Source organism: Pelecanus crispus, chromosome 12, assembly GCF_030463565.1.
Source record: "Pelecanus crispus isolate bPelCri1 chromosome 12, bPelCri1.pri, whole genome shotgun sequence".
Classification (NCBI taxonomy): domain Eukaryota; kingdom Metazoa; phylum Chordata; class Aves; order Pelecaniformes; family Pelecanidae; genus Pelecanus; species Pelecanus crispus.
In genome coordinates this window covers 17,137,131-17,206,265 of record NC_134654.1, presented here as the reverse complement: position 1 = coordinate 17,206,265, position 69,135 = coordinate 17,137,131, and the positions used below count along the sequence as shown (strand labels likewise).

General features: G+C 50.5%; 4 protein-coding genes across 4 annotated transcripts; 3 read left to right on the top strand and 1 right to left on the bottom strand.

Annotated features, from left to right (window-relative positions):
- The first annotated feature begins 4,584 nt into the window (after positions 1–4,584).
- PIK3R6 (phosphoinositide-3-kinase regulatory subunit 6) lies at positions 4,585–18,673 on the top strand. The gene is made up of 16 exons (XM_075719904.1): positions 4,585–4,669; positions 5,995–6,064; positions 6,604–6,787; positions 7,555–7,731; position 8,021; positions 8,915–9,001; positions 9,454–9,910; positions 10,578–10,677; positions 11,470–11,592; positions 12,096–12,206; positions 13,799–13,889; positions 14,600–14,670; positions 14,904–14,994; positions 15,478–15,548; positions 16,654–16,766; positions 18,401–18,673. The coding sequence occupies exons 1-16, from the start codon at positions 4,651–4,653 to the stop codon at positions 18,555–18,557; spliced, it is 1,923 nt and encodes a 640-aa protein (XP_075576019.1). The 5' UTR covers positions 4,585–4,650; the 3' UTR covers positions 18,558–18,673.
- Positions 18,674–25,332: 6,659 nt separating this feature from the next.
- MFSD6L (major facilitator superfamily domain containing 6 like) lies at positions 25,333–27,297 on the top strand. Its single transcript, XM_009492426.2, has one exon. The coding sequence runs from the start codon at positions 25,333–25,335 to the stop codon at positions 27,295–27,297; it is 1,965 nt and encodes a 654-aa protein (XP_009490701.2).
- Positions 27,298–35,233: 7,936 nt separating this feature from the next.
- LOC104034602 (bMERB domain-containing protein 1-like) lies at positions 35,234–52,271 on the top strand. Its single transcript, XM_075720139.1, has 6 exons — positions 35,234–35,328; positions 42,104–42,224; positions 47,563–47,636; positions 51,177–51,291; positions 51,424–51,497; positions 52,153–52,271. Exons 1-6 carry the CDS (start codon positions 35,253–35,255, stop codon positions 52,269–52,271), a joined length of 579 nt encoding a protein of 192 aa, XP_075576254.1. The 5' UTR covers positions 35,234–35,252.
- A 10,737-nt stretch (positions 52,272–63,008) lies between these two features.
- CCDC42 (coiled-coil domain containing 42) lies at positions 63,009–67,294 on the bottom strand. The gene is made up of 7 exons (XM_009487641.1): positions 67,218–67,294; positions 66,754–66,859; positions 66,524–66,628; positions 65,783–65,980; positions 64,856–65,077; positions 63,599–63,757; positions 63,009–63,107 (listed from the first exon to the last, which is right to left on the bottom strand). The coding sequence occupies exons 1-7, from the start codon at positions 67,292–67,294 to the stop codon at positions 63,009–63,011; spliced, it is 966 nt and encodes a 321-aa protein (XP_009485916.1).
- Positions 67,295–69,135: the final 1,841 nt, after the last annotated feature.

The window sequence follows — 69,135 nt, the reverse complement described above, 5'->3', positions numbered from 1 at the left end:
ACCTCAGCAGCTTTCATCCCTCTTCTACATGGCTGTTAAATCTTCTGCACCCTTCACTCACTCAGGGGGTCCGGTGTGGAGGTGGGACATCAAATGCCAAAGTTTGTGATGCTGTTCCCAGCTCTGACACTGACTCACCACACAGCCCCAGCCAACTCACTTAACACCTCTGAGCTGGCATCTCCATGTCTCTCCCTGTGGGGGTATCGCTTTGCCATGCACTGCTCAGCTCCTCTCTAAAAAGTCAGTTGAAATCCCCGTGTTATGGTTTTGGAGACCGTAACCGAAAACTCTAGTCAACCCAGCAACTGGACTGCTACAGCCTTAGAAAACTTAATTGATTTTGAAAAATTGATTTTACTTCAAGTACATGGAATATTTAATTAAATAGCTAATTAAATTTGATTTTGTCTGGCATGAGCCTTGACATCTGCAGGACTGAACTGCTTTGTGGTCCTTGCTCTGAGTGTGAGCTATTGACAGTCAGTGTATGGGTGCTGTGTGCTGGGACTAGCAGGAACCCAAATTCCTGGGGACAGGCAGTCATAAACAGAGCAACAGAGGGAACAGGAAACAAACTGCACGTCCATTGCCCCACCTTGCTTTTTTCCAGCCCCCCAAGTCCTAGGATGTCTGGGACCTTTTTCTAAAGTTTTCCCAGTGTTAAAGGTAGGATACATCAATGCTGCATCCAGAATCAGGGCAGCAGCATACTTGCCCCTTGCAGAGGGTCACTGGTTGAAGCAGAGGGCAGAGAAGCCTGGTTTAGCTCTGATAGTGATGTCAATGTAGCATCCCGGTGGGTGATTGTTGCAGCAACAGTGCCCAGGTCTGCTGATTCCTCTGTCAAACACTGTTCCTGACCCATTGCTGCTCTGCTTTGCAACCTGCTCTGCTTTCACTTCTCAGGGATGCTGCGATGGACCCTGCACAAAAAAATTGACCAGAATCCCAGTAACAGCTCTGTCCTGGTCAGGATCCTGGTAAAGGAGCTGGAAAGGGTGAGTACTGACTCAGAGACATCCCCTGAGCACCAGGCTCGGCCCCTCTGTGGCGTGTGCCCTGCTGCAGAGCCTGGGGAGCAGAGGCATGGGGACTCAATTCCACCCGCAGGGCTCTGCCTCCCTTCTGGGGCATCCGGGGCTTGAGATGGCTAAGGTCTTTTTAGGGGCCTTGAGCGTAGCTAGGGACTGTGGCAAAGAGTGGAAAACTCTGTGGGACACCAGGGCAGAGCTGTGGCTTGTCCCAAGCTGACAGCTGCAGGGACCAGGGTTTGCCCCAAAAGTGACAGCGAGCCATGGGCAGACCAGGGAACCCCCGCAGGCTCCTCAATGCCACAGCAGCCAAAGGCACCCGGCCTTTGCAGCTTGCAACTAACACAGTGCAAAACACTTCCGACCACCCCCAAATCTCCCTCATCCCACCCCAGACAGCTGTAGTCACAGGTGGAGTGGAAATTTCTCCTCCATGTCACTCATTTCCTCCCCAGAGGGTGTCAGGGCAGAAACATCTAACCCAGTATCCTGTCCTGAGAGCATCTGATGGAAACCTTGTGGTGGATTTTTTGTTTCATTGATTTATCTTGTCCTTTTTTGGCCTCGTGTAAATATTTAGCACCCTCAGCATCCTGATGCAACCTGGTTTGTGGTTTGATGAGATGTCATGTGTAGAAATAGCACCTTTTCTTTCTTATGAGCCTGCCTCATTTTACCCAGCGCCCTCTCATTCCAGTGCAGGGAGGAAGAGCCCATGTGCCCCTCCCACCTCCACCTCCCCACCCTGGTGATGAGCCCCTGCTAGTCATCCTTTGTGCAGAAACCTCCCCAGACCATTTTCTCTGCATCTTTGCTATTTCTCCTTTCGAGCTGGAAGGATGGAGCTGCCTTGCTCAGCATTGCTCAGCTCTGATGTCTCCAGCCAGCCGCTGCTCAGCCCCGGGAGGGGCCAAGCACCCTCTACAGAATCTGTCACCTCCCTCCGTCAACCACTCTGGTATCATACACTTGAGCTGCGTCAGCCCAGAATGGACCCTGCGCGCACATTGCAGCACTGTGAACATCGAGCGGTGATTCCTAATCATTGTTTCCTGCCTTTTAAGCAGCTCTGAGGCTATTTGCAGGATGTTTTTCTCATGCTATGGCAGTTTAGCTTCCATCAGTGCCTTGGGGAGAGGGATCTTACCAAGCAGTTTTTGCAAATACAGATAGACAGGAACACCCACAACAGCCTTGGCTATGGATGCAGGGATTCCTCCAGAGGGCTTGAGGTCTGCTTTCCTCTGAAAAAGCCATGTCAGTTCCTCCCCTTTATACCTATTATCACTCTGTTACTCTTATCTTTCTTTGCCCAGGAGGGATGCCAGGCCTCCTGGTCTGTAATTCCCTTCAACTCCCTGAAGCTCTTGGAAATCAGTGTAACTTCCCCCCCCCCCCCCCCCCCCCCCCAAATTTTATTCATTCCTCTGGTAGTGCAGCAGCTCTGAGCAGTCAGTACCAAACACAGATAATAATTTAACAATTTCACACTTGAGTTCCTCCAGGGCTCTGGGCAAATATCAGCTGGTCTCAGCAATTCAGTATTATTCATTTTATTGATAATTTCTAAAGCTTTGCTGCCATCAGTTCCATTTAACTCAGATCCATCAGCACAGCAGCCCTGAAGAAATGTGCTGGAAATATCTTTGGGATGGAAGTATCTTTCCCAGGTTTACCCAGGGGCATTCCTGTTGCTGGAGCTGTCAGTTAGAGCCAGGCTGCAGGGAGGAGCCACGGCTGCGTCAGCTTAAGTATACATCCGGCTTCCCACGGGCCAGGATGGGGATGCAAGAGCATCGCTCCTCCCTGTCCACTCTGGTCCCACACTCACCAAGTGTAAAACAGGCTTTTCCCAGAGGGTTCCCAGTGGTTTTATATTTTCACATGAATTTTTGCAACAGAAAGGAGCTCCTTAATGAGCTCAGTTAGAAACTTTTGCTCGCTCTCTCCTACTGTGACTGCTGCATATGTGCTCGTGGTTTAACCCCAGCCAGCAACTAAGCACCACGCAGCCGCTCGCTCACTCCCCCTGCCCCAGGGGATGGGGGAGAGAACTCGAGGAGTAAGAGTGAGAAAACTCCCGGGCTGAGATAAGAACAGTTTAACAATTGAAATAAAATAAAATAGTAACGATAATAATAACAATATAATAACAGTAATAATAATATACAAAGCAAGTGATGCACAGTGCAATTGCTCACCACCTGCTGACCGACACCCAGACAGCTCCTGAGCAGCGATCGCTGCTCCCCAGCCAACTCCCCACAGTTTATATACTGAGCATGACGTCATATGGTATGGAATAGCCCTTTGGTCAGTTTGGATCAACTATTCTGGCTGTGCCCCCTCCCAGTTTCTTGTGTACCTGGTAGAGCATGGGAAGCTGAAAAGTCCTTGACTAGCATAAGCAGTACTTAGCAACAACTAAGCCATCCGTGTGTTATCAACACTGTTCTCCTACTAAATCCAAAACGCAGCACTATGCCAGCTACTAGGAAGAAAATTAACTCTATCCCAGCTGAAACCAGGACAGGTGTACAAACCACACTCCTGCAGCAGCTCCCAGAGCCTTCACATCTCTACAACAATCTTCAGCCCTGTGATGCAGTGGTGGCCACTGCAGCGTGATCCACACCCCCACACCCTTCCCCAATGCTTGGCTTGCTTGGGATGCCCATTGGGCAGGACCTGTCTGCCCCAGGGACATCCTGCCCACCCTGATGACCTGTGGAGGGACCCCAAACCCCACCTTGACCTGGGGAGCATCTCCCCTGAGCCAGGGCGAATTCCCATGCCCTCCCTGTGTGCCTGAGCTGCTGAGCAGGTGGGCACAGCACATCCCAGGGGCTGTGGTGGGTCCCCTGGCTCTGGTCTCCACTGCTGCCCCTCCCAGCACCCTGCCAGGTGCTGCTTGTGTTGACTGTGCCTTTTGGTCCTACAGGCAGAGCGAGGTGACTTCAGACATTACATCATCCCCTTGCTGCACACGCTGATGTACACCTTGATAAAGGTAACCTACTGCGGGCTTTGCTGGGGCAAGACCCAGGGAAATCAGAAGCCACAGGAGGGGCCACCTGAAGTCACTCAGCACCTATTCCTGTACTGAAATATCCCAGTACCTGCCCAGCAAAGCCCTGGGACTACCACAGGTGGACTGAACTGTGCATCTCCCTGTGTGCTGTTTGATGGCTGAGACATTGGCACCTGTGACATGTATGGGAGTGACAGGTCCTTCCAGCTGACCCCCTTTTCCGGAGGTGTTTAGGTGTCTGATGGTGCAGGAAGCCACAACCTGGCAAAAACATGTGCCCACAGCCCTTCAGCAGGTATTGCTGGAGGTTTCCAAACCATTGTAGGGCGTGGTTCTGCTTCATATATTGCATTTAAATCCAGATTGGATGGTGTAGCTCTGTGCCCTCCCACCTTGGGGTCTGTTGTGGGGAGAGCACCGTTAGAGATCACTGCCTGTGGCACCTCCTTATCTGCCCCTTTCTTGCTTCAGGCTCCTTGCATCTCTGACGAACTCTGTGGCAGAGTGTATGATTTCTGTAAGAAGCTGCTCACCCTGCCCAAGCCTTTCTGCACCATCGGTTTGGATTATGCCATCAGGCTGAAGATGGAAAGGACAGCACCAGGTATGAGGGCTTCTCCGCTCTGCCCATGCACGTCACTGTGAATGGCTTGGGTCCTTGAGGCAACAGTAGTGAGGGTTTTGGGGGGTTTCCATACCTGAGCTGGCCTTTGCCTAATGCAGTGAGGCATGGCAGAGATTTCTGCAGGCCAAACGCTTGGGAGTCTTAGGGATGCTTAGGTTCCCCTCTCCTGATTTCAGGCTGCTGAGCCTTAGTTGCTAGCAGAAAACCTTGGGGTCCTCCTGCTGTCAGTGTAGGCACCACCAGAGTCAAGTTCAGCCCATCTAAGGCAGGTGTATATACATCCTCTGTCTATATGGGAAACAGAGTGGTTATGCTCCCAGCCTGGGCATCTCAATATATTTTGTGGAGGTCTCCTTTTTGCAAAGTGAAGTCTCCATTGGGGATTGAATTGCAGGCTGTCCAGCATGGGCTCACCTTTTGCTACCTGCGCATCAAGTTTTAGACACTAAAACATCATTAGTTTCTGCAGAGAACAGTCCCTTTTAGAAAGCAAGCTAGAGTACAACTCTATTTTCCTTTTTCTCTACATTGCTCATTAAAGTTCTTGGTAAAGTTTTCTTTAATAAGAGTCTTTAAAAGCAATCCTTTAAAACAGTGCAAGGTGCAGACACCTGGTGAGGTGGAGGTAAAATATGAGAAACCTGGTGGGAAATTAGAGAGAAAGTGTCATTACTGGTAGTCTCAACCCATCACCATCACCCCGATGCTCTTCCCCAGTACCACTTTGTCTGAAGCTCCAAGGTTCACCTTTATTTCACCTGACTTCTGGTAAAACAATGATTCAGTGTGGAGAGATGGGGATCTCCAGTGGGGCTTCTCTTGGAGCACCATAAGGTTCACAAGATGATTGCACTTGAGCAATGTGGGGTGGATGTATCTTCCCCAGAGCTGGGTGAGGGTAAAGTACATCTCTCGTGATTCAGAAACACGTTGTGCTCTTTATATCCACCCAAATGCTGTCCCCCGATGTGGCCCCAGGGATGGAGGCTGGGAGTCGGGCTCTTCCTCCTGCTTCCTACTCCGCTCCTGAGCTCATAACCCACTAAGCAAAGGAAGGGAAATACAGGAAATTGTCCCTGAATAGAAGGGGGTTTCTTTTTATGTACCATGGCCTATCTTTGTCCTTGACTATTTGTAACTCTGGGCCCAATTCTTGGCTCATCTCTCTAGCAACGGGTGTTCGCTGACTTGGCAGACACACTGTCAGCCTCCACAACTGGGAGCAGCACTGAGCTGCTCTGGTGAGTTGTGTTGTTATTTCTCATGCTCTGACTTCTACATGTTTATCTTCTTGCATTTGCTAGGTATGTTGTATCAAAGAATGGTCATTTCCGAACAAAGTCTTAAAAGCGACCCGTACCCTTATCAGGAAAAGTGAGTAGCACCTCTTCTAATGGGTTGTAACTTCTATTTCTTTTATAGTCTCATAGCAAAATCTGTCCTTTTCCTGTGCTCTGAATTAATGTCAGATGGAATGGGCAATTTGGACATAAATGACATGGCAGCACGTGGTCTTGGGGGACACAATTTGGTGGCATTCAGTGTCTTGCTAAAATGAGCTTTGTGCTGGGAGGAGCACGCTCCTCCTATGTGTCCCAATTTATTCCTGTGGACCTGGGAGGCAGGAAGCCTCCCTTGGCAGGGAGACAGGGCAGAGAAGGGGAATATCAGCAGCAAACCTTTTTCTCTGCATGGGATAATGGAAACGTGAGCTGCTTGTGCCAGCCCTGATGTCAGTAACAGGGAGTCCTCATCTCATCTCATCTCATCTCATCTCATCTCATCTCATCTCATCTCATCTCATCTCATCTCATCTCATCTCATCTCATCTCATCCCATCCCATCCCATCCCATCCCATCCCATCCCATCCCATCCCATCCCATCCCCCTCTTTTTCCTCCCGCCCCATGCAGGATTTTCATCTTTGCTGATCCGGAGCTGCTCTCTGAAGCCATCTGCAATGCGCTGGTCACTGACACAGAGGCAGCTCAGGTCTCCCAGAGCCCCCGGGCATGTATGTGTTATGTGATCATCCACGCCATGCAGGCAGCCCTGGGTGAGGGCTGCAACATCAGTGGCTTGAAGAGGAGCCTCCAGGTAACTAGCACCATGTATGGTTTTCCAATGGTCCTGCTCTTGCTGGGCACCTCGGAGCAGAGAAAGGTTTTCTGGCAAGTGGAGATACGCCCCCAGCTCCTCACTGCTGGTTTCCACCCCCAGTAGCCCCAGCGTTACTTGCAAGGCTGGGCTATGAGCAGAGCTGGTGTTAAACTAAGAAATTCTTCCGATATAAAATATTTGAATATAGCAGGACCTAGAGGTTTTGAATCTTAAGTTTGAGTCTTCAGTTTTGCACAACAAAGCTGGGCTCTGCAGCTGAAATACAGGCTCCTCTGTGAACCACTGGTCATTGTAAAAAGAAATGGTCATCTCACTGGTCATCTCAGCAGAAATATTTCAACCAGTTTTCTCCAAAACCTCCCTCAAGGATCTGTAAGACCAATGTCTGGTTCAGAAAGGCATCTTCACAGGGGTTCTCAGTGATTTGCAATCCAAGGACACCGTTGTGTGTCTGCTGTCCCCATCTCCCAAGGATCACTTGAGCTGCCAGCTCTGCTGCTGACTCCCCGAGCTCATGGCAGCTGGGAGCACAGTGCCCATCAGCTGCAAACCAGCCAGAAAAAAAAGCTTTAAGCATACAGTACAGCCAGCATCTCTCCTCCTCCAGCCTTCCCTGGGGACAGGAGGACATTTGTGCCCTCTGCTGCGAAACAATTTTTGCAGGACTCATTTGCCCTCTTTCTGCCCGTGGAGCATCTCCTTTTTTCACACGTCCAGATGTTAATAGCTGTTCCTCGCAACAGGATATGCCCATGAGGGATGTCGAGCACTGGTTCCAGCAAGTGGTGGCTGCAGTTGAGTGTGCAGGAAACGAGGCAAGCGCAGACCGCAGCCAGCATGCAGCAAGGCTGGAAAAGATTTACCACGCCGTCCTCAGCTCCTTGCAAGCAGGTGAGCTCCCAGCCGGCCATGCACAGTGGGTTAAGGGAGCCATGCAAGCTGGCAGGCCCCTGCCTCGCTGCCATGCCCTCACCATTGCCCTCCTACATCTGTCCATCCCCACCTCCCATCTGCCTCCACTTTAGCAGCATCCATCACCGGGATCAGGTCGTTGCAGGCTGGCTCCTTGCAGTGGCCTGATGTCCAGGATGGCAAACTGCACATGGCAGTAGAAGGTAGATTTGTCACCTGAGGATGGGGGCTGTATTGATCTCTGCTGCTAGTTCAGCTGCCCTGAGTCTCAGAGACATGTCTCTGTCATTTGCAAAGGGTGCCATACGTGTCAACCAGGGGAGGTTGGATGGACTCTCTAGTGCTCTGCTGGTGTAAGATACATCCTGCCATGGCCTAGATAGAGGAGACACTGTGCACCACTCCCTGAAACCTCCTTGCACTGATGTGGTGGACAGTGGTACTACCACCTCCTTCCATGCCTGGCAGTGCTCTGTTCCTGCCTGGTGCCATCAGGGCTACATGGACTATAATGAATGTCCCCATCCATCACAGCTCCTCACACAAATGTGGGTAGACCAGAGGGAAATGGGGGTCATGCTTCCCTCTTCCTGGCTACTCCTGGTGGAATGTCCCTGCATCCCAACCCCTTCCTCCAAAAGAGCTGGAGACTATCCCACTGCAAGATATGGGGAGGAGCAGTCAGTGGTGCAGGGAGAGGAGTCGGTCCATCTCCTTTTGGTGGCAGCCAGCTATTGAATTGTCCCACTGCTTCTCACAGAGCCATGATGGGTTAAAAATAGCCAGCAATGATGGGGTCAGAGAGCTCCCTTGCATCTCAGCTGAGATTGCCAAGGAAGGTCCTGCCATGTGTGTTGGAGGCCCAGTGCTTGAAGAATGTTTTATTTATTCTGCAATCTCTCTGCTGGCTGCAGCAAAGCAAGGTCCTTCACTTGCCTGTGCCCGTTTCCCCATCTTCATTTCTCCCTTTCACTGATGGTGTGGGTACCTTCTTATGGCTCGATTTCTGAGAGCAGACATCTGTGATTACAGCCTCAGGTCTGGCCAGAAGGCGACCAGGGTGGGAGAGCCCTTGGGATCAGCACAGGCTATCTCAGTCAGTGTCTAAAGCACAGCACTGGTCAGGGTTTGTGCACCTGTGTGGGAAAACTGTCTGCTCCTGTGTGTTACAAGCATCCTTGTTTCCCCCAGGTGATGCTCCCTTGGCAGGGCTGCAGAGTACCCCTCTGCCCAACCCTAACATCAGCTTTCACCTCTGGACAGAAGATGACCAGCTATGTGAGTACCCCAGGGGGCTGTGGCAAGTTTGGATGGTGCCTGAGGCTGGGAAGCCTATGCAAAACATGTCATTTGCCATGTCATTTGGGCCATGAGTTTCATAACCCTTACCCAAGTGCCAAACTTGTGGAGTCTCATGCTGACTGCACCAGCCTTCCTTCTTGTGGGGTGTCAGGGTCAGATCAGGGGATTAGTGGGGGAGAGGGGTGAAGGAGATGAGGGGGGACCCCTGTGGGACAGGCTGCAGCAGGCTGTGCCCAAAGTACCTGATTTGAGTGATACTGAGCTCTCGTGGTGCAGTGTGAAATGGGACTGAAATGCTGATTCCTCTTGGACCTGCTGGTGGAGATCTTGGCCCTCTGGTTTGCATGAGAAGAGGGGAGCCAGGGCAGGATGAGGGCTTAGCCTGGGTTTGGTTGCATGTCCCTCCTTGAGCTCCATTCTGCCAGCAGGGAAGGAATTGGTGCTGTTCATCCGCCCGCTGTCGCAGAGCTGTGAGCCCGACTGCCTAAGCCAGGACCTGGACAACTTCGAGATCCAGGACATCATTTCAGACTGCGAGTGCTGCGAGCAGACCCGCTTCTCTGTGCTCTCCACTGACAGTGGCATTGAGCGAGATCTGCCAGTGGCAGCCGAGGAACCCTTTGCCCCTTGCAATGCCGAGACAGAGCAATCCCGGCTCCAGAGGAAGGGTGGCATTAAAAAAAAAACATCACCACTGGAGAGCATGGCCTTCCTGCAGGCTGGCTGCAATGGTCCCGGGGTGAAGCCCCCAGTGAAGCTGCAGAGGAGACCGGGCATCCCTCTGGAGCCCGTGGCCCTGCTCCAGAGGCTGCACACTGCCCGCATTGTGCTGCTGGGGGACGACCGGATCCTGGGGCGCCTGGCCCAAGCCTACCACTCTTTGAGGTAAACGGCAGCGAGAGCCTCTGGCTCTGGGGGCTTGGGGAAAGGGAGGACATAGTGGGGACTTTGCTCTTCAGCCTGGTGAAGCAGCCAGGATGGCTGGGGTTGGGTTTGGGCTCCAGTGAAACCTGGCACAGGTGTTTCGCACCCAAATGCATCTGACTTCACTGGTTGTGGTGCATCATTTGGCTCTGTTGGCCCAAATGATGCACACAAGGAGTTTTTCCCTTCTGTCCATGAAATGGGTTAAATGAACAATAAACGAGGTAAGACATTTTCCTATGCAAAAGGGAAAAACACTAAAGAAAATCTGTTTTCCAGTTGGCTCTTCCCAGCTGGTTCACCTGGGCCAGGAGAGCAGTGTGGGGTGGGTCTGGGTTACGGTGCAGGCAGCAGCCTGGGGAGCAGAGCTGGCTGCAGAGGGGACCACCGGTCCCAGCCAAGAGCCTGTCTGCAGGATGCCCCTTACTCCCATCAGTTCCCCTTGCTCGGTTTGGGAACCCAGGGACATTACTACCATCCTGTCACACTGGGCAAAGGAGGCGTGCAAGGAGGGCATGTGCTCCTGTTGCAGAGCAGCTGTGGTCTCCTGGCACTGCCCAGCCTTGGCCAAGAGCTGTTTTCCTCCACCTTCCCCTTGTGACACAGCTATTTATTTTTCTCTTTCAAGGAAGCGAGAAACACGGCGAGTTTTCCTGACTCCCAGGCTGAACCTGCAGTTCTACTACATCCCGGTTGTGATGGGGCAGCCAAATACCTTGGCTGTTGTGGTGAGTCTGGGCTCGGCAGCTTTGGGTGCTGCCAATGGCTGCCAGCAGCTGACTGTTTTTGGAGGAAGAGCAGGGGGGTTTACAGGAATTAGCACCAACCAACCGAATTCACATCTGTTAATGTCCAGTTCCTAGAACAAGGAGGATAGGAGCCAAGAGAGGGTGGCTGGGCTCAGTTTGCAGACTGACTTTGGGAATCCATCAGCTCCAGAGACATTCAGGTTGCTCCAACCACCCTGATGGGTGATAACTCACAGCCTAGAAATGGTATTCAGTTTTGCTGCTGTGCCCCAGCTATAGGAGGATCGAGGGAGCTTTAGCAAAGTGCTGATGCTTTTCTCACCTCCCAAACACTTAGGGGAAGTGGTCGCCCCTTACTGAGGGCTTTGCCTGGTTCGTCGTGGCCCCAGTTTTAATTCTGCAAGTCACTACCTTGAAGTTTATCTTGGGCAAATCTCTTCCCCTCTGACAGCATCTAGACAGCAATAAATAAACAGTTGCACTTCTCACAATATTTTAAGCTGGCCCAGAGCTGGCTGTGAGTCCTGACAAACATGCCATTATAAAAATGAGTATTTCTTCTTTTCATTCTTCACTTAATTTTTGTTCTTGAGCACCTGCTAAATGAGTGCTGCAAGAAATGTTTTGCCATATTCTCTGGACCAAGTGGGGAAGGCGGAGGTATGGAGGAGCTGCTCACGGGGCATTCATGCCTCAGCTCCCTCTGCCTCCTTTATGGCTCCCGGTATTTTGAGCCACGATCATACTCTGAGCTGTGTGTTTCTCCTGCAGGACCATGCTGCCACTGGCCAAGAGGAGCTCTGCGAGGTGGCTGGGTACCTGGGCAGAGCTGACCCATGGTACGAGAGCAACATCAACACGCTGTGCCACATGATTCCCAAGTTGGCCACCATGGTATGAGGGGAACCTTCCCACCTCCCCAGCCTGGCCCGTTTCCCAAACACCTCTGTGGTACCTGAGGATGAGCTTGTGCCCTGCAGGGCTCCTCTGTGACCCAGATAGAGGCTTTCTCCCTGCAAACCCCTGGCAGTTGGGAAGTTGCATGTGGCTAACACTGCCCCAGCCACAAGACCCATTTGGTGTCATGGGTTTTTTTGGCCAAGGGACAGGAAATGGCAGATTTCAAGACAGAAAATGTAAATGAGGCTTTTGCTGAAATACCCCCAGCTCTCATTTCCTGGCAGTTTGAGCCACCATTGATAGCCTACAACAAAGGCTGGTAGGTGGGTACAAGCCTTCGCTTCTCCCATTTGCTTTGACTAGTTATGGCAGAGCAGTTCAGCGCTGCCCTGGGTGACAGCTCATTGCTCATTATTTATCTAGAAAGGCGTGAGGGTTTGTGGCAGTGTTTTTGAGAAATGACTGTGGCTGATCCATAATGTGGTTTGTCCCCCCAGCCTTCCTCTCCTAGCAAACATCTTGTGACTGATCTGTTCATCACTGATGTGATTGCTTACTACGTTCGCATGGGCATCCAGCCTGTCTGCTTCCAGGTCTATGCCGTGAAGGTGGGTGCCACATGTCTTGTGCCTTCACGTGGCCCTGCAAGGGCTTGCAGAGCCCAACTGCTGGCAGAGCTGTGCAAAGTCAATGGGGTCTGGGGGCTTTTGGCAGATCTGAGCCTGGATCTCCATGCTCCCCAGCCCACCCCCTCCTTGTCAGGCTCCCAGATCTAGTGACTCCTCCCGGTAGTGCAACTCAGCCAGAGTCAATGATCCCGGGAAGGTTATTTCAGGATCACACAGTTCAACAAAGTGAACCTTGGAATTACCCCGTAAGAACACAGATTTCCTGCTCTGCTGGACTCGGGTTTGCGCAGGAGCTCTGGCACCTCCTGCTGCTTTAGATGCTGTAAGCAACCAGGAGTTTTCTGAGTGGCTTTGGCAAAACCTTCCTGTACCTTGCAGGCGCTTTGCAGGGCTTCCTGAAACACTGTTTTATTTATTTCCTGCTGGCTTTTCTCTGAAATGGTATCAGAGTGAGACCTGACATTTGATAGGAGAGCAAAGAACTGCTGTATTCAGTCATGTAACATCAACCCCCCCATCTGCTCCTCTGGCAGTTTTCCCCCTTCAAAGCTTAGGGTGGCACTGATGCACATATCTCCTTTTAATCTACGCGTAGCCAATGTGATAACCTGTAGCAGCAAAAGAGCAGCCATTACATGAGCAAACTGGCATGTCTTGCAAAGAGTTTGAAGAGCTTTGGTAATTACTGGAAGAGTATCACCAGGACTTGAACTAGTAACATGTAGCTTGTAAACACTTGGAGCACCTGGTCCTCAGCTTGTGTGGCTGGGGATTTTGGTTTTTTGGTGAATTTTTATTCCACTCATTTGTCATCCAAGACAAAAATCAAAAGCAAGTGAGAGAGTGGGTGACTCAAGCAGGGGAAGAGGAACTGACTCCAGATGTGGTTTTCAGATAGAGGCACCTAACATACCCTGTCGTCATACAGGGTGTGATGCTGCTTCATCTGGAAACACTAAGCCTGTTTTGCCTTTTTGGTTAACACCACCTGTTCCTCTTTGGCTGCAGAGAATCTTCCTGGGAGTGAGGGTCAGCTGCCACACGGGTTGGACATAGGGCTAGGAGTGGCTAGGATCGGTTCTCCAGGACCTTATCTTCAAATTTTGCTCAAAACAAGCCCATGAAAATAAAATAATTAATACGTCTGAAGTGACCAGTTGATTTAGGTGTATCAGATACAAATTACATGCCTTGAAGCTAAGCCAGCATCTGCAGTCAGGCCTGGGAAGCTGCTCCCCTTCACCTGGGTTGTCTCTGGGTGGATGGCTGGGAACAGACCCATCTGTGAGTATGCAGTGACACCCAGTGGCAGGGGACACTGCCCGTGGCTCTGTTGGCCAGGTCCTCCAGCCTCCTGGCAAGGCCTGCCATGCTCCTCGGCTTCAGAAAACAGAGCAAAATCAGTTCTCTCCAGCCCACAGCCCCCCCCGGCTGCCATGATGAGGTCATAGATTCCCTTTGATAATGTCACACCTGGGTGCTCTGGACAACCTTTTGATGTCACAAAGCCCAGTGCAATATCACAGGATGACTGAGGAGGAGCTGTTCTTAGAGATTTTCCTCTCTCTCAGATTTTCTTCAATGACCCAGCGCAGGAGCCAGCTGAGGATGTGTTCCTCGCGGAGCTACGCACCCAGGTGCAGGAGACCATCTCCCACAGAGGTGCGTATGTCCCCCCAAGCTGAGCCCTGAAGCAGGGGCTGCCATCCTGGCTGGGGGTCCTACTGGCCCCAGCTCCCACTTGCCCTATCCCTCAGCCTGCAGCAGTCAAGGCCATGCTGTGGGGCAATATCCCTTGTTCCCTGGTGAGCAGGAGGCCTCCCTAAATATCTCCATCTCCCTCTCAGGCGCATGACACCAGGCTGAATGAGAGACCTTGTGGTCACTGGCTCCTGATCTCAACCATATTTTGTACACTGTGGCTTTGGTTGGCTCCATGACCCTCTGAAGCTGGACCAGCACCATATTTTTGTTGAGGAAACAAGCTGGGCTTTACAGCCATCCCTTTTGCCAGATATTTTCCTTGTTAGAAATTCTGCTTCCCTGAGTTGTCAGGGATGGGACAAGGGTGCTTGAAAGGTGGACCATTACGGAGGTTACATCCATTCCTTCCATCAATGCACCCCAGTGTCCAATCCAATGGATGCTTGCCACTGCTGTTGGGCACAGACCCTCGAGTGAGTCCATCTCACTGGACCCATTAAGTGCACAGAGCCTCAGCTCCCATAGGCAAGGAGAGAGGGGCCAGTGTGCCAGCTCACGACTGCTGCGTGACGGAGGGGGTGGCTCATTCCATGGGAGGACCCCTCTCTGCTGACAACAGACAGGTGGGATGAGTAAAGCCTCAATCCTACCCCGTTTCCTCTCTGCAGATTTAAGCATGACCAAGAAGAAAATGACCCTGGATGGCCCTGGCATAGATCTCTCAGTAACATACAGAAAGGTAAGTGGGTATCTGGGAAGCCCAAAACATCTCTGTCCACAGGGCACAGATCTCCTAAAAGGAGTGCTCTGGCCCTCCTTCTTTCCTCTGGAAATGCACTCCAGGAGAGGACAGAGAGGTTGTGGTGAATTTTAAAAGCCTGTTAGCTAACCCTGCATTTATGAAAACATGCCCCCAAACCTCTCCACGTCTAACCTCTCTGCCAGGGTGAATTAACAGAGCCTTTCCTGCAGGTTGTGGTGAGTGACCGGGTGAAGGAGCTGGCAATGTCCCTGCGCTCCACAGGTCTGGTGATGAAAGCCATCCCAGCTGACGAGGCTGAAGGTGGGTTCCTCCTGCTTGAGGCCTTGCAAAGAGGGTTTGCTGAGTTTTCTGTTGCTCAGTAGAGTAAATCTGACCATAGTACTTAGTGTTATGTGCCTGTGCTGTGGGGGCTGAATCACTGACATGCAGTCATTGGTGTCACCACAGTTTATGGTTGTGCATTTTCTCATGAATGATGTGCCTGGGGCTCCCTCTAATGTGGGGTTCAGAATAACCATAATCTAGGCTTGGAAGCATCTTCCTCTTGCTTCAGCCTTCCTCTTTCACCTTGCCCTTAGCATAGCCTCTGAGGTATCCACCCTGAGCATGATCCCATGCAAACCCTTAGCCCATGGAGCTTGCTACAGTCCTCCTTTTCTGCTGTCCTATGTATCCTGTGGAGCCCTGGCAGTGCACCCGAGTGTGGGATCTGGCACCAGCCCCACTCAAAGCTGAGCTAAGATCATGTCATGGTCCAAGTGTGACATGCTGCTTCTGTTGCAGATCTGGTGTGTTTGAACGTGAACATCACCGAAATCGTTAGGATCAACAACTTGTCAGGACGATCATTCTCAGTAAGTAATATGGATGCTCACGGCCCTGGAGGGGTCAGCCAATGTGTGGGAGTGAGTCCCTTACGACAATGGTGAAAGGGGAAACACTCTGCAGGCAAGGAGAAGGCTTTGGGGCCACCCTGCACAGAGTGATTTGCAATTACTTTCCATGGAAAAGTCTAGTTGAAGCTTTCCATGAGCCAAAGCCTGAAATGCCATCCCTGCTGCTCAGTGCCACATTGAATCCTGTCTTGGGAAACCCTGAAGTACTGAGCTGCTGCCGGGGTGATTCTGTGACCCCAGGGATGAGGTGGAGAAATAAGGCTTAGCCCTAGTCATCGTGGCTCCACTTGGGTACCAGAGACGGTCTGTAGTTTTGTGATCAACTCCGTTAGCTCCACAACCCCAGCTGCAGTGCCCTCCCCAGACCCCATGTGTTAATCCCCACAGGGCTCACAGGAATAGAGGCCATTGGAGAAATATTTTAACAAAGCATAAACAAGAAGCAGGAACTTCAATTAATCTAATTACCAACTCAGAAAGATGGGTATGCAAGAGATGGGACTTAAAACCTGGGTTCCTGTCTTTTTTGTTTTACATGAGAGTTCAAGTAGACCCCAGAGGACATGCTGCCCCATAGGAATGTGTCACTGCAGTTTGGGTGGCATTAAGTATTATTATGCCTCGGTCATTTGGGGTTGCACTGGAGCCTCCAGTCTCTCAGATGGTATTTTTAGCTAGCCAGCACACTTTTGCTTATTTTCACCTGGCTTTTGGAAACATCAAGGTACTGCAGCCCACACTGGTCACCAAGATACACTATGGCCCTGGAGAACAGGCCGTGCCCCACATCAGACATCCCAAACCTTGCAACCTGTGCAAGCATTGCCAGTTTGGAATGTTCGCCTTTGCAAAATTTGACCAGGTTGTGATTACAGAAAAAGGACAAGTGAGACACTCCCCTCCTTAAAGAATTCACCTTGCATCACATCTGAGATTAAAAAAACAAAGAGAAGTGTCATCATTTGTCCTTTTCATACCCAGTATACACACACTACCCATCACTACACAGCCCAGGGAAGGGAAGCGAGATGCTCACTGGGCTCTTCCTCTTCTCTCAATCCAGGCCGTGGCAAACAGGTTGAAAACACGCAATATCAAAATCAGGAGCACAGAGCAGAGGCCCTTCATGGTGTGCCTGGACAAGGACAGCAGAAGAACCTACAGAAATGTGATCAGGTGAGAATGCCCCACACACCAGGCTCTGAGCATCTCACTGGTGACCTTGCATCCCTCCCTGGAAGGGCTCCCAAGGTGGCAGAGCTGTTTCCCAGGGAGTCCTAGTCCTGATCCTCATACATGACAGAAGACCCATGGGCAAATACATTGCTTCTCCAGGGAAAGCGGGGCAGACTGGTGCTCTTCTATCTTTGTGTTTGCCAGTGAGGCTGTGAAAAACAAAATGGTTCTTCCATATTAAGTGAGGTGTTGTCATTATGACAGTAGAAGCACAGGTACCTCCAGGGGCAAACTGAGATCTTAGGCACTGAGATCAACAATACTAAACTAGGAGGAGCTATGGACTCCTTCGAGGGTAGAGAGGCCTTACAGAGAAATCTGGATAGGCTAGAGAGCTGGGCAATCACCAACTGTATGAAAATTAAGAAGAGCAAGTGCTGGATTCTCCACCTGGGACAGGGTAATCCTGGTTATACGTACAAATTGGGGGATGAGAGGCTGGAGAGCAGCTCTGCAGAAAGAGATCTGAAGGTTTGGGTTGATGGTAAGTTGAATATGAGTCAATAGTGTGGCCCAGCAGCAAAAAGGGCCAGCCATGTCCTGGGGTGCATCAAGCATAGCATAGCTAGTCAGTTGAGGGAGGCGATTGTCCCACTCTACGCCGCATTGGTGCGGCCCCACCTCAAGTACTGTGTGCAGTTTTGGGTGCCTCACTATAAGAAGGACATCAAACTAGTAGAGTTTGTCCAGAGGAGGGCGACCAAGACAGTGAAAGTCTCGAGGGCAAGAGTTATGAGGAGCAGCTGAGGTCACTTTGTTCAGCTTGGAGAAGAGAAGGCCAAGGGGTGACCTTATCGCAGACCACAACTTCTTCAAGGGGGGCATTGGAGGGGGAGGTGCTGATCTCCTCTCTCTGGTGACCAGTGATAGGACACGAGGAAATACAATGATGCTGTGTCAGGGGAAGTTCAGATTGGACGTTAGGAAAAGGTTCTTCACTGAGAGGGTGGTCAGTCACTGGAACAGGCTGCCCAGGGAAGTGGTCATGGCACCAAGCCTGTCAGAGTTCAAGGAGTGTCCGGACAACAGTCTTAGTCATATGGTTTAGTTTTAGGTAGTCCTGTGAGGAGCAGGGAGTTGGACTTGATGATCCTTATGGGTCCCTTCCAACTTGAGATATTCTATGATTCTATGATCTCCTTATTTATATCGTGGAGCTGATGCTCTCTGCACTGACTGCATTCCTCACTAGGGTATTCAAACATATGATGGTGTGGGGGAGAGAATACAGTCCTGTGAAAACAGCAGGGATCAATGTGCCTGTAGTAGTTGTAGTGACATATGATGTGTTGGACGTGAACAGACAGGGTCTGTGGTTCATGGTCTATGAACCATGTGGAACATATGTAAAACGTGAATTTCTGATAATCTAACTGAGCCAGGCTAAGGACACTGGTTTTGTGGTCAAACACTAATACACATCAGTTGAAAAAGCATAAAAGCAGCTGCGCATCTCAGTACGACAGCCCTCCCTCAGCAGCCAGTGGAGAGACCTGATGTTTAGTCTGAGACCAGACTCTGGCCCTCAAGGGCATATTTGCACATGCAGTAAATATGTTCTTGTGCTTTTGCAGCGTGGAAGTGTCTCCTTGCCTAGAGCCCAGCTACTGCTTGCAAAAGACAAGGACAATGAAATTCAGCCTGCACGAAACAGAAGATGTGGGTCTTGTGAAATACATGCCCAAGTCTCTGCTGTTGCCCATCAACACATTTGCAGGCATCATCCAATGAAGAAAACAAGAAAAAGCTGGTGTGAGAGATGTGACATTGGGTCGTCACAGAGGAAATGGAAAAAGAAAACACACTAAAAGCCACCAACAGTGATTTTACAATGGTAATGGTATAAAAAGCTGCAACAGCAGAGGTGGATAGGGCTCAGGGAGGACAGCTGTGCCCTGCTGAATGACAGCGATGACCACAGCTAACACGCCCCTGCCAAGGCACACAGCATTGCTGAAGAACTGAGTTTTAACATTTTGCACAAGTCAGGGAATCCCTTTGAGCTTCTTCATTTCAGGAAGACTGGGGAAAATACAGCTGAGGTGATGGTGCTTGCTGTGGTTGTGGATCACAGAGCAGTTCCTATCAGTAATATTTATTATGGTGATGTCTCATAGCCCGACAGGGGATCAGGGCCTGTTGCGCTGGGTTCTGTACAACAAACTCTTCATTCTGGCACACAGTGATGTATTTGGGCAAACCAGCAATTATTTCCCTGACTGATTTAGGAAACCTCATTGTAAGCCTGACCACAACCGGGAGAGCATGTGTGTTTAATGCAGCTTCTATGGAAGTTGGTGGAAAACCTGCTGTTGTTTCAAAGGGGCCACACAAAGTAACAATGAATGGTGTGAAACAAAGACATGGGAAATCCAGTGCAATACTTGGCAGTGGTGAACAGGGCAAGAACAGCTCAGGCTGCCTAGGCAGTGCTGTGGGATAGGCTCAGCTGTGAATGATATAGATCTACTTGAAGAAGAAAACTTCTTTGAGCAGACAACAGCTCTTTGACATCTGAGCTGTACCTTTGAGTTTACCTGGGATTTCACTGTGGCTTTGCTACGCAACCTCTCCATGTAGTGGAGGTAGCTCTGGTCTGGAGCCTCACGAGCACTGGTTGCATTCCTCCTGTTGTACATCCCGGGAACAACCACCGACAGCCCCAGCAGCAGTGGACCTCCTCCATGAGGTTAGCCAGCAATACCTCTGCATCCCAGTCTGCCTTGCAGTCCTGGTTTGGTCTGTGTCTGCTGTGTGGGTAAGAGATGTAGAAGAGCAGAGTAGTGCTCCTGGGAATGATGGATGGGCAGGATCCCTGAAAGACTTCTCCGTTCCTTTCCTCTGCTGCTACCATGGTGTAGAAACCCTCCTCTGGTTTGCAGATGGGCCAGGCTGAGCAGTGACAGCACAGCTCCTGCTTCCACCCAGGCTCAGGCTAACCCGGTGTTAAGGATGATCGTGAAGGAGGACCCTGTCTTCATTCCAGTTTGTGGCTGACCGAAATAATGGAAGAACCATGCTGTGTATTTATTGACTTTCTGAATGTGATCTGTGGTTTCTGGGGTGTCTCTGGGGAGCCTTCCCTAAATTCACATTGAAGGGGATTTGGGGGTATTCCTTCTATGACACTATCACTTTTTTTATTCTCTTGGCTCCCAGATAACTCATTACCTGGGTTGACTGCACTCAGGGTTGCTTGCTTGGATCAGCAGCCCAAAGAAGGTGTTGTTTAGCTTTGTATATGTGCACAGCAGCTATTCCCAGTCATATCTGGCTGTCATGGATGGGGAGTCCCTGGAGCCAGCTCTGTGCTGCAGGGTGATGCTAACCCAGCTCCAGTGGCATTGGCAAACCCCTGCATTAGCCCCAATGGCTGGGGACAAATCCACCCCTCTGTCCTGTCCAGGTCTTCCCGGCCTGGGGAGCTGCACCTCTGGAAAGTCACTTCTGTTTAACCACCCACACCTGGAATGAGGAGCCTCCAGGCTCACCTCCAGGTATCCCAGTCCAGGGTACTGGAGAGGATTTTCCGTTCTGCAGAACTGCTCTGAGCTTGTGGGTTGTCTTGGCTGGTTAGGCTCCATAGAAATCTTCCTTGCATTTCTTGCCACGTGCACAACGCTTTAGGCGTTCAACCCTCAGACTTCCCTGGTCCTTCTCTTTGCCAACAAGCACAGGGCTGCTGTATACCTGCTCCTGTCCAGCACTGTCACCTGGCACAGCAGGCACTTTCACTTCTTACTTTGAATGTACCATGCAGTCTAAAACAATTGCTGAAACACACTACTGGGGGCACAGCAGCTCTAGAGCTGTCAGCAGGTGATGGATTATTTAGCAGTGTAAAAAGCCTCCAGGTCCCAAGAAATATTTAATCCCAAACCAGCACCAACAGTTGAAAGATCATGCTGGGCAACAGCAACATGACCATTTCCTAAGGAAGCTACCCTGAAATGCTGGCAAATGTAGCCCCTCACTCCTGGCTGAGCCAAGCACAGTCCGACCCTTAACATCACCTCGTAGGAGTCACAAAGCTGCAGGATCTCAGCAACAGCGTTCAGTTCTTCAGTACTGTTTTTCACCTCCGTTCGCTCACAAATAAAAAATTGTTGATGCCCACCAATACCAGACTTAGGCAGCAAGCATTTTGGCCCTGAAGGAAGCTGAAGTTAGACAGGAGGCTCAGAAACAAGTCAGGAAACACCCGCTTGCACCAGCTGTTTTCCCCTGTGAGCTGCTGCATAGGGTAACAGGGGGCTTAAGGGGTGACCCATGGCTCTTCACACCTCTGTGTCCTTGGGGCTTCATTGGGGGGTTCATTTACCCTGGCATGCAAGCCAAATGCTTACAAAGCCAAGAGACAGTGCACTGGGTTGGAGCATGGTCTGCAGTGTCTAGAGTTTACTCTGTATGGTTGTAAATGGTGTAGATGTAAGTTATTTGTATAGGTGTCAGAGATGATCTGTATCAGAAGGTGCAATGCTTTTAATGCCAATTAAAAAAGAATAAAAAAAAAACCAGCAGAAACTGTCGGTTTGGTTGGTTTTTTGTGTTTGCATGTGGCTGGGGTTGGTGGGGAATAAGCTGGTAGGAATAGAAAGATATCAGTGTCATTTGGCCCTCTATGGCTGATGTCTTTTCCTCCCCACGTTGGGGCTACATGCTATGTTACGCAGAGAGACACTTCATGGCCAAAGAGCTCTTTTGTGAAGGGATGGGCAGAAATGGCTGAACTGTAGAAATTTGGAAGCAGGAGTCTGTAACACCCATGCCCACTGCTCCTCTATTTCCCTCTGTCCCCACAGCCTGTTCCCTTCAAAGTCTGCCACTTCAAAGCACCCCATTCCCTTAGCGGGGCCAGTGCTTGGCCCAGCACATGTAGGCTTGGGCTGGGAAAGGGATGAAATGCTGGCTTTCTCCAAGCATCCTCTAAAGCCTGCTGATACTACTGACCACAGGAGGTGCTCATTGATAGAGCAGAAACAGTTCATGAACTTGTGTTAATGAATTAGCACAGCTGTGAGAAAGAGAATTTCACAGGTTATTTTATTTACCCCTTGAAATCACGGGCACCTGATGCAGATCACAGAGCATCCATAGTACAGGGACAGTGTTCAGGTATACCCTGTACCCAGGAATTGGGTACAGAGCAGCTCCATCTTCCGCACAGAGTCCAGGTGAAATGCCTGGAGGAACGTGGCAGGTGGACCTCAAGGAGATAAGGGTGGCCGTGATTGCCTGGAGACTGGGAGACCACAGGAAACCTGAGTGCAGTGTGTATTCATAAATAACAGAAACTGGAGGTAGGGTTTGTAGGCACAAACCCTCCTGGCACAGCTGTGTTAGGGGTTTTACCTGGCAGGATTCCGCACCTCCCTCCAGCTCATTGGAGACACTACCAGCCTTTCAAAGTCCCTCCTGAATACATTTATTTAAGCCATTCTATCATGCTTGTCTTTGTTACACCCAAATGCCCCCAGCTCTTTCTGCGTGCCCAGCTTGATGCTAGCAGAAACACAAACAGCTCTCCAGTGGACGATGGCTGATGCCAACCTGGCTTGGCCAGAGTCCACATGTGTCCCTGCGTGGTGCCTTGCTGTGTCGCCCCACGGTCCCAGCTGTGTCATGCCAGGTCCGGCTCCCAGCATGAGTCACTGCCACCTCCTCCTCCTGCACAAACCCTGACCAGCCTAGACAGCAAGCAGTGCTTTGGCACTTGCAGGTACTTAAGGTGATCCCCAGCCAGCTGCCTGTGAGGTCTGCATTCTGAACAACCTCCTCCTTCCATCACTACTCCCAAAATACCAACTAGGACAACCTGAAAACATCCACTGGCTGTAAATTGTTAAACGCTTTGTGAAAAAAGAATAAAAATCACCTCTTTTCAAAGGAGTATTCTGCACCAAAATTAACACCTTCAGAGGCAGAATGATGAGAAATCCTAGTATTATAGATCACATTTACATATGGAAAGAAAATTCATTTTCCACCAGCTCTGTGTGAAAACCCACAGACTGATCGAGGGGGAGGACAATGCTGTGTGGCCACCATTAATGGTGGATCAGTGTGTCTTCTTCATATGACCTCCCCAGCAGCACCGCTGCAAGGTGCTGGGAATAAAGCAGCTCTAGCAGCAGTGTTCACAGCCCATCCATATTTCATATCACACCGGGGTGATTTCAGCAGCTCAGGCAGCTCTTCCCTTTTCTTGGTTGAACTCATTGAGCTCTCCACGGGCACCCAGAGTCCAGGTGGTTCTGCCTGCCTTTGCCCCATGGCACTCAGAGGACAGACTGTAAAGCCAGATGAAAACACTGCTGGGATAAATGCAGAACAGAGGAAAAGCCCCTCTTAAAGGTGCTTCAAAGCACAGGGAATGCGATCTCCCCTTGTCTTGCTTTGGGTTCATTAAAATTGAGGTTCTGCTGGTTTCTGTGCTGTGCTATGCTGTTGGTGTGTGTTTTCTGCGTGACCGCAGGGGCTGGAAACAACTCCATGGGATATCATGTCATGACAGCTCCTGTGAACACCATTTGCATGAACACATGGCATAGCATGCAGAACAGCTGGCTACAGAGCCCTGTAGTAAAGCAGGACTATGAACACATGAACACATCACTCAATGCATGGGAACAAAAACAGAGAGTCTGTGCTGAAAGAAGTGTATTCCCCATCACAAATGACGATTTAGGAGATCTGACTACACTGAACTTCTGAATTCAGTGATGCATGAGCTTATTTTTATGTGTTTCCTTGCATCTTGCCTGCTCTGCCATAGCAGAGGCATTGCCACATCTGCAGGGAGTGCTGGAGACCATCAGCATCTGAATAACTGTTCCCTTATGGAAATGTATGGTGTAAGCGCCTGGCAGCTAGCCCTTCTTGAGCTTCACAGGGCTTGAAAGGAGAGGAGTGGAACGAAAGTGTTAGCACCAAGAGGAGCTGTGAGCAGAGAGCTGTGGGGGCCAGGGGACATAGCTGCAACCCTGGGGCAGCTGCCCTAAAGCAGCTTAAACCATCAGGGTGTGAAATTCACTTGGGAACACTCCAGATAAGCTGAAAGCCAGGAGTGATGCAAAAAAGGGATCAACGCTTGCTTGTGGGATTAGGATGTAAATTTGTTTTCTAACCTCCATAGAAATAAGCCCTAACAGCCCTGGGAGTCAGACTGACTGACTTCCACAAGGGAGTTACGGGGTTAGATTACAGTCACCTGTGATAAGAGGGGAGTGGATATGGCTGCCCAGAAGATGGGCCAGTTATCTGTGAGCGGGCAGGGGATCCAGGCCAGCCCTGGCGGCAATGGGGAAGGATGGAGGGAGCTCCGATGCCTGAGCAAAGCGTCTCGAACAAAACCCAGCGCCGGATCGGTGCCTTATCCCACTGCAGCGACCTGCTCCATGGCCCAGGCCGGGTCAGCGCATCCCTGTGGCATGGGGCTGAAAGCAGGAGGGTTATTCTGCAGGGGGAGTGGGCTGGGGAGTACCCAATGCCAGGTGGTTGCCTTGCTTGGAAACACGTTGTGTGGAGCTGGTGAGATTTTATATGAAAAAGGGAAAGCGTTTCCTCTCTGCTTTGTGACTAGCATGGAAGGTTTTGGTTCTCAAATCCATCCTGACTCTGAATTGAAGAGTTTAGCTTTTTTTTCTCCACATGCGGGGAAACACTGGAGCAAACGTTTCCTTTTGGGACCTAAACCAAGTCGGAACGTTCCTGCCACTTCAGGGAAAAAAATCCCGTGTGTCCCTTATTTTCTGCGTTCAGAGGCAGCAGAGCCGCTCCGCTCCTTCTCGCAGCGGCTGGGATGCCCTGGCACGACGCGCCTGGCACGGGAAGGCGCGGCAGGGAAGGCCTTGGGGCAGGCGAGCACGGAGATCCGCGTCTGCGTCCTACCCCATGGCAGCCTGGGCCTTCATCTTACCCACGGTCCGCGAATCCCATTCCCTCCAGGATAAGGATAAAAATGAGTAACTGTTAGGATCGAAAACAAATGTTAATCTGAACAGGAAGCATGAAGTCCGAGCTCACTGTTCAGGCTGGGGCTCAGTCAGGTGTGCCAGGCTGCTGGCCATGTAGCAAAGCCTGGCTCCCCGCCCGACGCCCCCCTCCAACACCCTCCTGGCGTCGTGCGCCAGCCGGGGCTCCTCGGCCCCGCCACGGCCCGCAGGACGCCCTTCTCCCGCGGGGCGGCCGCGCCGGGAGCCCGGGCCTGAGGCGGCGGCGGCTGAGGCGGCCGCGCCGAGGAGAGCGCGGCGCGGGAACGGGGCGGGCCGCGGCCCTTCTCCTCCCGGCCGGCAGGCGGCGCTGACCTCCCCACCGCCCGCCGTCTCCTGGCAACGGGGCGGGCCGGGGCGCGGCCCCGCGGGCGGCGGCAGGTGCGGGCCGGGCGGGCGGCGGCGGCGGCCCGCGCCGTGCAGGTACGGTGGCCGCGGCCCGGAGGGGTGGGGGGGGCTGCCGGAGGTGCGTGGCCGCCTCGCCGGTGCCCGCGGGAGGAGCATGCGGCGGCGCCATGAACGAGCAGTGGGACGTCGGCCGGGCCCTGGCCCTCTCCGGCTTCTTCCGTCTCCTGCAGGGCGCGGGCAAGGCCTGCGCGGCCCCGTTCCTGACGCTGTACCTCCGGCACCTGGGGCTGCCGGCCCCGCTGGTGGGCGTCGTGGCCGGAGCCAAGCACCTGGCGGCAGCTCTCTGGGCTCCCCTCTGCTCCCGCTGCCCCAAGGGCCGCAGGAAGCGGCGCCTTCTGGTCGCCAGCTCCTTGCTGGGCTCGGCGGGGGCCAGCCTGCTGCTCACCCTCATCCCACCCGCCGGCGGGGACGCGGGGTACAAGTACTGCAATGCCAGCCAGCAGCCGGGTGACCAAGGGGCCGCCACCGCGGTGCCCGGTCCGGGCACGAGCAGCTACAGCGTTTTAAGCACGAGCGCTATTACGAACGCGAAAGCGGTGTCAAAAGAAACGATGGAAACAACTGCTGACATTTTGATAGCGAGCAGAAAGCCAACGCTAACCGGTTCAGCCTTCCAGGGATTACTTGGCCTGACAGATACACTTGAGAAAAAAGGCAGAGGGGTTGGCAAAGGTGATACAAATGGCTACTTGGATGGTCCCTCTGGGTGGACAAGTTCTGTGAAAGCAGTTAAGCGGGAGACACGAGAACCAGAAATGCCGGCTTCCTACAGACCTCCCTTACGTGGACTCAAGAAGCAAATGAGCAGCCTGGGTTCTGCTGCAATAGATCTTGCTGATAATGCTGAAGAAACCCGTTATGCTACTGAAAGTAGTGAGCTCTCTTTGTTTAAAACAACTCGTCCTACTGTTAGAGATGCTCACGTGTCTGGAAACCTTTCAGACCACCAGACAGATGCTCTAGATGTCAGCTTCGAGGCAGTGCAAAACATCTTTCAGGACAGAGAGCATCAGATTTTTCTTATGGTACTGGGTGCTATTGTGCTTTGGGAGTTGTTGGCGACTTCTCTCGAATGGACAGTGGATGAGAGTCTCTATGAATATCTTGACTTCATTGACGCGACTGACAGGTACGGCAAGCTGTGGATTTGGAGTTACCTGGGTGCATCTGTAGGCGCCTGCAGCATTGGCGTATTTGTGGATCAACTGAATTGCTTCCTCAGCGGTACAATCACCCGCCTCGCTGTCCATTTCTATGGCTATGCTCTCCTGATAACGCTCTCATTGCTTGTTAGTGTCTTTTTTCCCATCCATGTTCCCAAGAAAACCGACCGTGTTAACAAAACTGCCAAAGCCCTGGCCCTACTGTGGAGCGATGGCCGAGCAATCCTGTACACCATCACCGTCTTCCTCACTGGTGCGGCTGGGTCTGCAGTGCACAACTTTCTATTCTGGCAGATGCAGGACCAAGGCAGCAGTGAGCTGTACATGGGGCTCTCTGTGGCTGTTGGGCTACTTGCTGAAATTTTGCTTTATTTCTTCAAAGGGAAGTTGCTGAGGACTTTCTCGAGCAGCAAAATTGTTGCAGTGAGTCTAAGTCTCTTGGCAGTACAGCTTCTCTGCTACTCCTTCTTGTGGACTGTGTGGTCAGTTCTCCTTATCCAGATCTTATCCGCCTTCAGTAGCGGTGCTTTGTGGTGGGTCGTTAACGTGGCAGTGGATGACATAGCCGCTCCAGGCATGGAGAGGTCTCTGCACACTGTTCTGCAGGGCCTCTGCTACAGTGGAGGAGCAAGCTTGGGCAGTTTTGCGGGAGGATTTGTCGTGAAGCACTTTGGCCTTGCAGTTCTGTACAGGGCATGCTGCGTGTGCCTGGTGCTGTGGCTCTTCTTGTTCTTAATTGTCCAATCTAAGTTGCCACGGCAGAAAAAAATTAATTATTCTCGTCTCCTGGCTGCTGATTCCAGTGATATGAGTGACTCTGATGAGGAGAATGAGAGAGATTGGCTGGTAAAAGCTATGAAGGATGAAAGCTTTAATAGGAGTTGGTCACAACAGCATAGGATTAACTAATCTGTACTTGAATGTAGGGGGTGGATTGGTAATGTGGTATGATGATGATGCCCAGAAATGACCGTTAATTCTGAAGTGCTAAATATATACAGTATATATCTGACAGGACAGATTTTTATTTTAAAAATTTTATAACTCTCTTTATTTTCTTTATTTATAGCGTTCTTGTAATTTTTTTCTTTTTAACTTAAAGATTTTGCTTCCAAAATCATAACAAGGTGTTCCGGGTATACATTTGCTGAAATGAATGTAGCTAAGTTTTTAGTCAAAAAGCAGACTTGAATTGAATACTTGATCCCCAGAGCTGATGCTGTGGAAACTGTGAGCAAAAGCTGTGACCTGTACTTCGACATCATTGAATGAAAAATATTGTAATGCTGACAGCACACCAAACTTTTTCAAGGTGCTATGTCTGTGAACTTTTGCTGAATAAGGGATGTGAATAAAAAAAGTGGTTCATTTGCTCTGCTTTGATTTGTAAAATCAGATTTTGCTAGACTGCCTGTCTTTTCATGTTTTGGGATTTAAATATGCTTCTGCATTGGCATCTATTGGAAAAAACCTACCATGTCTGCTCACAGTCAGTGCCTGCTTGGCTGTCCAAATTCAGCAGAGCAGCCTGTGGACTTCCTTGTGTTCATTTACCTAAGGTGGCACCCAGCATTCAGGGTGACCAGGAAGTAGTCTACACTCGTGATCTGAGTAACTTCTGTGGGCTGGGAATTAACATAGGGCAATATTCATTCAGGAGGAACTTGGCACTGGCTGAGTTGATCTGGTTGAAGCTGGTGATCTTCCCTAGGTCAGTTTGGCCTGAGGGCAGCCCTCTTCTCATGTTTCCTGTTTAGAACTTAATCTGTGTCCTGAACAGGGCCTACTAAGTCCAGAAGGATCCGCAAGCTGCCTTATCTGCCTTGCCTTAACCTCAAAAGCACACAGATTTCAACACCTCTTCAATAGGTAAGATTTGCTTACAAATGAAAAATTGGTGGTCTGATCTCATTAAAAGATCTGTGTCAGACCTTAAATGGAGCTGGTGGAGAATCTTTGAGCCTTACAGTCCTTTCAGCTACCATCAAAAGCTGTTGTCAGTTTATTAGGTATTTCCTTGGTCAAGGAACTACATCATTCCTTTGCAGAGGGATAGATTTTAATACATCTTCCTAGTATTTTACAAGCCATGAGACAGGCAGCTGCAAAAAGCAGAATATTTATTTAAATGGATATTTAATATGTAACACCCAAATGGCATTGCGGTCTGTCACCCTGCTGTGTTCTGGACTCAGTAGAAAGTGGTTGGAGACAAGGAAAAGCAATGCCATTGAAGATAATCTCTTTCTCTGTATGCACCGATTCCAGATTATCTGTACATCAAAGGCTTTCAGGGTAATTAGCTCTCTGTTTTCCTGGCACAAATCCACTATGCCATACAGAATACTCTACTAGAAAGACTCTATAGATAGAATTGTCCTCGTGCCAAGAATAGCTGGAACTTTTTATTAAGACGTTGCCTTCTCCCAGGAATTCAAACTCAAGTTGAGAACAATTTTAGTGTCAAGAATTTATCCCAGCCTTATTTTCATATAATACCTCAGGAACTCTAATTACTTGTTAACAGAATATCTGACTTCAGTCTTTAGTAACAAAACTGCAAGCAGCACATCATAGAGCCGTCAGTGCTTTTGTGAGATGAATGCGGCAGAAATAGCTGGAATGGTTTAAAATGCGGTTGCTTCTTTAGCTGGAAGTGACTGCCCTCATTTGAAGCCAATTAAATGGGTGATACGTACTCTTTCTATCTGCTTCAGCACAAAATCAGCAGCTGTAGTTCCAGTTTTGCAAAGAGAAACCTTGATAGGAAAAGTGCTTGTGCAATCCATCCTGTGACCATGGCATGACTCCCCTGGGCTCTTACCTCTGTGGTTGTTTTGGCCATGGATGTTTAGATGTGCTTAGCCACTACCACTATGAACAGGGAGGATTTAAGGTATGGCCTAAAGTTTAACTTCAGTGTAATAATCTTGCATGATAAGATTTTTTTAAAAAGTTGTTAATCCAATGAACATATCTGGTGCTGATTCAAGGGAGAATCACATTTGTACAGTTTAAAATATGTTCTGAATTACAAACCACTATGGAAGTGGATGTGGCACTTCATTCACTGAAGAAATTGCACCAATTCCATTAAATCATTTTCCACTGGGGTTTATACAGTTTCTGTGTGTAAGCTCTACAACATTGGTGACTCAATTTCTTCTTCTCTGATGGTCACAGACCCTGCAAGCCAAAAGGGTAATGAAGGAGGTGGACTTAAATTGTTCTATGTGAGACTTCGCTCTGAGCATGGCTTTATTGTTCTTGCAGATGAAAGAACATGCTAAGGCATTTAATATTCTTGGGAATAAGATGTAACCGAGAAGAACCAAACTGCCTTTGGGGAAAACAGATTCTCATGATGTATTTCCAACCACATTAGCAGTTATTTTTGCATTACGTTGCAACTATTTGCCAAAAAATTGATGTTGAAACTAATGTTTCTTTAAGTTTTTATTCTTAAACAGCAATTGTAAGGTTAAAAGTGATTATAAAATCACGTAAGATTTTACTGTTTGCCTCCTTCACGGTGAACTTTAAGCAAATTTCAGAGGCTTATATGTAGAAGTACTTTTTTTTTTGCCCCTTGGTGTCAGTCCAGGGTTTAAGTTGAGCTGTGTCCTTCTTCTCTGAATACAATTAGGTTTATTAAGCTCAGGAGGCAACCATAGTTAGCACTGAGGAACAAGTTGTGCACAATGACAGACTTTGTAGCTCTTATATTTTAAATTTCACATAGCTCAGTGTATGTGTACTTTGTGAGAGGTTTCAAAGGATCTAAGTAAATCAGTTTTATTAGATGAGACATCAATTGCCAAAAAATGACAAAGGCCTCTTTGCTTATCGGGAAACAACTTACAAGCCCTGCAGGTAGTTTCGGTATACAGCTGATGCAACTGAACTGGAATCCGAGTAACTCATTGCATCAGACACCTTATCTTGCTTTTTAAAAATTTGTTCCCAAGTTATAACGGAACTAAAATCGCAGATTCTGTCTTTCTGGCACTTATTTTATGATGGGATATTGCAACTGGTTCCTTCAGCTCCTCTCTGTGTGCACCTCACATCTGTGGTTGACTTAAATAGTGTGGCACTTTCAGAATACGGAATTAGATAAAACTCAGTGGGTGCTGATCTCTCAATGTTCATTTTTCTTGTGGATCTGATCAGCATAGTAAGATCCTTTCCAGCATTCTCCAAACATTTCTATAATTCAGCAAACGACCACAGCATGTTTCTTTGTGGACTGTAGTGAAATCTGCCCAGAATTCACAGAGAGGTTTTTGTATTTTTGTAATGAGTCATTTCCCAAAATCATAGATATGGTCCATTTAAGGTAAGTCCATTTAGCTGTAGTTTCACAAGAAGAGGAGAGTGATATTTCTGAGAGCTGTGGAGTTATTCTGCATGTTCTGAATCAAAAGCAAGAGCTCTTGAATTGTCTTTTCTTCCATGACAGGGTGTAATGCCTCTAAGGAATGATCTGTGCTGTCTTCAGTGCTGCTAGTAAAAGTGTTTCTTGTTCTGTTCCTCTTTAAAGTACAGACAAGACATTCCCACTCTGATCTGAACTCTTAGGTGAATTATGATTACAGCATGATACCGAAATTCTGTGCCTTTATAATATAGGTCCCATATAGACTTCTTAAAACATTAGGCAGCTCCTGACCATTACTGGCTTGAGCGCTAAGTAGTACTAATGCAGGGGGAAAAAAAAAAAGTCTATCTTGAAATACCTTGACACTCCCAGCTTGGCATCTGTATTGCTGTATTTATCAAGAGGGAGCCAATGTAAAGGAATCTCTGCTAATTTAGACTGTACATTTCTTAGGGAACAGGTAAATTTTTTTCTGCGTGGTTTCTCCCTGGGGTCTGGTTTTGCTGTAATATAAATTACTTTTCTGGCCAAGGGCAATTTTTTACTTTAAATTGTGTATGTTAAGACCATAAAACCGTGAACCCAAACGTAGAGGCGAGTATGAGGCAACTTTAAAATTAACCTTTGCTTCACCTTTAATATTTAATAATCTTGCTTGAAGAAATCAAGGAACAGAAAACATAGTTATCTTATCACAACCTCACCAGTACAGCAGACAGGGAAGTTGTTGGTAACATGGCTTCATTTTTGAAACTTTGAGAACATTTCTACCTCTAATCATGTTGAAAGGTCAGAACTGTGTCGGTAGTTACACCACCAAAAATAGTAGGCTTGTGTTAACATGGGTTTTTATTGTTAGTAAAAGGGATTTTGAGCCAGGAAACACGATCACATGCTGAAATAACTTTAATATTCAAAGCATGAATTGAGAAACATGAACCTGATTTTTTGACAAATCCTAAGGAAAATAAACTTATTAAATAACTCCAAACCAGTTATTCTGACATATACATCCCTCCACAGGAATAAGCATTCAGGTTCTTGGGACCACAGTCCTTTCTCAACAAGTGACAAATTAAAATACTCAGCTTCCTTCTGTCATCAAGATGCGCCTAATTGAGTTGGCAGCAAAGAGCCCTGTAAGCATCACCCTGGAAGCATTTTTGAAGATTTGGAATTTGTTGACTGTGCCTTAGCAGTATCTGTTGTTTGCTGTTGCCTACTCGGGTTGTTTCTTTAAAGAGCTTCAAATGACTGTGTCCATCCTATGTTCTCCAAGCTGCATTTTAATTCTCTTTGTATTTGTCAGCGTCTTTCAAGTGCCTGAGAGATTGTATTATTGTTGCTTGGTACTGGATGATAAGCTTATAATGTATGTGTACTTTCTGTTGTGTAGGTGCTTGATTTCTACAGAAGTGACTGTATACAGGGAAATATTAGTGCTTTTTAAGACATCTTCTGTTAGGGGCCTGAAAGCGTTGCTGCTAGTGATTCTCCTCTCATGTAGACCAATGCGAAAGTCACCTCAAGACCCCTTAAAACTTCTCAGCCATGGATTCGGGAATGTAGAGCATACCTGGGTGAAGGAAGAACCACAGGGTTCACCTGTGAGGCAGGTTGTGTGGGGCACAGCAACTGTTTCTGTAATGTGTGGTGCACTTGGTTTGCCTTTACCTCTGCAAAATGGATTTGCACATAATGATTACATTCGATATAGCAGACTAAATAGCGTGTGTTAATTGGATCATAACTGTGTATGACTCTGGACTGTTTGATTTAATCCGATGTTTTTATTAAGAATAAAGTTAGCGTATAGAACGTGTTGAATTCAAGTTGCAGCCCACAGCAGATATGGCTACTTATGGCGAAAGTAATCCTGTAGAGTATTCAACTGAAGAACTGATTAAAATATTTACATGTTCATTTTCTCTGCATTGTGGAGCAATCAAAACAAGGTGAGTCACTTCAGACCTGAGTTCATAATTATAGTGATGGCGGATGCTCATCATTTAATGAGCTGAGAACAGCTAGTCTTACCTTTCACATTAAAACAACCAAACCACAAAATCCTGAAGTGGCTGTGTCCCTCAGCTGGGCTTTGTCTGACAGGCAAACTGGGAGCCTGGGAGTTAAAATGACAGTGCAGCTGCCTTACAAAACTCAGGGCATTCCTGAACAATTCACTCAAATAGTGAAACTTTATATTTTTCAAGAAGCACAGTTTCAGCTCTGGGGTGCGTTACAGCACACTTCTGTGGCCTTGTGGCTTTGTGCTGCTCCTGTCCGAGAGGTGCTTCTGTGTTTTCAGGGGATTGCTGGAGCAAGGTGCTGCTGTGGCTGCTAACAGTTCACCAGCTCTCAGACGCTGCTGCATTTCTAACCCAGAGCAGCAGCTGCCACGTCTGTTCTTTTTTTTTCACCTTTTTTTATGCATAGACTTAATTTTTTGTCTCCTTATTTTGTTTATATGCCACAGTTATCCTCAATGAATGAAGCACCATCTCCCTTGCGCATGTCCTGGTTTAAAACACTGGACTGGATCAAAAGTCAGCAGCTCCTCTCTGGTTTTTGGAGATGGGAATTCCAAGATTTTGCTGAAATTTATGTCAGTTCCAGTAAGAACGTTTCATATGGATTAGCTCGGCAGCCTGTTTCATTGGTGAGGGGAGCAGCTAGAGGATGCTGCAAGGTACTGATAGGAGATACCACAGTCTGGTTATTTCTCTGCAGGGGGTGATCCTCCAGACCCATCCCTTATGTTGCCATGCCTCTGTTTTGCCTACCGATAGCTTATTTTATTGCATTGACTACTGACTTCTAGCAATGTCCCTGCCAGCCAGAGGGAGGTCAGCTGGGTGGCTGGATGAGAGGGCAGAACCCCACAGCTGCTCCCCCAGGCCTGGCACTCACCTCTCCACTGCCATCACCCCTGCTGCTCTCCAGCCCAGTGACTTTGGGTGGCACTTCCCAAAATGTGCTGGAAGGTGTCCCTGAACCCCCTCGCAACGGCGGTGTGTCCCTGAGCACAGCCTTGCCCTCGCCTTGGAGCTCTGCTCTTGCACAAAGCCAGTGTGGGGACATCAGTGCCACCTGCAGGCACGTCCTAGCAGAGAAATGTGTCCTAGCAGAGGATGCGTGTCCCCTCCGTGTGTTTTGGGGAAGGTGCTGCCGAGGTGTGTGCCTCCATGGGGGACAGCACGTTGTGAATCCTCAGTGGAGTAAGCGCTTCTGGTATCAGTGAGCGAGGAGTGTAAAACCCTGCGAGTGGGAGGGTTTACAATCCACACCTTGTCCTCACCTTCCCCGTGCCAGTTTGTGGGGATAAGCTTTCAAGCTGGTGGGACTGGTCATTGCTGTGTCCTGCAGGAGAGCCCGGCCGGAGGGAGGAGAGGGGCAGTGCTCATCGTCGAGATCACTGTTGCTGTGGGTGCTGCTAACAAACCTTTGGATTTCAGACCAACACACACCTTTGGACATTTTTTAAACAATTGCTGTTGCGTTTTTCCATAGGGAAGAGTTACTTCTGCTGGAAAGCACAGTTACCCTTGCTTACCTCCTCACCATGTCCTTAGGGGGGGGCCCTGTTTAATGCCGTGCCTCACCCCACAGCGCGCCCCATGTAACGCACGCACTTCTGTAAACTCCCAGCTCCCCTCAGGCTGGGCGAGAACCTGGCCATGGTCGGGGTCCGTTTTTTGAATGCTGCTCTGCTGTTTGCTACCATCATGCAGGCTCTGCAAAGCCTAGTTGTCTTATCATAGAATCATAGAATCGTTTAGGTTGGAAAACACCTTTAAGATCATCCAGTCCAACCATTAACCTCACATTACCAAGTCCACCACTAAACCAGTTAAGGGTAGAGTAATAATTTCATGTTTCCTGGCTTGGTGGCTGGATTGTTTATAATGAAAGTAAAAACTAGGAATCATTAAGATTGGAAAGGACCTCTTAAGATCATCAGTCCAACCACCAACCCAACACCCCCATGCCCACTAAACCATGTCCCAAAGTGCCACGTCTGCCTGTTTTTTGAACGCTTCCAGGGAGGTTCCACCACCTCTCTGGGCAGCCTGTTCCAATGCTTGACTACCCTTTCCGTGAAGAAATTTTCCTAATATCCAGTCTAAGTCTCCCCTGGCGCAGCTTGAGCCCGTTGACTCGTCCTTACTCCCAGGAGCAACGCGTGTGCCCGCCCGAGCGTACCCGCCAGGAAGCGTTTCCCACCCCGCCTCCGGTGCGCCAGGCGGGGCTACTCTGCTCCTTGTGCTTTGAGTGCTGCGGCTTTCGGCAGACTGCCGGGGGTGCGGGGGTGCGGGGCAGCCTGTCCGGGCTAGAGCGGGGCCGTGCCGCCGGTGCCCGAGCCGCGGGGAAACAAGGCGGGCGGCGCGGCCGGGGCCGGGGGCGCGGGGCGGCGGCGCGGGGGGCGGCGGCCGGCAGGGGGCGCGGAGCGGAGCGGCGGGAGCGGAGCGGGCAGGGCTGCGGCATGGAGGGGAGCAGGACCCCCCCCCGCTACGGATCGCTGGAGTCCACCCGGTGGCCGCCCGCCGGCGCGGGGCCAGGTGAGCACGGCGGGACCGGGACGGGCAGGGATGCTGCCCCATCCAAACTTTCCCCCCATCCCCCGGGGGCTTCGGGACTCGCCGGGCACCCGGGCCCCGGGAGCTGGGGGGGAACCGGCCGCTTTGTCCACCAAACGGGGCCCCGCGGGTGCTCCCCGTACCGGTACCGGCACCGCCGGAGCCCCCGTGCCGCGACCGTCGGGACTGGGGCAGGAGGGGTGGGGCGGGGGGGAGACGGACAGAGGGAAGGGGTGGATGGAGGGGAGGAAGGGTGGAGGGGAGGAAGGGTGGAGGGAAGGGGGGGATGGCTGGAGGGAGCGAACTGGTAGAAGGAGGGATGCAGCCCGGCCTCCGGCTGATGCTGCCCGGAGAGGCACGGAGCCGCTGTGCTGTCATGCCCGACTGTGGGCATGGCTGTGACCGGGAGGCTGGGGTGTCCACCCTGTCCTTCGCTGCCTTTTCCCCTCTCTGACCAGTTCCTCCAGTACGACCTAGGGTGGGCGGGGGGGGGGGCACCGACCGAGGGGTTTTCCAGGGCAGGGTCCCCAACCCTGAGGTGGGAGGAGAGGGCCCAATGCTGTGCTGTGGGCAACATCCTGGGGAGGGGAGGCTCCTGCAGCCTCTCTGCCATGCCATCCCTCCGACCTCTCCCCTTCCCCATCCCTTTCTGCTCCCACGTAGCCCCTTGCACCCAGCGGGATAGGGACAGACAGCTGGAAAGGCAGGGAAGGAGGGATGGAGCAAACACCAGCATCCTGCTTGGTACTACTGTGTGGGGGTGCTTCCCGTGAAGCTGCTCAGCTGCCTGGTGAGCTGCCCAAAGTTTTAGCCCTTCTCCTTTGTGCCTTCCAGCCCAGCAATATGTATCCTTCTCCCTTCCCCCCCCATCTCTCCTGCAGGGTGGGGGGAGATGGAGACCTTGCCCTTGGTGGGGGTCTGAGCACTTTCATCACCTGATCTTTTGCTTCCAGCAGCTGGGTGACAATCAGGGTGGTCCAGGAAAGGGTCAAATGCTTGATGGACTCAGGGTACTGGGTATGGCCCAGGCATCCCCCCTCGGGTGCCTGCGAGCAGGGTTGTGGCTTCGATGTTTGCTGGTTCAATGCACTTCTGTAAACTCCCAGCTCCTGGGGGACCGTCAGGCTGGGTGAGAACGTGGCAACGGTCGGTGTCTGTTTTTTGAATGCTGCTCTGCTGTTTGCTACCATCCCAGGAAATCTCAGGCCAACCCTGTGAAGCAGAGAGCACACGCAGCCTCTTGCTCTGCTTGCGCTCAGGAGGTGACCAGGGGAGTGTGCACACAGCAGCAGGGTGTTGCAGAGGGGCTACACCCCTGGTGATACCCCCTGTAAGTCATCCCGGGGTACCTCACCCATGAACTCTGGTCTTTTCTATGGCTAACATGGCCCCAGTGGTGCTGACTGTGCCAAGGGCTGCACATACACAGCCAGAGAGATCCCCCCTGGCTGCAATGGGCCAAGGCTGCATGTTTCTCCGTGGTTTATTAGAGGAGGCAGCTGGGGCACTGGCAGGGATACAGTGCTGTGGTTTGCAGGCTGCCTGTAGTTGTGATCTCTCCCATCTGGGTATGATGTTATCCTTTGGGACCAGCGTGCTCAGCTGTGTGTTGGCAGTCCTGGAAGCTTGTGTCCTTCCTGCCAGGCAGTGTGGATGCCGGAGACCTCCCTGCCTCTGACAAGGCTGCTCCAGAGCCAGGCAGTGGGTTACCTTCGCTCTCACTATCGAGCTTGTGGAGCAAGGGCTGATTTGGATGGGCTGAATGCCCCCTGCCCGTGCTGCTTTCCGTGGCAGAGAAAAGCACACGGCTGAGTTAAAGGCCTCTTGGGATGGAGCCCAAGAGCTCTGACCCCCTCCCCAGAGGACTGTCAATCAATTGCCCAACTTTAATCATGAAGTAAATTGCTTGAAACTCAACCCTGTGCTGGTTGCTGCTGTGACTCATCTCAGGCTTGCTGCTGGCTGTCTAAATGTTTTCACCAAAGCCATATGGTGTGGAAGTCTCTGGCTATTATACTTCTCATTAATGATACTTGCTTCCCCTGGGCCTTCTGTGATGATTAGAGCATCTCAAAGTTTAAATCAAAGCTTTCTCCCCTTTCTTGGTTTGCTGGGTTGAAATGGTGCCAGTCGGGGATCCTTTGGCTCCGGCAATGTGGGGTTGATTTCTGTGTCTGGCTCCACTGTCATGTGCACAGCTGTGGGAGCAAAGGGACCCCTCGGCAGTGTGGCTGCACATGGGTGTCATCCCTCTCCATCCCCAAAGGGATACTCAGGACAGTGAGCTTGATCACAGCTTTAATAAACATCCTGCCTTAGGCCCTTGCTGGTGCCAGGCACTTAGGTGGGGTATAAGAAACCCATTCTCAGCTTTGGCAGACCCACCTCCAGTGAGGTCTTTTGCCCAGCTGTCTGCTTGCAGGACATGCCGGGTTTTAATCCCCTGTGAGCTCCAAGTGCCTGTACTTGCCATTTGTGACTGCTGTATGGTGTCACTGCCATCACACAGGTTCATGGGTGCATGGTGCCCTTTGGTCTCGTCACCGTCTCAGGAAAGCTGTGATCTGGCCCATGCCTGTAGCTGCTGGGGTTCAGGAACTGAGCATCACCCCATAGCTGCCTGGAGAAAGCATCTCCTCAGCCAGCTGGGAGGATCCATGCGCATCCCAATCAGTTGTCACAGACTGATCTCATTACACGAGAGGAATTGGGATTGAGAGGGACCAAGTCCAACGCCCTGCTCAAAGCAGGCTTAGTAGTTAAATCAGGTTGCTCACAGCCTTATCTAGGAGGTATTTGGACCAAGGATGGAGATCCCACAACCTCTCTGCTAACTGTTCTGGTGTCTGAACAACCTGAGGAGAAACATTTTCCTAATATCTCACTGGGATTTCCCATGTTTCAGTTGTGCCCATCACCTCCTTGTCTGATCTTTATGCACTTCTGAAAGGAGTCTGGCTCTGTCTTCTCTGCATCCTCCCATTAGGTAGGTGAGTACAACCATGAGATCCCCCTTCACCTTCTCTTCTTTGGGTTGAACAAACCTGCTTCTCTCAGCCTCTCCTCATCTGTCCCCTGCTCCAGCCCCTGCCCTCACTCAGTTCTTAGTCCTGAGCAGATGCTGGCAGATGGAAGGAGTCTCCATCGGCAAGTTCATCTTACCATCCTATCAGCTGCATATTAGTCACCTGTATGGATTCACTGGTTTCTTGTGAGGTTTAGTGGATGGTTTTGGTGCAGAGGCATAGCTCTGTGTCCCTTTGTCTAGGTACTCCCCCCCAGGGTTCGTGGGCTTCATTTTGCAGGCGCACTAGCCTGGGACTGCCCTTCCCCTGCTTCTGCCCTGAATTAAGCAGCTCCAGGCACATGACTGTCCTCTTAGAGCTTCTTGTCCAGGACTTACTGCTTTGGTAAGCAGTTCCCTGGCATGCCTGAGGACTCATCTTGCCTGAGGGTTGCAGAGTGCCATGACCCTGGCCACACCACCCTGAAGGCACAGCCAAGGGCTGAGGAGCTTCCATTGCTCTGCTGCATGGTGTAGACCTGGCCGCTGTCCCCATTTCACAGCATGCTCCTGACCTGCAGTGGGAGGCTGCTGGGAAGTGTCCTACAGAAGGGTGACCAGGGAGGAGGGGTGCGTGAGGGCAGCTCCTTCTGAGCAGGGTGGTCCCAGCCTTGCTGTACTCCCCGTCTCTGATGGGAACCCACCCATAGTCCAGCCAGGAGCTTTCTCACTCTTGTGGGCAGCTGCCTACAGGCTGAAATCATGTCCCAGCCCCCTGCCGCAGACAAGGGAGAGCAACCCAGCATTGCCACCTCCTCCCTTCATGTACACAGGCGAGTATTCACCTCTCCCATCTGGGATGGCTTCTGCTAATGAGGTTCTGGGATGAGAAGGGAGAAGCAGCGATGCTGACACCTGTTTCAAGCCCTTGCTCTCACCCACTGGGAAACAGCTGGCTGATAATCTCAGCCAAATACTTCTGCCACCAGTGATCAAATATATTCTGGGTTATTCACCCACCCACCCAGACCAGGAGTGACAGTCCCCCTCCCCCAGACCCACCCGTGTGCTCCCAGGAGTGATTAGATTTAGCCTTGGCTAATGAAAGCTGCAGTAATCTCATATCTTTGTTTACTGGAGCATCTGTAAAATAATCATCCTTGTCATTTTAGCCTGGTCATGGAAGCAACACTTAGAGCAATGCAGCTTTTTCCTGACAGGTCTAGAGCTGCACTGAAGTACAGCCGAACCCCAGGGAGTGGCTGCCTACAAACACACGCTGGCTGTACCGTCTGCACCTTCACGTGTGTCATTACCTGTATGCCTGCTGTCATCTGCAGGGAGATCCTGCTTGTCCCTGGCGCATGGTCCCAGCTGCTTGGCAGCACTGGGTGTGGGTGCAGCAAAATATCCCGAGCAAGAGGAGCTCTGGGGTGGCAGAGCAGCAGGATGCTTGGGACGAGGGACCTCAGTATCCCGGTCCCCTAGCAACTGCAGTGTGGTCCCCTAGCAACCGCATCCTGGTCCTGTAGCAACCACAGTCCGGTCCCCTAGCAACCCCCTTTAGGCCCGTAGAAACAAGGCTAAGGGAACGTTTCTGTGCAAATTTGCAGCAGAGACATTGAGCAAGAGCTGATGGAGGGCAGTGCGTCCAACCCCACACCTCATCCAGCCTATGTATCTGTTGGTCTGTCCTGAGCAGGCACTGGTTCCTGAAAGCATCCTGACAGCTTAGAATGGGGAACAGTCGAGGATTCAGCAGGCTGGTGTTGGCTGAATGTGGCCTTTGTAGCTAGGGGAAGAGGGAGATAATCTCCAAGTAGTCCTCATGAGTTTCTAAGCCAGAAACAGCAGAAAATTATTCTTCAAACCAGTCACGCTAACCCAAACCACTTGTATTTCCACTATTAAACCTCTGCCAGCAGCCTTGGAAACATGCCTCACTCTGAGAATGATTTCTCAAGCAGTTTTACATGATGGGTAGAGGACCAGTGAGTGCAGAGTGTTTTGTTGCCTCATGCCTTAATGCCTTCCTGACCTGTAATGCTCAGCACTGGCCTGGGTCCCATTTGGGATCGCCAAGCCACACTCTCCATTTCTGACATCTCCAGTTCCCAGACCTCAGCTGCCCAGAAAGTCCTGCTCCCAGAGCTGGTGCTCCTTAGCTGTGCTTTCCCTTCTCCCTGCACAGGGAAAGTCCCAGGGCTGCAGGAAGACGAAGTCTTGGAGGGGGGGTGTGTCCTGTGGAGATTCAAAGGAAGCAGACTTTGCCTCTGACATCTGTGATTTTTAATGTTTTCTCCTAGCCTGGCTTTGCTGTAGCTACTGAGTCCCCTGTTCCTAACCTGAGCTGTATGCACATCACAGGAGAGCCAGATTAGCCTGTGTGATAAATGTGCTGCTGCATATCACTGATAACAAGCTCAGTGATGTGTCTCTGAAAGCCAGACCAGGCTAGTGGGTGGGAGCTGGCCTGGGAGCAAAACCTCAGCTATCCCCATAAAATGGGCTGGGAGCCACTGTGGAACGTGCAGGCTTGCAGGCACTGTGTGAATCAGCATGGCATCCTTGTGTAAATCAGTGTGACAGTCTTGTGTAAACCAATGGGATATCAGAGGGACATCTGTGTGTAAATCAGTGGAGGCGGGGGAGGCAGAGCTGGTGTCAGACCAATGGATCGCGGTTGCTTGGCTCTTGTCCTGTCCAGCCCTAGGACTGCCACAGCATTTTTCTAAAATATAAATTACAGCCCCTTTTTCCCGCATTTTGCTGTGAGGCTCTTGCCTCTTGCCCTGAGCAAATGACATCCCCTTTCCCTGCCTCAGTTTCCCCAAGTGGGTTATAGAGGTGATACTCAGCACTCCAGAGGACGAGGAAGACAAACTGGCCTGCTGGGTACCATGGGGGCTTTTTCCCCCAGTGAGTTGGGAAGGATGAGGGAATCTCCATTCCAGCCGGTGGGGAGAGGGACCAGCTATGGGATCTTTACCTCCACAGCTCCTTAGGAGGCCCCTCTGTGCTATATGGCCCAACGTTTGGTCCTGGCACATACTGGAGGACAGGCTCATGACTCTGGGTGTCTGTCCATGTGCTGGACATGCCTGAGGCTTACATAGTTCTAGAAAAAGAGAGAGATATTCCTGTCCTTCCCTCCAGCAGTTTTTAGCTCCCTTGGCCTCCTGCTGTTCAGCACAGGGGAAGACCCCTGGAAATCTGGGGCTTTCTCAGCAGTGCAGAGCCTGCCACAGCATTGGTGTGAGCAGGGTGTGCTGCAAAGCCAGCACAAGCAGGCAAAATGATGCTTGTTTCTAAGGTTCAGAGAGCTGCAAGCTCAGATGAGGTGGCCTGCTGGCCTCCAAGGTCTTCTTTCATGCAGATACTTCACGCATATTGCATGCATGTTTGGAGTTGCGCTCAGCAAGCTGAACCAGCTTTGATGCTAACGCAGCAATGAGCAGACCTGTTCCAGTGCCCAGCCTCACACAAAGCAAAAATAAAGGCAAAACACAGTCATCGGCAGCTCAATGCCCTTGTATATGTCGGTGACTTTCCATGTGCCTGTTGGGCTGTCTCCTCTTGCAGCACCCAGCAGGGTAGCAAGAAGCCTGAAAATGGGTTTAAAAGTGCACATGCTTAGTGGTTATGCTGGTCTGGCGTTTGCAGGAGGCGTCCCTGTGACAGCCCTGTGGTCCCTGTGGTCCTCAGTACGTGTTTAACATCTGCTGGCTAACGTGGCTCCTGTTTCATTTGCAGAGGACGAGATTGTTTCCATGGCCGACTCGACCACCACCATTGATGACATTGAAGGGGAGCTCTTCAAAATTGAGAGGATCAGGGAGATCCTGGTGAGGAGGGAGTCAGAGCTGCGATACATGTGAGTACCTGCCTCCTCCCGCACTGTCCCCCCTTCCCAACGTCACCCCAGCATTTTCTGCCTGCCTGGTCAAACATGGATCTTCCCTGGGGATGAGCAGAGCTGAAGACGCTTTCCACCTCGTTTTCCACCTGGAATTGCAGCCTCTCCCACTGCTCTGGCATTGCTCTCGGAAGGGGCTTGAATGGGTCCCTGTTACAAAGCTGCCACTGATGCTGTGATGATTTGAGCTATGCAAACAGAGTTTATGGCACAGGTTTAACTACACTATAATGTTTCCATATTCAACCACAAGCACCCTGCCTTTCCAGTGGGTCCATACGCTTTACTCTTCCTCAGTGCATGGCTCTTGGGCTGTCCTTGGGATGGGACCTGAGGTTCGGTGGCTCATTGCTGCTCTCTGGACATAGCGCTTTGCCCCAGCATGCAGATCTCTGACTGTTGAACAACCACATGACCACAGTTTACTTTCTCCACGTTGCAGTATTACACATACTCCCAGCTCCTCCTTTGCTCACCCATTCCCTGGCTGCCAGGGGACATCGGGACACATCGGGGCTGGACCAGCATTGGTGCCCAATGCCTGTCTCCACACTGCATCCTGCTCTCCACTCCCAGCACAGCCTTTGCAACCAAATGCAGAGGGAAAGATCTTCTCCAGGGTCCCTGTCAATAATCAAAGCAGTTTCTGAGTAAAAATCCAGAGACCCTTCACATTTAAGGCAATCAAGTAGTCACTGTGTTGCAGTGCTACTAACCAGCACTCAGGGTGATAAAGAACATTTTTCCTGGGTATATCTGGGAGGAAAAGGACTGACTAGCATTCATAGTCTGGGTTGATTAAGCTTTTTAATACCACTAAATTGCTGTAGTCAGCCCAGTCCTGAGATCCCATGCTGTCAGGTCGACACAAAGCCTGGGATCTTTTACTGGTAATGGCAAAAACCATATTTACTGGGCTGCAGTACTTGATATGCTGCTCTTTTAGTGTGTCTGGGTCCACACTGGTACCTGCACTACAGGGATCACCAAAGCCTGGAAATGCCTGTGTAAATCCGCTGCCTGGGGAAGCTATGAGCTGGACTGTGGTTTAGAGGCTCAGATTAGGTGTGATGACCTCTTTAAGGCACAGTTCCCCCTGAATATATTGTTGAAAAGGATTTTTGGAAATCATAAAAAATGTAGTTCTTAAATGCTTTCCATGGCAACCAGTACCTAAATCTCACAGGTGCTGTCAAAACTCACATCTCTTGCTTTTTCTTATCCCTTTATTTCTTTTCTTCCTTGGCTTGCACTTGGAAAACAAAAGGAAATCACCTACAGAAACCACATACTGGGGTGGGTATGGATGCAAAAGTGATCACTTGGAAGTTTGGAAATGCCAGGATTACGTGTCCGAGTGGTTTGGAGGAGCTGTAGGGAACCTGAGCATCGGCTCTGTGGGGTGCAGCAGCGGGGAGGAGCATGGCTCTGCAAGGCAGGGAAAGCTGAGGGCTTCCTTGAGCATCTCTGCTGGAGAAGAGGGATCCCCAGACCTGGGTTTGTCAGGACAGGGTTAAAAATGTTGGGGACCTGGGGCTGAAAGGGGCTTTTTTTCCCAATGGAGGAAAAAAATGTGAATAAAAGTGAAAAAAATCCTGAATATTAATTCAGGATCGTTTGGACTGTGGGGCTCAGGGCGATGGACATCTCCACTGATGTGCTACCAGATGGGGGATTGACCTGCCTGGTCAGTTGATAGTGATCAGTGTTTTCTTCTTGTTGGAAATGTCAGACTAAAACATTCCAACATTTCTGAGACGTCTGTGATGTAGAAAACAATGAAGCTCCCAATATTTCTCCTTTTATAGGGCAAAAAGAAAGGTCTGAAACTCCTGTGGGAGATTCAGCTCTGCGCCTCACCCACTCAGTGCTCTGATCTGCTCCCCAGGGCCAGACAGGGGTAGCACGGCTACGGCTGATGCTGTAATAAATTTTATCACCAGTAGTAGAAATAATCTCAGCTCCAGCAGCAGCCTTCTGGGTGTTTGTCTTTGCAATCTCTCCCAAGTTTTACTGAAATAAGAATTTTTATTACTGCCCATTTATTTTTCTCATTATCAGTTTTTACAGAATTAAATTCCAATTTAATTTTAATAATACTTCAGTTATGATTTGACTGTTTATTTTAATTTTAATAAGTGTATCACTAGCAATCCACCTGTTGTCCATGTGTCCCATGCAGACCTCCCTGCTGGTGCTCTTTGTACAAGCTCAGGGCTCAGCCACCATAGGACTATGGGCAGGCAATAAAAGGATAAACAGACCTCCCTGTTCTCCACGTGCAGCTCCCAGACATTGGCATCAGTGGACCTGCTCGGTGTGGTATGCAAACAAATGAAGACACTGTCGGAGCAAAAATCTGACAGACCCAAGAGAAAGTCTTCTCCCCTGCCTGGGATGTTCTTCTCCTACATCAATATCTCCCAGGGTCCCTCTTCGTCAGTCTGTTTATTTTTCCTTACCTATTTAATATTCCTGGTGTCCTCGGCTCAGCTGACAAAGCTGCATCTTCAAGTAGCTCCAGCAAATATGACTCATCCCAGAAGGGGTGGACGGCATGACTCAGTGGAAGGGCCAGCAGAATTATTGAAGATGCAGACAGGGCTTTTAGTAATGCACACTTCAAAGGGAACCAAAGGCACATCTGCTCAAGGTGGCACCAGCTCATGAGTCAATCGTATTATCTGTAGACACAGATTATGTATTAGGATTTCTTGTCACTCATGGCCATGGAGCTTGCTAGAAATCTCATCTGTGCTTTCCCATATGCCATGCAAAGCATACAAGGAGTCCTGCATCAAAGGCTTGGACAACCTTGAGAAGCTTCTGCTAAGATGCTGGGGTGCTTGGTAGGGCTTAGGAGGAGGTATGGTGCCTCTGTCTATGTGGAAAATGGGTCAGCTGATTCCTTGTAGTCAACATTTGGATATGCCAATCCTCTTGGAGGCTCAGTCTAGACAGGTCAACCACTGTGGCCTGCGATGTTGGTGCTTACCAGCTTCTTCATGAAACTGGTCACTGAACATGATATTTAAAGGGGGAAAATGCTTCCCATCCCACCCCATGTAGGCAAAGCACTGTGCACAGGGCAGCGTGGGGCCAAGTCCTGTATAGACCTGTCTTGTCTCCAGCTGAGAGGTTTGTGTCACCAGATATTTTCCCAGCACAGACTGCTCATGGTTCAGTGCCCACATGTGTTGTCTAAAACATCCAGGGCTGCAGTCACAAGTCTCTAAGGTCTAGGGAGACCTTAGATACAGGTGTTGCTGAGATATCGGTGGATTAGTTGCGCTGTCATAAGGAAATGCTTCTGGTCAGAGTGTCCACATCTACCTGTGGGTGATGACTGGAACACCCTCTTCTGCTGGTGGAGCTGTTCAGCACCATTTGAATATGCTGCCTGACACCAGACCCTCTGCCACGGGACTTCTGTTGCCTTTGCTGGCTCCAAGCTCCTGGAAGATGTGTATTAAGACTGATATGTCAATGAAGAGGTTGATTCATTGATGCACCAACTGAGCAATTTCTGGTCCTGGGGCATGGGAGCCTGTTACACCTGGAAAATCTGGGGCTGGATTTTGGATGGAGACACTTTCTTTCAGCTTCAGACCAGGTAACAAGAGGTGGGGAGACACCAGATGGTCTGGCCAGAGTGGCTCAGCCACACCAGGGTAAGCCTGGAGAAAGAAGAGAAGCGTGCCAAATCCCAGCTCAACAGTCCAGCCTTGATCATGAGATTCAGTGCCTTGCCATCGGGTGCAGGGGCTTTAAAAAATGCTTTTCAAATGAGCCGACAGCCAAAGTCCCTGATTAGGGACTTCAGTTCCTGGGTATCTTAATGCCAAGGAAATGGTGCTTCACTGGCTGCTGGCTGGCTGCTGGCTGGCTGGACTGTGCCGAGGCTCGTGATGCCACATCAGAGCAGCACTGGCTTTTCCTAATCTTCCCAGTGAGGGATAATGTGTGAGGAGCCCTGGGAGGGCTCAGAGCAGGAGCAAAAGTGTCAGATGGGTTGGTCTTGTCATGCTTTGGTTGGAGATTGGCTGGCCCTAGGCTGATGCAACCTTGGAGACAGCTGGAAGGGCAGACGGGGCTGGGCAGCCCTTAGGTAGCTGCTCACTGTGTGCACAAGTTTCTGGCAGAAACCAGGAGGACTTTGAGGAAAGGACCCTAAAGGGCAAAGCAAGGAAGTCTCTAAAGCCAGAGGCTACTGGCATTAGAGAGGTCGGGAGATGGGGAGCACAGCAGGCAGACCAGAGACAGCTCTGGGGGTTACTGGAGCTGTGACTTGTCTCATCTTCTGTGGTGTCACCTACCCAGGGGAGCTCCTCAAGGATGGCTTGGTTTGTGGTGGAGAGAGGTCTCAGCCATGAGCACTGTCTGCTCTTGGGAATTGCCTCACCATGGGTGAATGCATAAAGCTCTTCAAACTGAAGCACTGATGCTCTTCGTGGCCAGATACCATTGTTCCTCAGACTTGTCCAATCAGGGCTTTAGCGAGGGCATAGGCATGCAATTTTAAAAAATAAATCAGTAAATAAATTTGGTTAAGTCTTCTCTGCCAGCCCTAGTGAGCAGCGAGCAGCACTTGAGCTGGTACACCCGTGGAGGGGGCTGAGTGTCTGTGGCGCTTCCAAGACATCATCAAACTGCCTCCAGCACGGACAGGGCCATGCATCCTGTGTTCGCTCCATCAGCAGCTGGTGCTGACATTTGAGTTAAGCCCATCCTGATCGGTATCTTGCTGCTGTTGTGTGGTTTGAGCCAGAGATGATTTCATTTCCTGAGGCTTCGGCAGGCTCCTTTTCTCCTGTTGAAATGACCTTGTTTCTCAGCAGACACCTGCAAAGTTTGCACATTTCCCCCCTCTCTTGTGTTTCATTTTTCTACCTTTTTTTAATTCTGCAGAAAGGCAGTATAAAAATGTCAGATCTTTTTATGTGGCAGCAGCTTCCATTTGTTTTTGGATTTTGCTGTTTGGGGATTATATTTTGGGAGAAGGAGAAACACAGCTGCTATTGCATGGTGGATGTGCCAGGTTTTAATAAGGCTTCATTGTCATTAGAGTGATAAAACTTTTTCTTTGCCAACAACCAGTGACACAACTCATGTAGCTCCAACAAAAGCTCTGAGATGAAGTGGGCTACTGTTTCCTGTGGGAAGGCAGGTAAATCCGTGCTCCCCATTGCAGGCACTGAGTACATTGCCTTCCAGTGTTGGCTGGGTGTTGTTCTGGAGGTTTTAAACCTTTCCTCTCCCAGTCTTTCCCTCAGTGGTTTCATTTGTGTCTCTGCAGGATGGATGACATTCAGCTTTGTAAAGAAATCAGCCGGCTGAAAAAGGAGCTTCAAAAACTCATAGCCCTTCCAGGTAAGGCTTTGTAAAACTTCAGAGAGCTGCAATCAGCAGAAAGGTTTCCATGAAATACAAGAAGCTCTTGAACAGCTCCCACCCCAGGATGCTCCCAGAGACACTGTTGCTGCAGGCAGTGTGCGAGCATCAAGAAACGTGGCTCCTTGGGTCTGACCTGAGATCTTTCTTGAGAGCTTTGCTGCTTGCAGTACCACCAGGGAGCCCTTGTCCAGGCCTGGGCTGAAGGGCAGAGGAAACAGAAAAGGAGAAAAAACATGAGTCCTTTGAGGAAGAGCATGGGTCTGGTATAGGAGGAAGACAGGAGCTGAGTGATGTGACAGTGAATGCTGACACAGTGGGATGTGCCACGTACACCTAGGAGGATCCCCAAATGACTTGAGAGAACAAGCAGGGGACATTGACAGACCACACGGTGAAGGGGCCCCTTTGGAGGTAGCAGGAGGGGGAGTGCTTTCAAAGGCCTCAAGAGCATGACAAGCAATGAATTCTTGCTGTGACCATGTCAGAAATGTGTGTCAGTGATGGAGCAGATGGCAGCAGCTGCCAGGGAAGGATTCCTGGTTGCAGGATCCAGGGTAGGATGGGTGCTAGGGGGATGTCATGCCAAAGGGGGTCAGTGGCGTCCCTGATTTAGGTGAATTCATCATTCAGGATGTTGAAAAGAGGCAAACAGTCCAGGGCAACATATGTGAAAACTTCAGCTGGGGGGCAACACTGCTTTTGTTCCCCCCTTACCATGCTCAGTGACCCTCCATGTCCCTGTTGCAGCCAGAGCCACCCTTGACTCTTCACAGCCAAAGGTTTGGTTTGCCTAAGGATTCCCCTCAGCCAAAATATTCAAATGAAAGCCCACACCAAACAGCTCAGGGTTTGAATGAGAATGAGCAAGAAAGGCTTCACCACAAGCTGTGTCCATCACTGTTCATGAGGCTATGCCTCCTCCTAGGACATCTGCATTCAGCCCCCAGTAAGGACTTGACCTGTGTTTTCAGAACCAGATGGGAGACATATCCCTGCTTGTTTGTACCCATCCAAGCATTAAGGTCTGGACCACCACAAGTATCTCTCTGAAGATGCTGCACTCACTGAGACCAATGAGTGGGTAGCAGGGGGCGATGCCTGGATGTAGATAAGGGACCAGCTGTGCACATCTGTTTCCCAGAGCAGCAGCTCAACTCACCTGTTCTGTACCCAAGGTTATCTCAAAGTCACGGGTGCCAAGAAACCTTGTCCCTGTCTAATGCCATAGTTTCGCTATGCTGTGTGTGCCTGTGAATCATCAGCATGCAGTTAGAGCACAACTGCTGCTTCATATGCAGGTATTCATCAGTTTAATACAACCTGGTTGCATCCAGAGGGAGGTTCAGACAGGGGAGGGGAGGATTCTGCCATAAAAATGGGAGCTGCTTGCAAAACATAGACCCAGATCTCGTGGGCTTTTAATTCAAACACTTTCTAGTTCATAAAACAAGACTTGACCTAAACGATGGCTCAGGACCAGAGATAAACTTGGCCTTTTCTGAAGCTTGAGAAATGTGTCTGGCTTTCCTTCATCTGCTTTGGTCTTTCATGTCTAGCCATTTCAGCATTCCCAGATTCAGCTGAGAGCAGAAATGCTGCTTGATTAAGGGATGCTCTTTTTGTCATCTTTATAACTTGGCTAATATCAGACTGTGCTGGAAAAATCCTGCAAATCATTGGTCTTGTGAGACTATAGGAGCAGATCATTCATAAAAATGGGCATTGAACTTTGGTTCGGATAAAGATTCAAACACATCAGTGCTTACTCAGAGCTCAGCCAGACCTGTGGCTTGAAATCTCACCTGAGCAAGGTGCCTTTAATAATTCAGAGAGATATTGTGGTCACGATGGACTCTGACATCAGCAAGTCAGAAAAAAAGATGCAGTGTTTATACAGCAGGTATGTTAACTCTGACATGCTCTAACTCAGGAATGCAGATTGTTAGTTAACTCCAAATAGCTGCTATGTTTGTGCACAGCCTGATGTTTCTGATTTGTCTGGCATCCAAATGACACTGTAAAGTGCTCCTATTCCCACCGGGCAGGTGGGAGCTGCTGCACAGAGACAGTGCCCATTGCCAGGCAACTTTGCAGTAACTCTTCATGGTAGAAGACCAGCAGCTGTGGCCCAGACCTCAGTCCAGATCAGCTTTCTCTGTGACGAAGCTTGAGTTCACTCCCTGCACAAGACTACAATTGTGGGAGAAACCTTTGTTTGCTGGGGATGTTTCTAACAACATGATGATTTTGAGAAGTTCTTCCTACTCAGACCCCTACAGCAGCACCTCTGATCAATACATAGCAGACTTTAAACTACAAATCAATACATAATTTAGGTAACTGCTGAGACCCAGCCTACAGGGTTTGCTCCATACTGTGAATTTCGCTGCATTTTCATGTAGCTGAAGGAAGACTAGAGACTGATCCATCCTGTGCTGGATTGATTTTGGAGCTGACTGCTGAATTCAGAAATGGTATTAAATAGCTGCAGCACAGTCATAGTTTCCACCTAAGGTAGCTCTCCATTTATATTTAACACTCCTTAGCCCTATCTTTATCATCTTCATGTATCCCACTTATTGCTATGTACCAATTTATATAGGACATGACTACATAGTGATGTGAGAGTTTTCAGGTCTTCACTAACGCACTGCCTGAAGATATGTGGCACAAGTGGGTCCCACGGTGCTCAAGGTAGGTCAGTCTAGGGCTTCAGGTGACAACCAAGACTTCAAAATAGCCTGGCAGACACTTGTGGTCATCCTTGTCGCTGGGGTGGGAATGGGGCTGACAGTGGTTTTAAAGGTCAGATGTAGAGGATGAGGTCACAGGGACCGTGTTCAGCAAGGGAATAAGGCTATAGAAAAAGTGTCTCTGTGTGTATGGGATAAATGGTGGTGTGAGGTGCTCCCAAGGCACCTGGGCATTGTTGAAAATTCCCTATGCACCTGAATTGCTGGGTTTCTCAGCCACATGGAGGGCCTGGCTCAGAGGTCTCTGGACGCCTACCCAGCTCAGGTCCAAGCTAAGACTGGTTGGGTGTGCTGACATGGGGAATGCAGGTTAAGCACATCCTAGCTGAAGGATGACATCCAAGTCTGGTATTTCTGAACTTGCTGAGACCCAGTACCCAGCCTCTTCAGCAGTGCAGGGTGAAGACCCTAGGCGAGCCATGGTCATCTTCCACCAGAGAAGTCACCTTGCTGAAGAGCCCTTCCTCTGCTCTGCAAAGCTCACAGTTGCAACCTTCAGTGCTCAGCCCCCTGAAAATTTTGGGGAGAAGCTAAAAATTCAAAGTTTGATGACACCAGACCTGTCTTCTCCCAGCCAGGGTGGTTTGGGATGAGGTTGTTGCTTATTTAGCAGCGTGTATCTGGGTCCAGATGCTTACTTTGGGTTGGCTTTTACCCCCACTCTCACATCTGCTCCCGGGTCAAGCAGAAGTAGAGCAAGCTTGGCCTTGGCATGGGCAGGATGGCCCCTGTTGGTGTGTTAAATATGTTCCCTGTGCTGCAGAGAATGAGAAGTCCAACGAGGAGAAGCAGAGGGAAGAGGAGCTGGTACAGCAGATACACAAGCTGGTGGAAACACGGGATTTCCTGGTGGATGATGTGGAGTTTGAGAGGCTCAGGTAGCTGTGTGAAATTTATTCCTTGCGCTTAGGACAGTGCAGTCTGTCCTCTGATCTGTGTCTTGCCTTGCCACATGGTCCTGAATGCCTTGCTGCTCCTTTCCTGAGTGCTAGCCAATCTCTTTGTCACAGGGAAAGGGAAGAAGACAAGGAAATGGCAGAGTTCCTGCAAAGTAAGCTCTCCAAAAGCTACCTCCAGAAAGAAAGTAGGTGGTTGATGAGTTTTATTCCTCGCATTGAACCTCCCTGGCAGTTTCTCCCCTTTCCTAAGCACTCTGTCCCCAAGATTTCATTGCTCTGCATGGGGCTAGCTTACCTGGAGGCCATCTGTTGCTGGAGGAGACTGTGTGGAAATGGCAACTGGGGGATACTGGTGCTTGAGATCACATTGTGGAAATGTCCTGAATAGGTACAGATGTTATGCTTCCATTTCCCACCCAGCATTTCCCAGCCAGCATGTCCTATGAGAATGGGGGTGGGTAGATGTCCTTTTATGGCTGATGTACTTCATTTGATCCTTTCCAACCAGCTCCTTACATTTCATCGCACCATTAGCTAAGGTGACAAGTTGTGGTATCCATCCAGTCCTCCTTTCTTCATGGCCTCTGACAGCTACCCTCTTCCCTGTGCCTCCATCATTGCTGGAAGAACACCTCCCCAGTGTGGTGGGAGGCATTTCCAGCCCAGGATCCCTGTGCTTGTGCCTGTAGCACACATGGTGATGTGCTTCCTGGATGCAGGAGCTCATGCCCAGCTGTGGGTCTGAAGAGGGTCAGCATCTTAGCCCTGAAAGGAGCTCTAAGAAGAAGCGATGGGCCTGTGCTCTTGTCACTAGACAGACACTGATTCCTCTTTCCATAGCTCCTGTCAAAGAGAAGAAAATGACTTCCAGGGGGCAGCAAACCTCTGCACCATATATGACCAAAACGGGCCTCACCCTGCTCAAGGAGTGCTGTGGCTTCACCTGCTCCATCATGTAGGCCAGCCCCCAGCTCCTCTGCACAGCACATGACCACGGTAGTGTACACATCCCAGGAAGCTGGGCCGGGCAACAGGGGCTTCCTTGGTGTGCTGAAACAGCCAAGTGCCTGTGTGGTGAGCGCTGATGTCTTGAGACACGCACAGCTCCTGGTGCTGCAGGTGTGGTGCGTGAGGGACCGCCAGACTGCAGCCCTGCTCTGGGGGGCTGCCATCAGGGAAAAGTGCTGGAGCCCCACAGAATCCTGAGAGAGGGTCTGGAAGGGAAGCAGCAGTGGTTGTGGCTGGGAGGAGGATGAGGGGATGGAGGGAGTTGGATGGAGGGGGAAGAGAGATGGAGGGCAGGGAGGAGCGGGGCCAGGCTCACTGCAGGGAGCGTACCACAAGCACCAAGGCATCTCCTTGTAAGCACATACAGGAGGGAGGTGTTGGTCAAATGTACCACTGCTGTGCACAGCCGGTGCTCATGGAGTTAAACTACCAATGCCTTTGTCTTCTCATAGCATCTTCTCTGAAAGCCTAATAAGCCATCAGGCCTTTCTGTCATGTGCCTTCTCGCTGAGCCTCCTGCCTGCTCCTTTTCAGCAGGTTGCAGTTAAATCACTGGCATGTGCTGACAGCCACAGGTGCCCAACCATAAATTGCTGTGCCCATTAGTTTTAAAACAGAGTTTACTAAGGGCCAGGCTGTGTCAGTTGTGAAGGACTATCCTCTGGCTGCTGAGGAGCAGTGAGACACGTCCCCGTCCGCTTGCCAGTGGTTCAGGACATAAACCCATTTCAAACACTGTCACTTTGTAGAAGTCTCAGGGAGTGGCAGACCCATAGAGAGGTGCTACTTGCTAGTGCAGCCTGGTGAGGACTTCCCCACCTTACCCCAGGAAGAGGCTGAAGTGACCAGGCTCACAGAGATGGGTGGTTGGATCCTCACTGGACCAGCTTTGCCTGGCTCAGGCTGCCTCCCTGCTCTTATGCCTATGCATGACACTGCTCCACAGCACAGGCTGCCAGAATTGGTGTCTGTGGGGTGCAGTCAAGTCAAGCAAGGCCTAAAGAGCTTGGTGTGGGATGGAGCAAAGGCTGAACTGGTGATAGCAGGTGAGCTGAGCTCAGCTGACAGTGTGGTGAGGACACAGGTGAAGCAAGTCACATCTGAGATGAAGTTATATCTATAATGATGTGCTTTATTATAGTTGAAGTGAAATTCTGGGCTCCAGCACTACAAATCTGAGTCCAGACTTTACAGCTCATCACAAGGCAGCTGCAAGGAGGTGAAATCACCCACCCACTCAGCAGCCACCTTCCTCTGTGCCTGTGCTTCACTCAGTAGGTGACAAGCGTGGCCAAAGCTGAGTTGCTAGGTCCTGACTGACAGCATGTGTGACAAGCACTGTGTAAAAGGAAGATGATGGATGATGGTAATGGAGGTCCAGTGGGTTGTAGTCTCTGTGGGAGGATACATCTTATCCTTAATATTGCTGGAGACTTCCATTGTGGCAGGTGGCTTGACACCCAAGAGTTAGCCTCAGTGGCATTAGGCACTCTAAAGCAGGGTTGGCTCTCTAGCCATGGGAAAAGGGAGGCACCAAGGGGATCCCATGGTTGCAACCCATGGTTTCCTATCTCTTGCCTTTCCTCCCCAGGTCTCCAGCCAGAGTCCATAATCTGCTCTCCTCTGAGAGTTTCAACTTCCCGTCATTGTTCATGCTTCCCTCTGCAGTACCACCACCGAAGAGACTTCCCAAGCAGGCTGGTGCAAGCTTGAATGATGGCATATGTCCTTGGTGCCACATCAACGGTCGTCTCCTCCATGACATCAACAAACACTGACTTCCACCCAAGCTCAGCTTGGAAGAGGTGTGTGCAGCAGCAGCAAGTCCATGACAAAGAGGACCGGTGAAGTCTTTCACCTGGACAGAGTAATAAAGAAAGGACTGTGAGCTAATGTTTGGAGAACATTGTCCTCCACCATCCAAGACATGCTGTGGCCACAGATGATGTCTCATCCTCAGCCTTGTACCACCTGTGAGTCTCTATGGGATGATTCCTGAGGACTCTTGGCGGGGAATGTCTCTGGTCTGGGTTTCATTGTGCTTGTATTGGTTTTATTGCAAGGTGCTCTATGGCTCTGGGTAGAGCTGAGCAAAGTGTGAAGGGCAGTCCCCAGAGCCAGCTGAATGAAGGGTTAATTCTTGTGAAGTTATCACCTGAGCACAGACCTGGTGCGTTGAACTATGGGCAGATGAGTTGCTTCCCCCACCTCACTATTACTATATTCAGTTTTCAGCTCCAAGAAAAAGGAGGAAATTAACACAAAAGAGAAAAGGAGAAAAATTCAGAAGAACAGGGCAACATGCAGAAGGAAATGAAAACCAAACAGGAGTCTGGAAAAGTGGCAGGGGAAGGTGGAGACAGCAGGTGAGAGACACTCTCACTGCCAAGAAGGCATTCAGTCCTGCCCTCCAGTGCCCCAGCCAGCGCCTCTGGGCTTGACACCATGAGCTGGACATAAAGTCCTGTGCAAAAGACTCATGGCACCCTGAGGTCACCCAGTGTCTCAGTTCCTGTTGTCCGTTCTAAGCATCTACCTGTATTGAGGTGGCACAGCCAGAGTTGCTATTGCTCATTGCAGCAGGACAGGGGCTCTCTTTCTTGCTGGGTGTGAAGGCCTCTTACATCTCCCAACCTGCACTTCTGCCCTGTAGGCTGCTATGGCTTTACTGGCTGTCCTGGGGTGGCCTCCCATTTGGGTGGCTGCCCAAGAGCTCTGGTTGCCCTCTGGCCAAAATGTTGATTCCTCCAGCTCAGTCCTGCTGCATCTTGCCGTAGGGTCTTCAGATGGTGTTCCTGCCTGGGTCACTGTCAGTCATGCCCATGCCATCTGGCTCTTTCCATTGCACCTGGTAGCACATTCATCCTTATAAAACACAATGCAGGTGGGATCCTTCCTACTGCAATGCCATAAGCAGGTCCAAGTTCCTCCTGCATTTCTTTATCAGCACTGCCAGAAAACACAGTGCATGGGAACCTGTTCTCTAACCATTGCAAGGGGGTTTCCACTCACTTGCCCTTCTTGAGCAACCTTCTCCCCATATGGATCTCACCAGCAGCCAGAAAAGTCCACAAACTAAACCAGTGTCTCTGCACACTCACAGTTGGGGTGCAAGGCCCAAATGGGCCAACATGGCACCTGGTCATGTCTAGCAAACTTGACCCTGCTTTGGTTCATGTCACCTCTGAGTTGACTTCAGTGGTCTCAGTCTGAAGCCTGCTTCATTTTGTGCTGCTTATTGTTAATGACCTACAGCATCCTACAAACACCTGCCAGTTCCTGGCGCTCTCCTCACTTGGGAGGGGCTTCAGTGTGGGCTGGAGGGAGCACCCTGTAGATCACGGGAGCAAATTAAGTCACAGAGAGCTCCTCTCTGCTTTTCCAACCCTGTGTAATGGAGTGAGGCGCAGTACACAGTTGGGGCTCTTGTCCAAGCAGGGGTGACAGGCCATCATTGGTAGCATCCATCCTGGAGCTGATGGGACAGATTGGGCCACTCACTCCCTGCTCTTCCAGAAACTGTCCAGTAGCTGCTTTGCTTGATCACTCTGCAGTCATGTACGTAGTGCAATATTGGTGTTTGCTTTGGTCCAAACAGACCAAAGGCTCAAGACCTAGAAGGCCCCCCTCACTGTCCTTGCCTTCCCCAGGGCCTTCTTGGGAAGGGTGACTAACCGAGCCAGTTTGTTTGGTTGGACCAAGAGGGAGCCAAAGGCAAGGAATAGCCCTTGATTCAACACTTGCTCCCCTAATTCATCCCTACCTCCACCCTACAAGGCCCCAAGACCCAGACTTCAGCTGCTGAGCAGTGCTTGGGCAGGCAGGGAGGATGGCCGGGGCGGATGGGCAAGGTCCTGGCCTGTTTTGTTCTGTGTTTGCTGGCTGTGTTTGTGTGGCTGGTCATGGAGAAGGAGACAGGCTGCCGTCCTGGTCATATGAAACTATTTGGCCTGTATTTTAACTGATGGTAAAGGTGCGCAGCACATGGGAGCGACACTGTTTCATGTGCATTGATTTCAACCCAAACAAATAAATGTCTGTTGGAAGCTTGGTTTGTAGATATTTTCCCCACCTGGTAACTTTGCAGAGAGATGTCTGAGGCTGTGTCAAAGCAGGGTGGCTGAAGTGGAGCAGAAACAAGATCCTAAAAAGTCAGGCTGAACTTTGGAGTTCCCTGGTGTTGCAGGAGTACAGAGCAGCTCCTGCTGCTGCAGCAAGATATCCAACCCTTCCATTTCTGGCTCTTACCTAACATTTCACTTTTGGGCCAGGCTGAAAAATCTTTGGAAAGGCAAGAAACTGCCTCCCTGGGTTAATATCCTTTAATGCTCAAAGCCCTGAACTCCTTTTATATATTTGTTCACTGATAACAGCCTTTGGTCCTCACCAAGCCTCAATGGTAGCATTTATAGAGTGTCTGTGGAACATCAGAGGTCTTCTGTATGTAGCACTTTGCTTAATGGAGCACTGAAGGGGGTCTGGCTGCACCATCTCTTCTCTTGGCCCCCTGATTCTCCCCCTCCTGTATCCCACCCCTCAGGTGCTCTCAGGAGGAGGAGCAGGACTGGCAGGCCTGCAGACTGTAGGTTCTCATGGGTTTTGGTGTTTCCTTGTCCTTGGGATGGGTGATTAAAGAATATATGAGAAGCACCTCATGGTAGACATGCTGGAGAAGACAAGGAGGTGGGAGATGGGCTGAGTAGGAGCAGAGAGGCAGGACAGAGTCTGTGCTTTGCTGGGTCTCGTCAGTTGTCTAGGACTAGGGAAGCTTGCAGTCACTCACAGATGTGACGTGCTTTTATGCAAGCAGCTCCTGAGAGGGGACCAGGCAGCTCTGGCACCCACATCTTCTCTTGGATCAGGTGGCTGGAAACTGCATGTACAAAACTAGGCTCTAATTCAGGTGTAATGACTTCCACATCTTTGCCATCTGGCACCCAATGGTGCTTGGTATGCCAAGTCAGGATAAGCGCTAATCATGGGGTTAAGAAGCCAGCAATGTCTTCTGAAGTCACTGCTGAAGACAGTGGTCAGTACTAGCACAGGGTTGTCCCCATGCCTCCTTGCAGAGTGCCTAAGAGGGGAGGTAGCAGGTCTCCAGGTGACACCATCCCAAGGGATCTGGAGCTAACAGTGCCTTTCTGTACAGCCGTGCTCTGTGTCAGAGCATGTCCCTGTCACTCAGACTGCATGGTGGCCGCTCTGCATCTGGCTGCTCTGGGGCACAAGCTCCTCCAGTGGGAATCCCACCATTGGTGCTGGGGCAGAACTGCCCTGCAGAGCAGAGTGCGCAGCATTGCTAGCTTATGCCCACACTGATGGAATAGCAGGCTGCTTGGGAGGAAATGTTGACAATCCAGATTAAACCAATAACAACATCTCAATGTGCTGGAGATTTTCCATCAACAAGAGGCAAAACAGACTGCAGATTTTGCCAATAATTTAATGATCTCTTCTCTGTGCCAAGAGAAAGAAATCTTACAAAAAAACCCACCCAAACCCAAAAAACACAATGCAAACAAATCAAAACCCTGCAATTCCCCAAGGAGAAGGCAGGCTATTACAAAAAACTTGTTTATTATACACAGCATCATGGAACTGAAACCCTGTTACCTGATTAGGTAATTTTAGTCTTTGCTTCTATATCCCATGGCATCATTAGTCACATAGGTTTCACTTCGCCCAAGAAAGTGAATAGAGCTGGTAGGAACTGCATCTTTGCGATGCTCAGCACACTGGGCTTGGGCAGTGGGTTCTGCTACCTCTTCTGTTGGTGCTGAGGCCCCTGAGCCAGCAGGATGGCTCCAGCAGGCAGGAGAAGGGGAATATGGTGTATGGTACAGGAAACCCTGGCAACCTTGATGGTCCCCTCTCTGGAGCAGGACTCCAGGACCAGCACAGCTCCAGCTTGGCATCTTGTGGCATCTCACAAGTGATGAGAGCGGAGCTTGTCTTTTTGCTAGGCTGGGGTTGCCTTGGCTGGCTTTGCCTTATCTTAGATGAGAGGGTTTCCTTCCTTTCCAGCTCCCCAGGGAAAGGGAAGAGGAAGGATGAAATGAGTTTCATAGGCTGGAGCAGCCAGTGTCTGTCCCCCACACTTCTATAAGCCCTGGTTCCCCTTCCAGGCAAGCCTGACCAAGGATCCCTTCACCTGTCATGATAGCGTCTGCACATTTGGGGTACCACCTTGTCCCCTTTACCCCATGGGCACCATCTCTTGCCAAGGCTTCTTGAAGAGGCATCTTTAGGGGCTCCTAGTCATGTGAGGAGAGGTGAGGAACTTGGGATATGTAGACATCTTGTAGCCATCCAGGGCACGACCTGTACTCCATTGGCCAGAGCCTCTCTAGTAGACTCATCTGTACAAGGACACTGAATCATTTGAGCTGGAAAGTCAAAAAGTACTGTTGTGGAGGTTACATCTCTCTGAGTGTGCTGCTGGCTATGAAGACCACTATACATGGCTCAGATAGGAATCAAATCTCCTCTTGAGCAGTCAGGGATATACCTTCTTGTCATGCCTTCCCACCTGGGAGAAGGCCAGAGACAGCATCTCTTCTGTGTCACCCCCCCTGTCCTTCTAGCAGCTTGGCTGGGTCTAATTCAGGCTGATGTTAGCCACAGCTTTGTCCCACCACCCTTGCTCATGACAAAGACATCTGGTGTCTCTGGAGATAACTCCCTTCCCCTGATGTGCCCACAGATAGAGAACCCTGGGCTCCTGGTTTCTCTCTCCACTAGCTTGTCTGCAACCCCTGTGGTGGACAGCCTGACATTGTCTCAAGAGTTTGGTGAGCTGGTCAGAAGGTCACAGTGCTGCATCTGAGGAGCAATGCCATCTGTCCAGCTCTATGGAGGAAGAAGAATTAGTTGCAATGCCTCCTGGCAATTTGGGACTTCAGGCGTTTCACTGTGTGGGGGCATGGATGGGGCTACAGAACCAAGCAGTTCCAGCAAATGATGCTGCAGAGCAGCATCCTCACACACTGCGGCTTCATGTTCAGGATGGGGAGGGCTGCTGGGGCTGAGCAGAAGCAGACAGGACATCAGAACCAGTCAGGAGCACAGGTCTTCATCTTGGCATTCAGGCAGAGCTCTAAGGGACATGCTGAGTGTGATGTACTGGCTGACAGATGGACAAAGCCAGGCCCTGAATGAAAGGGAGAAAATACACTGAAACAGATCAGCAAGTGCCTGGTTGGACCACTGTGTCTTGTCTTTCTGTCCTGTGCTGAAGGTTCCTCAGAAGAGCTCAGCTCGGGCATCCAGATAAGAGACAAGTCTTGGAACTGGCCAGCCCTCAGTGTCCAAAGGACTTCGGGAAATCTGCCCCATCAGTCTGTCCTCTCCATAAGCCCAGTCTGGAGACAGCCATGCCCTCAGACTATCACTTGGAGAGTGGCACGCTCAGAGCTGCAGCCCCCCATCTTCCTCAGTGGCTGGGCAGAGCTGCCCCTCTCCCATTAGCTCCCATTAACTCCCATCAGCTGCCACCAGTGAGATACATCAAAGTGGGTGAGGGGGTGGCTGTGGGTGGAAGGAGAGGGGACAGCTGAGTCACCTTTCAGGATGGGTCTAAATGGTCCTGGTCCCTTTGGATATGTCACTGCCAAGATGAGATGCAAGGGCACAAATACACAACATCGTCTCTGGTCGGATGAGTCATGAGTTGACTTTTCCAGTGCAGGTAGCAGCTCTTGGTATCGTCACCAGTGCCTCTACAAGACATTTACCAACCTCTGGGACCCCTGAGGGCCTCAGCAAGGTTCACTCTCTCCTGCTTGTTTTTTTGTCTCTCTTCTGTTGCTGTGTATTTGGTCTCACAGAAGAGCAAGGAAGGCCAGCATCCGAGGATGCTCCTGACTGTGGGGCAAAGGCTCTCAGATCCAGCCCTGGCACAGAGAGCTGCTGTCTCTGAGGAGCTGACATGCTCCTCATGAGGCCCAATCCTGGGGCTGAGCACTGGATCACTGCATGCAAAGAAATACAAATATATTTACTTCGCATTGAGAAATGGATTTTCACTGGCCTGAAGTGCTCTGCACCATCTGTCTCTCAAGGCCACCTCCCCAGTCCCAGCCATGGTGGAGAGCGCAGCAAGGCTGAAGGTGTCTGCTTGCTGGGGAAGGAGGCCCAGGCATGGCAGCAGGAAGGGTATGGCTTTTGGGATTTGTGGGAAGTTCTTTCCGTGCGAGGAATCACGGCAGACCCACAGCCCCCATGTAGGTTGTTTACCAAAGGCCCCATCTCTTCTTCATCCATCTTATCCCCCTGAGCATTCCCCCACAACCCTCAGCTCCTGTCCCCTAAGCCCTAAGCCACTCTGTCATTCACCCCCTGGGTGACCCTGGGCTCCTCTATGCTGTTTCTGTTCCCAGACTGGGCATCTCTTTCTTCCTTGCACTTTGAGGTCCTTGGAGGAAAGACTGTGTACGCACACACCAAGCAGAGCAGAGCCCAGGCCACAGTACTGGTTTCATCGTGACTTCAGTAAGACATGAATCTGGGCTCCTGCCACAAGAATATGCCTCTTGGCAAATGTCGGCACCATGGGACTCCCAGCCCACTACAAGGAGGTGTTAATGCCAGAGCTCTCAGTGCACCCACAGGCTCTGCAACCCCTTCCCCACCTGCCAGCGGTCTGGTTGCCTGTGCTCAAGGCCAGCCCTGATGTGGGACAGCCATGTAGTCTGGGATCAGACTGCTGGAAAAACAGATAAGGCGTGAGAAGGAGCTGTGTGGAGCCTTCACTGGAGCTTCACCTGCTTTGCTCGGGAGCTGCATTTATGCTTAGATCCTTGCCCTTAGTCGTTGCCTTGCAGGTAAGCCTGTGCCCAGCCTTGTACCTGGCTGATTCTCACCTTGCCTTGATGACTTGAGTTTCTGGCTTCAGCTTGGACCTGACTCATCACTGCAGACTAGCGTGGGAATCACTGGACACAGCCATGAACCTCTCTGCTCTTACTCACATACCATGGGGCTGCATCCTGTCAGTGAGGATATCCTCCTGCCTGCTTTGCTGTCACCTTAGCTCCTTCCCTTGAGGAGCAGCCCACTCTTGTCCCTCCCTGCTTTACAGAATGAACATAATATTAAAGTGTAAGCACTTGGTGGCTGCATAAAGTTGCAACAGCTTTTACTTTTCCTTCCCAGATGAAATGCAAACTGCCAGTCACCTCCCACTGCTCTGGGGATCTATTCAGAAGAACACAGGGCATGTCGTGGCCCACACTGCATTTACCTGTCAAGGTTTCAGAAAGAAATGAGCTTTTCTTCCACATATAGCAGCTGAGAAGCAATTACTGCCCTTGCCTCTGCAATGGAGGCTTTCACTGTTGTGTTTTCTTCTGCACTGGCATCACACTGAAGACACTGCACAGGGTCATTTTCTGCTGATGGATGGTAACTTGCTAAGCTTCAATGGCCCAACATGGGTCTGAGCTCAGAGGCTTGAGGGAAATTGGGTTTCCTGGATGAGATCTTGCTGAGACCTGACCTAAGGTACTGTGCCTCTAATTGAGGCATTCTTAATTCATAATCCTATGAATTCAAGTTGCAGAGGTAGCAACAGCAAAGACAGAGGGAGCATCCTCTGTTCAGGCTCTACACCAGGTGTTCCCACCCTGAGCTCATCCTTCCTCTGCTTTCCAAACAAGCAGCCAGCACCAGCTCTGGGGTGCATCTGTTTATCTTGTTGCTCATGGAAGCACAGATTTGGGGAAGGGAGGGGTTAATCTGTGCCTTCCTCACTCTCGAAGGAAGGGGTCAGGTGTCTGAGCAACCCCCAGGCATTATAAACACGGACGAACTGGACTCAGACATTTCTGGAGGATGAATCTACTGGCTCAGGACAGGAGTAACTACCGGAGAAAAGGGAGCAAGAACATATGATCAATGGTCTCGCCTCAAAATCTGTAAGCTTATGTCATTGGGTCCTTGGTCCATTAAAAGGTCCTCCCCAAAAGAGTCTAAGCCTGGCCTGAACTCCAGTGTGTCTCCAGAGCCATTTTTAGTCCTCTTGTTTTTTATTTGTTGTGTTAGCCCTCACAATGAACAGCTAAATGCTCAGTGCAGTAGCTTTGGCTGGTTCATCCTTCACCTATATCCATTCTCCACACTTTCCCTAACAGCTTGAGGGGGAAGGTGAGTTTTAGTACATAGCACATGGCTGTGCAGAGAAATCCACATCCACGGATGTGCTGGGTGTGGTGGTGGAAAATATCTGAAGCTTTTACAAAGCATAGTTCCCCCACCCCGTTGTGACATCCCTCTCAAACATCTCAGAGCTTTGTCTGAGTGGGATGTCCAAATGTGAGCACTAGGACTAAGCCCTATTTGAGACTTTATTCCTGTTCCAGCCTGCTCTCCCTATCTTGCATGCTTTGCTGGGACACTGACTCCTGCAACCAGAATCCCATCTACCAGAGAACGCACCCCAATGGCATCTGGTGTGAAGCTGTGGGATGGAGCTGCTCTGATATTTCCAATCCTCTCAGGAAATGAAGAGACACCTTAAAATATTTTGTTATTTTTAATAGTATACAAGGTATCAGCAACTGTGCAGGACAGAAGAGCCAGAAAGGTATAAAAGGTGGAGTCTACAATATCTGTAGGGCCCTCTGTCCTCCTCTTTCCCTTCCCACCCTGCTGAGCCTTTGCTGGCAGAGCAAGTCATGTTGGCATGTCCCTTATAGCTCTGTAGGTATAGCTGCTTGCTGGCGGTTCTGTATGTCCTTCTGTTTCACCTCCATAGAGATGTCTGTGAGGTCTTGGATAAAATGCTGAATCTAGGATGGGGAAGAGACATGGCAGAGCTCAGAGCAGGGATGGGAACAGGAGGCAGAGGGGAGCTTGTTGGCCCTTTTGGAGGGCAAATTTCACCAACCAAACTGAGCAGGAGGATTTTCCTTGCTGGATCGGCACCACCAGAATGGGCTTTTGTGGGTGAGTCTGAATTCAGGGCAAGGGTGAATGAAACCAAACCTTCGCCATGGGTTGATCTGCAGCCCCTGCATCCCCTGCCCCAGCCTGCCTGGATCCCATTCATTCTGCCCCCACAGGGACCCACATCCTGCTCTGCCTCCTCGGACAAGGCAGGTTTGCCAGGTGCCCTCTGCCCATTCCCCATGTCCAACAGAGAGCCCAGGTGAAAAGGAAGGTGTCTGTTTGGCACATTGATTTCCCTGGGCTCTGCCCTCCCCTTGGGCAGCTAAGGGTCATTACTGCTCCTCTACTGCTCCCTTTCTGGGCAGGAAGAAGGGTTCTGGCTTGGCTCTACCATGTTCAGCTGTCTGTGGCTGTCATCTGCTGGCACGTTCAGGTTTGCTTTCAGCTGCATGCTCATGCACTGGAAGAGGTTGAAGATGGCCATCTTGATGGTCCCCAGCTTCAGGGTTTTCTTGGCAGTCATGTTCTGGATGTCAGCCCAGCGAGTCTCCTGAGAGGCAAGGAGGCATGCAGCATGGGGACATGCCCCAGCAAAGATGCTGCTTAAGCACTGGAGACCCTGCCTTGGAGACCCTAACTTCCACACTCCTCTGTTTTGCTAGGAAGAACCTGTCCTTGCCCAGGGCTGCGTTGGATGTGGTTCAGCTTGGTGTGGTGGAAGCAGATCCAGGAACCACCACAGCTGCTCCTTGCCCCAGGAACCTCCCCATCTTTCTGTCAGCTCCTGCAGTCCTCACTCTGGCAAGTCCTCCCTGCAGACCCATTTGCACTTCCCACAGCAGGGCTAGCTGATACCCTGGGAGCAGCACATCCCACTGCCACACTCCCAGACAAGGTGCTTTCCAGCTTTGCCTGATGGAACCCAACTCCTGGAGCCTGGAGTATCCAATAAGGGAATTTGACAAGACCCCCTCAGAGTGATGCAAAGGGAGCAGAGGCCAGCAGAGCTGAGGACATTTCTGCACACTGGGCACTGGCTACACATTGATGTGCCTCATTACAGCCCAGTTTACCACCAGTCTGGTCACTTTTGGACTAGTAAGGAGGGATGAGAAGAGGTGAGCCCTGGTGGGCAGATGCTGTGCAAAGGATGAAAACAAATAATAAAAATCAGCAAAACCAACTTCACTCTGAAGCCTGAGCCATGAACAGTGCAGACCATGAGATGTGCCACACTGAAGCCCCATTACAAAGGTGATGCTGGAAGGAATGGTGAATGGAAACGAGTATGACCAGGCTAAACAAACCCAATAGGAATGTGGTGGAGTATGCTTGGGTTTTGTGCCAAGGTAGACCTCCCTAAAGCCTGATCAGCTGATCTCTTTTGACTATGAGTTCAAGCAAGAAGTGGAAGATCATGACAGCTTTGTGAGGGCCTTGTTTTAACACCTGATGTAACCTGCTCCAGACCTAGTTTGTCATTCTTCATTCTACAGCCCCTTGGAGGGATGAAATTAGGCATCTCCTCCAATCACAAAGGCTGCTACTGGGCCTTGCCATGCCCCCATGGCTTAGGGATGAGCCATCAGCTAGTCTTGACACAACCAAGCCTTGGAGATCTTCCCCTGCTGGCCCCACATTTTCTCACCCAGGGGAGGACGTCACTTTGAGCCTGGTCAAAACGTAGTTGGAGCTGCACCAGCTCATTTTTGTACTCCAGGATCTCAGCTTCTTTCTCTGCCGTGTACTGGTCCAGGAGCATCTTGGCTTGCTCAGACATTTCCTTGTGCCCCTGTTGTGACTGCAACAGGTCCTTGTGCATCCTCATCAGTGTCTTGTAGCGCCATATGACTTCCTGGATCTCCTCAAACTGCAGCACAGGGTTCCTGGTGTTAGTAATCCCCCTGCCCTCCCCTCATCATGATTGCAAGTCTCATGCTGTTTGGCACCCTCCCTTGACCAGGGACAACACCTCCCCCAGGTGAAAGATCTTCCCTTCTTGATAAGACTATTGCCTCAGTTGGTTTGTGAGCATTGCCACATTCCCTGTACGATGACACCTCCCTGTGCCAGTCCCAGAGCTGTCACTGCCATAAGCAAGGGGAGATATTGCACCTCTTCCCCAGGTAAGCAGTGCTCTGGTAAAACACAAAGCACAACTGCAACTGCTGAGTCACCTGAACATGGGAGGGGGCAGCTGGGACTGCAGGAGTATGAGCGATGCATGGAGTGATGCCTGGGCATCGCTGAGAGAGGGCATAGCTTTTTTGACAACTGCCTGGGTTCCCATTCCTGGGCAGCTTTTCACTTCTCCCAAACCACCAATGTGACATGAAACAGTGATGCAAAGGGGTCCACATTCCCCTCAGTCCTGTGCTTTCCCTCCTTCTAACAGGATTTTTTTGTTTTCTCAAGCCTTCACCTCCTTTTCTGGTTCTCCTCCCATAACTTGGGTCCCCTTGGCTCACCTTGGTTGCAGGGAACCTCTTCCCCTCCCATCTGAGGTCTCTGGGTTTGACCCAAGTGTTATGATTTCCCTGGACTTGCCTTATGTCTCTCTCATGTCCAAACTCACCTGTGAGATCTTCACCACATCCTCCAAGTATTTGTTGAAGATGGAGTACTTCTGCACTTTGTTGCAGAGTTTCTGGTGCTTATTTCTCAGGGCTTCCAGTTCCCTCTTAGCTCTCAAAAGCTCACTCTCCTTTTGCATCTTCCTCTCTCTCTCTTTACTGGCTTTCTTCAGAGCTTGGATTCGCATCTTATCATTTTCCTGGTGATGTTTACCCCACCAACACACACACACACAGAGGGAAAAGGCGGCAACGGAAGATGAAGCTGCATCACTCAACAGCACTGGGAGGAGATACGTTCACAGAGGAGAGACCAGTACTGGAGCACCCCTGGGAGCATTTTCACTCCCTGTTTAACAGGGCCATCCCTCTTGCATTGACTCTTTGGTCTTAGAGACAGGCACCTGGGATGGCACTCTGATCTTCAGACCTACTGGTAGCTGCCCCTGGAAGACACCTGGGTATCAACAGTGGGGACAGACTGAGAACCTTCTTGGGGGATGTTAGGGGCCCTCAGGAGATCACACTGGTACAGGACAAGCTCTCTCCCCGCCAAGCCCTACGGGGGCTTTCCACATGTGTGGTACAAAACCCTATGCCTTGCCAGTCCCATCCCTCGTACCTTCAGACTCAAGGGCAGCTTGGACAGACATGGTGGCCCAAGGTTGACTCCCCAAGGAAGGGGAGGAGGTGGTGATGTGGCTCAAGGTCATGTCAGCCAAGCTGATTAGGGGCAGGTGTACCTTTAAAATCCTCCCAGATTTCTCCATGTAGGTTTTCAGCTGAGTCTCCTTGGCATGGAGGTCCCTCCACTGACAGGTTATGACTTTCATCCTCTCCCTGAAGGCCTGGCAGCATCAGAGCGAGCGTGACATGGCTGCCCGCACCCGGAGCCAGTCACCTGCCCACTGCTGCCCTCCAAAAAACCACAAGCCCTCCCAACCATGCCCCAGCACCCTCCCGTCTTTCTCACCTCTTCTTTCACCTCCAGAGCCTTTTGCATCAGTCGGGCTTGTTTCTTCTTCTCCTGGAGGTGAATAAATGGAGACAGGGAGTCCTCCTCTGTCAGTCTGAGTTTCCTGCCACAGAAGTTTTCCTCGAGGTTACACGCTGGGTCCAGTACCTTGGCAGGGTGTTGGAGTGCTCTGCTCTGTGACCCCACATGATCCCAGGTGGGCTGATGGGGCAGAGCAACCCAACACTGTCTCAGACCCCATCTGGCAGCATGAATGGCATCCCCACTCCTCCCCAGTGGGGATCCCACTGACAGAGCAAGAGGGTGTTATAGGGAGGAACAGGGCTGGGGAAGGGAGGTACAAGAGGAGACTGAAGTGGTGGACAGAAGGGATGGGAGTTTGCCATGGTGAGGGAAGGAGGGATGGAGGAGACAGGAAAAGAGGATGGAGAGGATGGAGGCAGGTGGAGAATCCCCCTCACCTGAGCAAGAGCAGGAGGTTCTGCCTGTACTGCATGCAGAAATAGGCTGACAGGTCCTCATCTCCCATGGTGGCCATCACTCCAGCCACCAGCAGGACCCAGAGAGCCCAGGTCCTCCCAGCACTGCTCCTCTCACAAGTCAGCCCAGGAGCTGCCCTGCAAGCCTGAGGGCTTGGTTGTGCATGGGAGAGGCAGCTAGGCAGGGCAGTAAGCCCCTGGGTGCCTCTTACCTCCGCTTTCCCAGGACCTTCCTTGACCTAGTTGTGCCTGTGGCCACCGGCTGTTGGTGGCCAGTTTGCATGGAACGGTTGCCAGGGGTGGTTGGAACATGCTCGGGTGGTTCCTTGGCAACTGAAGTGGGGTGATGCCCTTACATTAGTGAGGGGGTCTGACCAGGACCAGGACTCTTCAGCACTAAAGGAAAGCTGACGCACTAAAGGAAAGCTGATGCACTAAAGGAAAGCTGAACAAATGCAGATTTCTTTCCCTTCCTCTCATTTTCTCTGTTTCTTCTCTGCTAAAAATCAGCCCCTGTTCCTGTGACCTCTGCTGTCTTGGGCAGGTATTTCAGTGCCCCTGACATCAACATCCCACTGTCTCAGAGCTCAGGGTAGGAGCTTGCTCCTTCTCTCCCAAAACACCAGATGGAAAGACTGAAGCACATCCTCAGGGGTGCTTGATCACTGTACTGCCCATTGTTCCCTCTGTGTGTGGGACTGAGGTCTACCATTCACTAAAAATTAACTGATTTTTTAAAATTTATTTTATTTTTTCCCCACAACAAGGCATTTGAACAAGATCCATTGCCAAAAATAAGGGGGGGCAGGGTGGTATTCATGGGCCAGGTGGGGGAAACCCTACAGATGATGGTGACCTTGGGGTCTGCTCTTTCCACAGGAGATTTCACCCTCTGATGTTTGCTTCTGTCTTCTCTGGCTTCCTCACTGGCTTAACATACAAGAGCATTTTTGTGAGCTACTGAAGCTGAAACACCCTTGGCTTAGTGTAAAAGGGTATGAGTCTCTGGCGGGAGAAGTCTTCATGTCTGTTACAACCCTGACTTGCATCAGGGAAATTGTTTTCAGGCAAACGTCAGCCCTTTGCTGATTATAAACCAGCAGGAGCTGGGGAAATTCTGCCAGCTGTCTGGCACTTCAAACAGCAAGATGTATGGCCCAGGAAGGGACCATTTGTTATATGAGAGATGCTTCATTTAGAGACAAATGACCCAAGGCAAAGCAGTGAATATGCCTGGCTTTTATTGCTGAGGTTCAAATCGGTCCTGTCAGTGACAGGTGACTTCCCCTCTGTTCATCCCAAGGTCATCATGGGGCTGTTCCCATGCTGACAGGTCAGGCAGATTAAACCTCGTCTTCTGGAGCAGTTTCTGGACCTTGGCAGGGACAAGTCTTGCCTGGGAGTGGGACAAGTCTTGTGTGGGAGCGGGGCTTGTGCCTGCCTGCGAGGTGAGGGGGCTCAGCCCTTCCTCCAGCAGGCAGGGATCCTCTCTGGAAAAGTCCTGCCCACCCTTGCAACCCCTGGGCTGGAGGAGCTGCTGGTCCCCAGCAAAACACAGGAACCCACCGGATGAGCAACCAGGAAGGTCTCAGCATGTCTGAATTTCAAGTACTTGCTGCAGAGCCGCGAGTTGGGGCAGAGTCTGGGAAGTGACAGTGGCCTGCTCTTTCACACCAGCAGAGCTGTGGAGCCATGTGTGTCCTTGTCCGCCAGTGGCTGAACCGTGCTGCCTGAAATTTAAAAAACCCTACATTTTTGGGGAGAGCAGTCTGAAGCAGGTGCTGGGCACCAGGTTCAGCACTTCAAGCAATTGAAGTTCATTATCATTATGAATAATTGTAGACAGACATTTCCAAGGGGAAGCACCAGCTGACTTCCCAGTCTGACTGAGAATTCCCCA

What these genes read in the sequence shown, in the direction of transcription:
- PIK3R6 (XM_075719904.1), top strand. An exon ending in CAAGCCTACCACTCTTTGAG is followed by an intron (nt 9,911 to 10,577) that starts GTAAACGGCAGC and finishes TTCTCTTTCAAG; the next exon opens with GAAGCGAGAAACACGGCGAG. An exon ending in TCTCAGTAACATACAGAAAG is followed by an intron (nt 14,671 to 14,903) that starts GTAAGTGGGTAT and finishes CCTTTCCTGCAG; the next exon opens with GTTGTGGTGAGTGACCGGGT.
- MFSD6L (XM_009492426.2), top strand. Translation starts at nt 25,333, where the DNA reads ATGAACGAGCAGTGGGACGTCGGCCGGGCCCTGGCCCTCTCCGGCTTC.
- LOC104034602 (XM_075720139.1), top strand. Translation starts at nt 35,253, where the DNA reads ATGGAGGGGAGCAGGACCCCCCCCCGCTACGGATCGCTGGAGTCCACC. An exon ending in GCCCGCCGGCGCGGGGCCAG is followed by an intron (nt 35,329 to 42,103) that starts GTGAGCACGGCG and finishes TTTCATTTGCAG; the next exon opens with AGGACGAGATTGTTTCCATG. An exon ending in GTGGAGTTTGAGAGGCTCAG is followed by an intron (nt 51,292 to 51,423) that starts GTAGCTGTGTGA and finishes TCTTTGTCACAG; the next exon opens with GGAAAGGGAAGAAGACAAGG.
- CCDC42 (XM_009487641.1), bottom strand. Translation starts at nt 67,294, where the DNA reads ATGGCCACCATGGGAGATGAGGACCTGTCAGCCTATTTCTGCATGCAG. An exon ending in CTCTGGAGGTGAAAGAAGAG is followed by an intron (nt 66,629 to 66,753) that starts GTGAGAAAGACG and finishes TGATGCTGCCAG; the next exon opens with GCCTTCAGGGAGAGGATGAA. An exon ending in AATCTGGGAGGATTTTAAAG is followed by an intron (nt 65,981 to 66,523) that starts GTACACCTGCCC and finishes AAACATCACCAG; the next exon opens with GAAAATGATAAGATGCGAAT.